Source organism: Phaenicophaeus curvirostris, chromosome 17 (genome assembly GCF_032191515.1).
Source record: "Phaenicophaeus curvirostris isolate KB17595 chromosome 17, BPBGC_Pcur_1.0, whole genome shotgun sequence".
NCBI lineage: Eukaryota > Metazoa > Chordata > Aves > Cuculiformes > Cuculidae > Phaenicophaeus > Phaenicophaeus curvirostris.
In genome coordinates this window covers 2,961,777-3,020,114 of record NC_091408.1, presented here as the reverse complement: position 1 = coordinate 3,020,114, position 58,338 = coordinate 2,961,777, and the positions used below count along the sequence as shown (strand labels likewise).

General features: G+C 54.4%; 2 protein-coding genes across 4 annotated transcripts; one reads left to right on the top strand and one right to left on the bottom strand.

The window, feature by feature from the left end:
* The first annotated feature begins 12,122 nt into the window (after positions 1 to 12,122).
* On the top strand, positions 12,123 to 27,701 carry WSCD2 (WSC domain containing 2). The gene is made up of 8 exons (XM_069871007.1): positions 12,123 to 12,592; positions 17,629 to 17,743; positions 18,666 to 18,850; positions 19,659 to 19,780; positions 20,673 to 20,847; positions 21,779 to 21,943; positions 24,214 to 24,414; positions 26,931 to 27,701. Exons 1-8 carry the CDS (start codon positions 12,217 to 12,219, stop codon positions 27,281 to 27,283), a joined length of 1,692 nt encoding a protein of 563 aa, XP_069727108.1. The 5' UTR covers positions 12,123 to 12,216; the 3' UTR covers positions 27,284 to 27,701.
* A 5,387-nt stretch (positions 27,702 to 33,088) lies between these two features.
* On the bottom strand, positions 33,089 to 45,512 carry CMKLR1 (chemerin chemokine-like receptor 1). Of its 3 annotated transcripts, none has more exons than XM_069870973.1 (3): positions 45,196 to 45,511; positions 37,405 to 37,511; positions 33,089 to 36,898 (listed from the first exon to the last, which is right to left on the bottom strand). In XM_069870973.1, the coding sequence occupies exon 3, from the start codon at positions 36,893 to 36,895 to the stop codon at positions 35,810 to 35,812; it is 1,086 nt and encodes a 361-aa protein (XP_069727074.1). In that variant the 5' UTR covers positions 36,896 to 36,898; positions 37,405 to 37,511; positions 45,196 to 45,511; the 3' UTR covers positions 33,089 to 35,809. The 3 variants fall into 3 exon arrangements, with proteins under 3 accessions (XP_069727074.1, XP_069727075.1, XP_069727076.1); XM_069870974.1 differs by lacking the exon at positions 45,196 to 45,511 and adding an exon at positions 41,596 to 41,737; XM_069870975.1 differs by lacking the exon at positions 37,405 to 37,511 and having other exon boundaries at positions 45,196 to 45,512.
* Positions 45,513 to 58,338: the final 12,826 nt, after the last annotated feature.

The following is a 58,338-nucleotide window of genomic DNA, read 5'->3' as shown; positions in this document are numbered from 1 at the left end:
GAGGCAGCTCTCGCCAGCCTGGTTTCCTATGGAAACGAGTGGCTGTGGTCCTGCCTGGGGCAGTTTCAGATGGTTCCTCTCACATGGATGCTCTCAGATCCAGCAGGGACGGAGCTGAGGCTGCAGTTTCCCTCTGTGGGGATGGTAGCAGGACGCATCCCTCCCCTCAGCTGCCACTTTCCCAAAGCTCCCAACCTCCCCACTGTTGGCTCTGGGAAGGGGGGCTGCCAGTGGGGTGCTGGGGGGCACAGACCCCAGCAAATTGCAGCTACAAGCAGCCCCCACATCTCAGGGTTCCCTGCTGCACTGGGTGCATCAGCCAAAATAATGCTGCCCTCCAAGCCCATACCCCTGTCTGCAGGAAAGGTGCTGGCTGGGGAAGGGTCCACAGCACCTGCCTTAATCTCTCTAATTAATTAGAGGGGGGGGGGTTGTCTCTATATCCTTTTTCAATTATCTCCTGACCTGGACAATCATAACTTTTCCTACTCCCAGAGATGGGAAGTTTCCAAATTAATTTTTCATCGATCTTGCCCAGGTGGCCAAGAAGGCCAAGAGCATCCTGGCTTGTATCAAAAATGGTGTGGGCAGCAGGAGCTGGGAAGCGATTGTGCCCCTGTATTCGACGTGGTGAGGCTGCACCTCGAATCCTGTGCTGGGTTTGGGTCCCTTTCTACTAGGAAGATGTTGAGCTGCTGGGGCGTGTCCAGAGGGCAAGGAGGCTGGGGAAGGGTCTGGAGAACAAGCCTTATGAGGAACAGCTGAGGGACCTGGGAGTGTTCAGCCTGGAGAAGAGGAGGCTGAGGGGAGACCTCATCGTTCTCTGCAGCTCCTGGAGAAGAGGTTAGAGTGAGGTGAGTGCTGGGTTCTTCTCCCAAGTAACCAGTGATAGGATGGTAGGAAACGGCCTCAAGTTGCACCAGGGGAGGTTTAGACTGGATATTAGGAAAAATGTCTTTGCTGACAGAATGGTGAAGCACTGGTAGAGGCTGCTCAGGGCAGTGGAGGAGTCTCCATCCCTGGAGGGGCTCTAAAAACCTGTAGATGTGGTGCTTTGGGACATGGTTTAGCAGGCACGGTGGGGTTGGGCTGATGGTTGGACTGGATGAACTTAGAGCTCGTTTCCAGCCTTAATGATTCGTGATTCTATGTTTTCTTGCTCGGCCCATTCAATTAATCCCTGGCTGGACCCGAGAGCCTGCGGCGGGTCCCTGGGAAGGGCTGGGTGGGCAGCATCACCCTCAGCATCCCTTGAGAGCATCAGCTGGCTGAGAGCCGCTTTCCATGGGCAACCTCGTAGCTAAATAGAAGGGAAAAAAACTACAGCAAAAAAAAAAAGAACTGGAGGCGGCGAAAGGGGCGGGAGGGAAGGGGTTAAGCGGCAGGCAGCGCTGCAGCCCGGCGGATGGAGCGGAGCCGCAGCCGAGCTGGATGGAAGCGTTAAGTAACGGCGCCCGGGAGCGGCTCCGGGTACCAGCGAGCGGCGGCCGCCGCGCCCGGCTCCCCCCCGGCCGGGCAGGGGCACCGAGGGGGCCCAGCGGCTGCCAGAGCCCCCCGGGGACCCCCCGGCCCCCCCCGGCCCCGCCAGTCCCGGGAGACAGCGGCGCAGCCCGGGAGAGCGGCCGGTGCCGGTAGGAGGATGCGGGGATGGGGAGGGGAGAGAGGGGGGATGCGGGGATGGAGATGGGGGATGCGGGGATGGAGAGGGGGAGCGAGGAGGGGAGGCTGAGAACGGAGGGGGGAGCGAGGCAGGGATGCGGGGATGGAGGGGGGGGTGCAGGGATGGAGAGGGGAGAGAGGAGGGGATGCGGGGATGGAAAGGGGGGTATGCGGGAATGGAGAGCAGGGAGCGAGGGGGGAGGTTGAGAATGGAGGGGGGGAGCGAGGCTGGGATGCGGGGATGGAGAGGGGGGAACGAGGCTGGGATGCGGGGATGGAGAGGGGGGAGCGAGGCTGGGATGCGGGGACGGAGAGGGGGGAGCGAGGCTGGGATGCGGGGACGGAGAGGGGGGAGCGAGGCTGGGATGCGGGGACGGAGAGGGGGGAGCGAGGCTGGGATGCGGGGACGGAGAGGGGGGAGCGAGGCTGGGATGCGGGGACGGAGAGGGGGGAGCGAGGCTGGGATGCGGGGACGGAGAGGGGGGAGCGAGGCTGCGATGCGGGGATGGAGAGGGGGGAGCGAGGCTGGGATGCGGGGATGTGGGGATGGAGGGGGGGTAGTGAGGCTGGGATGCGGGGTTGGAGGAGGGGGAAGTCGGCGTGCTGGAGAAGGGAGGAACGGGTTAAAAACGGAGGGGATAAGTCAATTAAAGAAAAAAAGGCTGAAAGCACTAGTCCTGAAGCTTCGTGAGGGGGAAGAGGTGGGAGCCCCCAGCCCCGGGCAGAGGGCACGGAGCGGGGGGCAGGGAGTGGGGAGGGATGTGCGAGGGAAGATGCGTGTGCGGGGAGTTAAGGAGGAGCTGTGAGAGCTTGCCGGCTGCCCAGGGGTTAAAGATGCTTTTTTTCAGGGGTTAAGGACCCCGGCGGTGGGCACCGAGGGGCAGGGGTTGAGCTCGATGAGGATGGATGTGCGTGGGAATTCGGGGAGGAGGTGGGGGAGCCTGCCGGCTGCCCAGGGGTTAAGGATGCTTTTCAGGAGTTGTTAATAATTCTCGCCTTGGCAGAGATTTTTCGCTTTGTATTCTGCTGCTTTCGGAAGGGTTTCTTGCTTCGGAGAGGCAGGCAGGGAGAGAGCTCTCCTCCTCCTCCTGAGACTTTGTGCAGGAGCATCCTCAGTGAGGGAAACGGGGAGAGTCTGTAATCCTTCCAAATACAGCCCCCCCCCCCCTTTGTTTTGTTCTTTCAATGGCCACGCTGACAACTTAGTGGAATATTTTAATGTAAAGTTAAAAAAAATGTATGCAGGAAAAGCAGAGGCAGTTGGAGAAATGCATGAAGGTTACCTTGAGCTGTGCATTATAAACCGTTTCTCCTTTGAAGACAGGATTAAATAAAGTTTCCCAGCAATCCTGAGACAACAAGCATGGTCTGGCAGCAGGGACAAAGCCCCCCACCCTGGGGTGCCCCTGTCCAGCCTGGCCCAGGCCACCTTCCACCCTGTGGGTGCTGTAACCTTCCCCTCTCTGGGGGCTGAGTTATCCCTTCTAACGGGTTATCCTGTCCCTGGCCTTGGGAAACCACTCGCCTGGCTGGGTGGCAAGTGCTGGCTCGCCCCTGGTGTGCCTGGCACTGTCAAGCATCAGGGTTCATTAGTGGTTATTATTTATTGTATGCGCCACAGGCCTTGATGGGGGGAGCAGCGTGCGGCCAGGGAGGATTCCCCATGGGGTTTTGCTCAGCTTTTGGATGCCTTTCCCAGGGCCCTGTGCCTGAGAGGGCGAGTCTTGCATGTGGCAGCAGGACCCAAAGGTTCATCCCTGAGCAGATTTCCCCCTGGGCTTTAGGGTTCCTGGTGTGGGGGGTTGTCACGCACCCCCACCATGGGGGTGTCCTCATCCTTCCATGCTGAGCCAGGGCATGTGGCTGTTTTTCCTCTCCCAGACAAAAGCTTTTTCCTTCATGGGGCTTCTTTTCCCCAGCCCTGGCAGCAGCTGAGGGTGCCTCCAGCCCTGCGGTGCCACTGCAAGCTGCCCTTGCTCTCTCCCTGGTGTTGATTCTGACCCTGGCTACCAACCCGGCATGGGATGCGGTTACCCCATTCCCAGCTTCCAGCTGCACCGCGCTCTGAGGTTTTCTTCACCTCTATTTCCTTCTCGTGCTCGCTGCAGCCTCATGCTGGAGCCAAGCCTCTGCCCAGCACCATGTCCCCATGCAAGGCTGGGCTGGGTCCCCAGGGCCACCCCCCAGCAGCCTCATCCCTTCAATCTCCCACCCAAAATCAGGCAGGATCCCCTTCTCCCACCTTTGCCCCACAGGACAAACACTTCTAGGTGTTTAGCATCTCTCCCAGCCTGGTCCCTGCTGGCCAGCAGACCCCAGGCAAACTTCTTCTAACCTTCTGTCCCTCTTGGGGCTGCCAAGTTGTCAATCGCCTCGAGCTGTGTAGAGAGGTGGCTCTGCTCCAGGATAGAGATCCCTGTGCTTTGATACCTTCTTCATGATGTGCCCATCCCCGCTGGAGCTCATCCTGGGGCAGGGGGACAAGGATGAGGTGGAGAGACAGAGCTGCTCAGTGCAGTGTCCACCCTGCTGCTGGCCCCAGGGGGACAGGGATCTCCAGGGGTAGCAGGAGCTGGCTCTTGCTAGCATGATTTTGAGCAATGTGGGTGCCCAGGGGGAAGCGTCAGAGGGCTGGGATGTGATCTATGGACCAGACTGTGCTCTCTGCAGTGATTTCTAGGCTCAACTTCTGCTGGGCAGTGCCCACCACTCTCCCTAGACTGTGGGGGCTGCTGCCCCTGAAGCAGGGCTAAGGGTTTCCATCTCAGCTGGGTAACTTTGGGGATTGCTCCAAAGCGATGCTCCAGGAAAAGAGCCTGTGATGTGCTGGGCTTTCTGCAGTGAGCTGTGATGTACAGGGGTCCAGCAGCACGGCCACGGGGAGCTGGGGGGAGACGACCCCTGGTCTGTCCCCTGTGCAGGGCTGGGCTCAGGGTAACCCCAATCCCTCCCAGATCCTGTGGAAAAAAGCAGATCTCTTCCCAAACTGGGCTTCTATCTCCCTCCTGCAGCGGGATGCAACGCTGCTGGGTGTGCAGGAAAAGAATCAGCCTCCCCCCCTCCGGGAAAGGAGGCTTTAAACCAAAGGCTGCAAGAAATAATCTTTCTCACTATATTAATTTAAATAGTCTGCAGAAGGCATTGTCTGCTGCTTGAAAAGCTGGTTTTCTTAATTGCCCCAACGCTGCGTATAATCCCAGATTACTGAGGGCTGAGGGAAGCCTCTGGCAGACCTGCAGGAGCTTTACAGGCAAATTAGTTTTGGCTCTTCCTGGCCTGGGAGGCCAGTGGGGATTAGTTGTGCCCTCTTGTAGTGCCCACGGAAGATGTTTCAGTGGGGCTGAGCCACCTTGTCTTTAGGGGTGGTCACACCTCCCAGCTCTCAACTGATGGCCCCCGTGGACCTTGTCATGGTCTGTATGGGATTTATGCTGCTTTATCATAGAATAGTTTGGGTTGGAAGAGACCTTAAAGACCATCTAATTCCAACCCTACCATGGGCAGAGACACCTCCCTCTAGACCAGGCAGCTCCACGTTGGGTTTGCTCTTGGGGGATCTTGGGTGCATGGCAACTGAATCTCATCACGTCCCGTGAATCCAGGAGCCAGAAGTGGCTCTGGTGCTCAAAACCTTGGGGGAAAACCATGCCATTTGGCTGAGGGCTTGTTCCTCGCCATGAAGTGTTACAATTTTCTCGGAAATGCGGAGCCCACAGGCTCTGGATCTGATGGTGGCTGCAGGTGGCAGGGACAGCGCAGGTGTCCTCGTGCTCCGGGGTGGCTGGGATGCTGATAGGGCCAGGAGGTCCCCAGGCTGTCCCTGGACCATGATACAGCCCAGCCAGCAGCTCGAGTGCAGAAGGTGTTGTGGATGACGAGCAATACAGCCAGCAGCACTCTCCCCAGCTTGGCCAACCTCAGCATCACGTCTGAGAGGCTCCAGCCCTTGTATCTCAAACCTCATCCTCCAGGACTGCTTGGGCCGGCAGCTGGCTGGGATTCAGCTGTGTCTCCCTGGGGACAGCCCCTGCTTTCCTCCCACCTTCCGCCTCCTCCTCCCAGTTCAGAGCAGCCCCCTGTGAGCGTGCATCCCCTCCGGTGCACGGCTCGGCTCGGCTCACGAAGTCTTATTGAAAATCATAACTGGATTGTGCAGACCGGGCATAAAATACCTAGAACATAATATGTATTAAACCTCATTAGGTTAAGCCCATTTACAGATGCACAGTCTCGTCTGAATTGAACTAAATCACCTTTTTCACAGGGCTTAAGTGTTGAAAGGGTGGCACAGGCAAGGATAGCAGGAAGGGGGAGCGGGCGTGCAGACCCTGCAGCAGCCTGGGGAGCATCCCTTACTGTCACCGAGACCTTCCCAGGGTGACCTCTCCCCAGTTCTGCTGTATGTCACCACCAATACAGGCCTGAGCTCCTGTTCTAGCCTTCCAAGGGAAAACATGGAAATAATAAGGGGAAATAGAGGTTTCCCAGCAGTGCCTATGAGGATGGGACAGCAGGGATGCTCAGGGAGGGATGCTGGGAGCCAGCAGGGATGCTCAGGGAGGGATGCTGGGAGCCAGCAGGGATGTAACGGGCGAGGGTTGTGCTGGTTGGTTGTTTCTATTGCTGAGAAGAGTGTTGGATCCTGCCTGCTCCCCACCACCCTCTCCATGTGTTGCTCTCCGAATGCAATTAGCTATCATAGCAAACGAGGGAGCTCCCCACTCCTTCCCCAAACACACTCCAGCCCTGTGAAAAGGAACCGGGTACCAGCAGATGGGATAATGCTGATGGAGAGAGTCAGCACACACACTTAGGGTTGTTGCAGATGATTAAAAAAAAATAATAATGCTGTACTATGGGATGCATTTTGGTAGCTGGGATTGGTTACCAGGTAGGACGGCTGCAGCATCTCTGCTGTGCCGGCTCATTTAAATCATCCCACCGCTTCCCCAGTATTCTCTGCCTGCCTAAATCTCTGGAATACACAGCAATTTCCTTCTCTGCCTTCGGCGTCGTGGCTTGCGCTTTTTAAGTGATTCATAGCTTAAAACATTTTTCTTTATGAGCCGCTTTCACACTTGCAAAGGGAATTCATCCTACAGGAGGCTGGAACGGGCTTTGATGTAATTGCATGTGGAGGAATAGAGCGTGAAGCAAAAAAAAACCCCTTTATGGCTCTGCTTGGGCCATTGTAAAGCAAGATACGTGGGGGAAGGAGCAGAGCTCTGTGGGACGACCTGGAAATCACTGGGCTGAAGGCAACTGCATTTCTTTGCTTTCAGGGGCTGCAAAACCCTGCTGTACCCTGGTTTGGACTCATCTTGGGAGCCCCATCTGGTGTCTGTGGGGTCTGGGCAGGGATCAGCATCCCCTGGGCAGGGGTCTGGGGCGTTCGCAGCCCTTGGTAGCTCAACAGCAAAGGTTGTAATATTTAAAAGTGAGGTTAAAGTTGCTTAGCTCAACTTAGTTAAATAAAATAGGACTTCTGGGATGTGCTGCAGGCTCTGGGCTTCTCTCAGAGCGCTGGTTGGTCATTCTTGGTGCATTGGAATAACCCGAGGCAGGATCCAGCCCGTAGCCCTGGCATTTATTTATAACTCAGACCTTGCAGAAACAGGGTTGGTGCACGGCGGGTTTTCATCCTCTGGAGAGCAGAGGGAGTGCTAATAGGAGGCTGTTCAATTAGCACAGCCCCATTTCTGGAGGGCATCAATTAGTCTGAGGCAGAACTGGCCCTCTGAGATCTGTGATATTTCCTGAGCTTGGTGCCCTGTGCCCAGCTGGGCTGGTGGCTGTGGTTTCCACTCGCCCTAGGCAAGTCCTGAGACCACCAATAAATCTTCTTCAGACTATTTAAAACCCAGTTTTTGCCCATAAGTGAGCAAGTCAGCTGCCTAATTTTAGTCTAAACCCCTCCGTTTGTTCCTAGTGAGGAGGAAGGTTTACAAACCCTTCAATATGCTTGGAAATCCTGCACAAAAATCTATCAGCAGATGGGCAAGTCCTGCTCTGGGTTTACAAATCAGGCCGATAAATCCTAAATAAGAGGTTTTTCCTTTGCATATCTTGGTGGTTTGGCCTACAGGAGGGGTTTAAAAGATCCCCAGGAAAGCACATACCTGGGGAATATCTCATTATGGAGGAAGAGGTGCCAGCCTTGGTGGGACGAGCAGCTTCTCTGGACAGGGATGGAGCAGCCACTGCTGGCTGCAATGCCCAAAAGCTGCCTCATCAGCTGTTTTTAAGCACACACCAACCTTTCCTGCTCCCCCCTCCCAGTGGAGGGGACACACAGACATGTTTCTCAGCAAAATTAAGGCAGCGAGCAGCTGAATAAATAAACTTGGCTTCAGTTTAAAGGCAGCTGACTGCTTGGTGTGCTCGGCTCACCCCTGGAAGAAGCAGACGTTGTGTCCTGGGTGCTCCAGGGGAGATGAGTTTGATGGTCCAGACGTGCCCTGCTGTGATGGAAGCCTCAGTTTCCGATGGCCCAGTTTAGCTCAGTTTTGTTCCCAGCAGTAATGGTATTTAAATTCAGCCTGATGCATCACATTTGCTGCCTCTGTTTTAAAGAATGAGGAAGCCTGAAAATCCATTCTCACGGAGCTGAGGATGGCAGAGGGAGATGTGCCTGGGAGCTTGAGCTGCCCAACTTCTGCTCAGAGAGCAATGCCACGCTCCCACCTCAGGATGCTCCTAGGGATGGAGGCTGAAAGGCTCAATGGGAGCCAACCTGGTGTCTCTAGGGGTTTATGCTGGTGTCACTGGCTGGTGCCATCACCTGCTCTTTGCACCGGGGAGGCTGTGAAGCTGCAGGAGCTGCTCTTCAGTGGCAGCAGCCAGCACACTGCAGAGCCCAAGGTGGGGATGGATGGACACAGGGCTTTCTGAGAAGGCATCTGGTCCCCACACCAACACAGGGAGCTTTTGAGTGACGGCAGGTGCAGGGAGCATCGTGTGTGCTGTGTCCTTGCACACCACGCGTGGGGTCCTGCATGCTGTGCACCAGGTCCTGGACACGGCTGCATTTCCAGGTCTCAGCAGCAGCATTTTGGGGAGAACCTGCACTGTGCACCACATGTTGCTCAGCAGGAGGGTGCAGGACTGTGCTCACCCCCAAGGTGGGGCTGCCCCGTGGTGTGGGACCAAGGTTAGTGCCTACATCGCTGCCCCGTGCCTGGACAGGGCCCCCAGGCACCATGCCATGTTGTGGTCATTAGACTCCATCGCATCCCTCTGTGTTTTAAAGCCCTATTCTTTCCCTGTCTCTCTGATAAGAAATGCTAATGATGTGATGAAATTGGATATTTCGGTCGCCTTCTCTTCCTAATGGAACTCTTGTGTTCGTTAATTTGCTGTTTTTAATGGGCTGATTGTTCTCCTGTGTGGAGGGAACCACGTGAGCCCTTCAGCGTGTTTTGCTGTGGTCAGATGTGAGGTGGTGCTTGAAGGCAACTGAACCTTGGTGCTCAATAATTGCAGAGCAATTTGGAGACAAGACCCAAATGTATAATTTATTGGCGCTTCATTCATGCTGGTCACCAGTGGTCACGGAGATGCTTGTGCTTCTCAGCAGAGCCCCTCGGGGATCCGTGCCCACCTCCCAGCACGCTGGCTCCACTCAGGGGGGAAGATGAACCTTTCAAATTAATAAGGATTTTCTCAGCTCTGCATCAAGTAATTGTAGAGCCCGAGACCTGTGGGGCAGAGCTCTCCTGTTTTCTACAAGCCTTGGTACTGCTGCCTCTTAAGAGGGAGGTGGGGCGGGCGCAGGGGGATGCTCAGCCAGGCATCCCACTGCTGGGATGAGGATTTTTGGCTCTTGGCAGGAGTGTGGTGATGGAGGTAGGCAAGGAACCAGCCCTTGCTATTCCCCCATCTCAGATGGACCCACTGCCTGCTTGTAACGGTGCAAAGTGCCTGGGAAACACTCCTGATCTGCTCCGCCGTGCTTTGGCTCTGGGTGCAGGGAGAGATGCCCCAATGCTGCCAGCCAGGGGGAATTTTCCAGCCATGGGGCTCCCTGGGTTGGATCAGCATCCCCTGGGCAGGGGTCTGGGATGTTCAGGGGAGTTTGCAGTCCTTGGTAGCTCAATAGCAAGGGTAGTAATATTTAAAAGTGGAGTTAAAGTTGTTTAACTCAACTTAGTTAAATAAAACAGGCCTTCTGGGACGTGCTGCAGGCTCAGGGCATCTCCCATCCTGGATGGCCACCAGCAGGGTGGGAGCCCCCAGTTACCCCCCTGCATCAGCTTCTCAGTCAGCCCCTCGATGTCCCAAACCTCTGCCGACACAGGGAGCGTCACCGTCTGCTCCGTTCGCTGCACTCGCTGTTTGTAAACTGTAGCCAGCCAGGGAGCCGTAAGCCGAGCACATTATCTCCTTCAGACAATTAGCAGAAGCATTAATGGAATATATGCAAATGTGCAGTAATTGACCTGCGACTCCACGGTTCATGATGGAGAAGGATGAGCTCCAGATGGCTTAATGATAGTAATTTAAGCCCCTTCTTTATATGCCGTGCTTCCTTGCTGTAGCTTGGCAGGACTGAGCGAGAAGGGAAGGAGCACAGGCAGGAGCAGGGATGCTGGGGGCAGCCCTGGAGGTGTCCTCTTTGCACCCCAGCAGCATCTCAAACCTCCCCGTATTCAGCACCTGCACAAAGCCCCAGGAAGGTGGGTGGAAGCGCAGAAGAGCAGCGTGTGCCGGCGCGAGAGGAGAAGCCGTGAGCTCCCACAGCTCTTCCTCGCTGGCCACCGGCCAGGGAGCGCGGGAGGGTGGCCAAGCACCGATGGGTTGGTGCGACGGCCAGGTGGGACGATGCTCACCCACCGCAGCGGGGGCCACGCCACCTGCCCTGGCTGCCTCAGGTGCTGCCTGCACCTTTCTCCCACCACAGAGGAGCCTGCATGTGCAAAATCCCAAATTTCATGCAGTCTTCTTGCTCAGCTTCTCCTCTGAGTCTACTCAGCCACAAATGTGGCTGGGGAAGGGGGTGGTTTGAGGGATCCCGAGGAGCTTGTGCTCTGCCAGTGACCCACCCTGGGCAGCCTACCCAGCCCTGAACTCCATAAAAGTTCACCTGGCGGAGCCAGAGGTATTCAAATAACCACTCTGGGAACTCAAATTAAAATATTTATGTATAATTCATGCCATATGTTCCGCCAATATTTTTTATTTAATCAACTGAAGACAGATGGCAGGAACATAAAGGCCATTAAACTAATGGCACTTTGTCTTTCCATTTATTTTCTTCTCCTTTCCTAAAAGAAGATGGGTCTGTGACAGGGAGAGTACCCTGAGCACGGGGCTGTCCCTCACACCACTGGCAGTGGCATTTCCCACGCAACCTCGTGTGGCTTCATCCCGAGCAGGATTGAATCCTTCGTAGCTGGGGGGGTTGGAGGGGCGAAATCTCCTTGAGGGAAAAACCTCTGGAGTGGATGAAGGGGAACGTCCCTTCCCTGGGCTCAGGTGAGCCCCACGCTGAGCTGCCAGGGGTGGCTCCGGGTAGCCCTGTCCACCCCAGCTTGCAGGGTGCGTCGGGGATGATCAGCCCCCCAGTTCTGGCTGGAGATCGGAGGATGCCCTTGCCTTGATGTTTTAAAAAGCCTTATTGTGGGCACAGCCCCACAGGGTTACCTGGGAAAGCCACACTGGGGATGATGTGGGGATGACGAGCTCCCTTGGGGCATCCCAGCTTGGCAGGGTGTCCAGGTACTGGAGCAGCTCTGGAGTCAGGACCTGCTCCCACATCCCTGTCCCTAACCCCAGGCTGCTGACAGCCAGCATCATTCCCACCACACCAGCATCTCCTGCCCGTCCTGCATCCTTGTGCTGGTGGGAGGCTGAGCTACCAGGAGGAGGTTGAACTGCCCCTCTGCGGGGCTGAAAGGTGAAGGACAGCCTTGGCCATCCCTACGCACCTCAAAAGGTGATGGGGACTGTGATCCCCCCACATCTTGGGATGCTTTCCTAAGTGTGCCTTTCTCTTTGACTTGCAGGTGGAGATTTCTTGCCCTGGGAGTGAGATGAATGAGGCTTCGCTAGACAAAGGGTCTCAGTCAGCATTTCAGGCCCCAAGACGCGTCCAGGGACTTTTCATTCTTTGTCTGAAAGGGCAACGGTGCCGTTTCCATTAGAGAGATGCTAGAGAGAGCCGGGGCCGCCCAGCAGAAAGGCGAGCGAGAAGAGCTGCGTCAGCTGATCGGCTTTCAAATCACCTTCAAACCCTCGATTTCCTTAACATGATCCCTCCATCAGCAGAGTCGCGGGGGCACGGCCGAGGGACTTTGCCTAGAGAAGAATAAACTGGGGACGGCGGTGACGGCCACCGCTGGAGAAAACCCCTGTGCCCTCCTGGACTTTTTAGGGTTGGGCATTAGCTTTGTACGGGCTCTCTCTGCAGCCCCCGCTGTGCTTTCAGGGCAACCCACCTGCTCCTTTGGGACACCCCAGGAGCCTCTTCCAGCCCGGGGTGGGCAAATTCCCCTCTGGAGCATCCCTGGGGCCGGAGAGCAGCTCCCCCGCGGCTGCCGGGGAAGGGATGAAGACGCTATGGCCAAGTTCTTGGTAAAACTCCAACGATATTTTCGGCGAAAACCCGTGCGTTTCTTCACGCTGCTGGCTCTCTACCTGGCAGCCGGCAGCTTGGTTTTCCTGCACTCGGGCTTCACCGGGGAGCCCACGGTGACCGGGAGCCAGCGGAGCCCCGGGGCCGGCGAGGGGCCAGGGCTGCCCTACCTGGGCGTGATGCAGCTGAGCCGCGGCTTCAAGGCGATGGCAGCGATGCCGGAGGGGGGACGACGGCACAGACCCCGCTTCAAAAACACCTCCAAGGAGCCAGCAGAAAGGGGCAAAGCTGGAGACTACGGCAGCACCCGGAGCCGGACACTCAGGGGCAGGAGCGGCCGCGAGAAGGAGGAGGACAGAGGTAAGGGCTGGGGATGCACATGTCTGAAAAGGGAATAGGGAAAGTCTTGTGCTGCGAGGCAGTGGTATCTGAGCTGGTTTGGTTGTGCATTCCCACCAAGAACAAATTTCTGAGCGTGTGTCCTCAGTCGATGTGTATTTATTTATTTATTTGTAAATCATGTGCATGTTCTATTCAAGCACTGGGATTTTCTTCCCACGCCCCAAGAGTCTGCCTCGTGCACCCCCGCTTTAGAGACCACTGGTCCCAAGGATGTTCTCAGGAACATCTTCTCCTCCCTTTTTTCCTTCCTCTTTCCCTCCCCAAGCACCAGTTCTCTACTTCCATTTTCCCATTTTCATTCTTTCCCACTTGCTCATCGTCAAGCTCTGAGTTGCGCCCTGCTGGGACAGACGCTTCTGGGGGTGCCAGCTGGGGAGAAGCAGCTCACAAGGGCTGCAACCTCTCTTCATCCCACCCTTCATCCATGGGCCACATTCAGCATTAATTCTCTTGGCTCCAGTGAGTGTTAAAACCAGATTTGCTCATCTCCTGTCGTTTACATCACTGAGGTTCAGGCAGGGACTGGCTGCGGTCGCCTTCCAGGCGCTGAAGTGCAGGCAGGGCTGGGGTTTGGCTTTTCAAGTCAGGAGATCCTTGCCTGCCTGCTGCCTGGGGTGTGTGATGTGTTGTCAAGTAGGAGCGTTATTAATGAACAAGGCTAAGCGAACGTAGTAGCTCTCATTGATTTTTAAAATGTCATCCATTTATCCTGAAGGCAGCTGTATGCAGAGTTGCGTGCGCGCTCGGAGTCTGGGTGGCTGAGAGCTGCCCGTCAGCGCTTTTGCATCTCGGGGGTTATTCATAGAATCGTATAGAATCATGTTCAGCTCATCACCTCCCTCCCTGGCCCCCAGGAGCACCCAGTGACAGCAAACCTCACCCAAATGCACCCTGTGTCCCCTCTCCACCGGCTCTGCAGCCCCTCGGTGATGGAGCATTTCGTGCCTTCAGCTGCTGCGAAAGCCGTTACGATTTCTTGTTGTTAATAAATTGTTGAGAAGGAGCAATGCAGCGTATCGCTCCAGTCGTGGCATGATGGATGCCTCGGCGTTCAGGGCAGAAGATGCAGCATTGGGTGAGGAAACTCAGGAGGGAATCAAGAGCAGGAACTGCTGCTGGAGAGTTGTTGGGATGCTGCTGGGCTCCTCTACCTGTTGCTGCTTTCTCCCTTCACCTGAACCCCTGGATGGACAAAATCTCAGGTGTGGGGAAGCGTGTCTGAAGCCCAGTGCCCATGATAGGAATGGTTGGACTCGATGATCCACTGGGTCTTTTCCAACCTGGTGATTCTATGATTCTATGATCCTATGAAGGCTGTTTTGCATGAGCAAGCCTGTGCCCAAGGCTGGGCTTGCTCTGGAGCTGCCCCGGGGGAGCACGTGTACATCCCTGAGCATCCCAGCAATCGCTCCCCGGACCCTTGGTGGAGCAGGGGCTGTGGCTTGGGGAGAAGCAGGAACCCCTAACCCTGTGGTGAACTGGGGGTGAACTGGCTGAGCCAGGCTTGGTCCCTCTCACCGCAGCTGCTCCTGGGTGTGAGGGACTCCTCTCCAGCCAGCAGCCCTGCGGCAGCTCTGTGTTCACGTTCACTCCAGGGAGGATGCATGGTCCGGGGTTGGAAGTGGGAGGAAAAATGGCTTGTGGCACTTCAGGGCTTTCCTCATGCTCAAATGAGATGAAAGGAGGTTTTCCCACCATGCCCCCATGCAGAAGGGTCTCCGGGAGCGTTTCGGAGGCGCGCGTGGCTGTGATGCTCCATTAATGCGAATTGACGTTTAGCAAATCCTCACCAGATGGTTTGCAAACCCAAGCTGTCAGTCACCATGAAAACCCCAAGCAGCGCTCCTGTCCTTGGCCATATGCAGCGTGTCCACCACGATTAACCTCTCCCGGGGCCGCTGCCTCCCTCTGCCTGGGCACCGCGGGGGCTGCAAGGGATGGGAAAGGGATGCTGGGACGGGACATCGGTGGCTTTAGCTGCTCATAGGGGGTCTGAGAATATGTTAATCTCCACGAGAAGGGTCGGCATGGGCAGTAGTTAGCGGCAGACCTGGCAGCTGGAGGGGTGTGATGCTGCTGCACAAGCACCTCGCCAGCTCCTGAGCAGGATGGTGTGGAGAAATTTTCCAGATGGAGAAATCCCCTGAGCTCAGCGTGCCTGCAGGGCTGGTGGAGCCTCAGGGGAGGGAGCTGCCACCTGCCTCGCTCCCTGCTCCTCTCCAAAGCTCCTGATGCTCCTCTGGAAGATGTCACTGGTGGTGGTGATGGAGCAGGGGTCAGTTGAACAGGGCAGCTGTAGAGGCTCTGCCGCACAAAATCGTTCCAGAGGGAATACTGCTCCTAAAACCAGCTTTGGTTTAGTGGCTCTGACTCAAACAGATTGCAGCCCTGAGAAGGGTCCCCCGAGCGCGGGAGCATCGCCCAGGGGTGCCCTGCTTGCACCCAGTGCCTGCCCCCCACTGGAATCCCAGTGCCAAAGAGGTTTGTGCACACGTGCTCTCTCTGGAAGACAGAGCTTTATATTAAGCTCTACAATAAGATATTAAACATGAATTTACAATGCTGATGAGCCCCAGTGACCAGCCTGCCTCCTGGAAGGGTGAGACATTTGGGGAATTTAATGAGATGGCGATAGGATCTGTGTGTCTGTTCATGCACGTTTCCAACGTGCTCCCAAATTCCTCTTGGTCCTGCAAGAGCTGCATCCTCAGGTCCCCTCTTTGCTGCTCAGCACCCTCCTGCAAGCTGTGCTTAACCTGGCCGTGTGCCTTTCAACCTTTTCCCCTTCTCTCTCCTCCTTCGCTTATTGTCCTCGTATCACCCTAATTATTCCAGTTGCCTTCCTAATAAGTTGTCGCCTGCATATGTCAAGAGCAATGGATTGAAGGTAATGCACATCAGTCACGGGCTCTGTGCAAACGACTGGAGTAATCCTGCACCGATTAGATCTGTCACGACCCAAGCCAGCTGACCTGCAGAAACCTGCCCAGCACTGCGGAAATGCCACGTTGTGCTAAGAGGAATTGGGAGCAATGAGTTATGGCTCTGGTGGTTAAAGTTTTTGGGCACGTTTCTCTCAGTCTTTCTCCTCCACCTTCCTCCTGCCTGGTTTGGGGAAGTCAGTTTGAGGTGCTGGTGGGTTCTCTGGTGGGGAGGGTTGGGGGTCCATGTGTGGGGGACACCATCGAGGGGGTGGACACGTGGACTTGGTTCAGAGACCCCTCTAACAGATGCAAGATGCAAGCAGGAGGTGAGAAGTATTAATCCAGAGTGTGGTTTGGAATTGGACTGGTATGCGTTGAGCATTGGAACAAGCTGCCTAGGGCAATAGTGGAGTCTCCTTCCCTGGAGGGGTTAAAAAAACATGTAGATGTGGCACTTCAGGACATGGTTTAGTCAGCACGGTGGTGTTGGGCTGATGGTTTGTATGAGCATCGAGGGCTTTTTGAACCTTAATGATTCTGTATGGAGATGGTGTGTTATTGGAGGGGTAATTTGGTGTGTGATGGAGACGTGGAGATGGAATGAGAGACACGAGGTGGGAACCATGTATGGGAAGATGCACTTGGAGCCCTGGCTTCACTGTTGATCAGACCTCACCTCTGCTCCTGCCCTGCCCTGTGCTGCTACATGTCCCAGTGTTTTCCCAAAGCCCCTGGGTGGCACAGCTGGAGGGCTGTTTGGTGCTGTGAAACACAGCTCCTTGGCTCGGCATCCAGTGGCCCTGAAGGGACAGGAGCCTCTCCTTTTCTCTTCCCTTGCTGGGACTCTGCTAGCAGTTCAGAAGCAGCTCAAAGCCAGAGGCCAGTGGCCACTGCACAGGCTCAGAATCCCTCCAGCGTCCTGCAGAAGATGCTCTGAGAGCGGGGCAGATATTTCAGGATAATGAAAAGTGAAAGATTATTGTTATCTTCATTGAGAGTGGACACCTGAAACAGGGAGCGAGTTGAACCAGGCTGGTTTGGGATTCCAAGCCAGCTCTTCCATTGCCCGTGGGCTGGTAAGACTGGCCACTGGTCCCCCGGGCTGCCCTCCCCTCTCCCTGGCACACACCCACCGGGTGACCAACTTGCACATCATCTACCAGAACACATTAACAGACACCTCATTAACTGATTACTGGATGACTGATCCCACCAGCTCCTAAAAACCCTGCTGTCCTTGGGCAGCAGTGGCAGTGAGGATGCTGAGCATCCCTGCGTCGGCAGCAATGCATCTTCCCTGCAGCAAATGTCCAGGTGGGAGCAGGAGCAGGGCACTAATTAGGGCACTAATGAGGGTGAGGAGACTGAGAAGGGCCAGGGTGGGTGCTGGGGATAGGTCGTGGACCAGCTTGCCCCTAACAAGAGCCCACAGCCCACACAGAGCATCGTAACAGCCAGGCAGGCGAGGAGATGGCTGTTTGTTTTCAGGTTCTTGGGGAAGGCTACATTTGTCAAACAAATGATTTCATCGTAACTATTTATTCTGCTCTATTCCCTGTCTACTGGCATCTTCATTTGCTCTCAGCACAAGCATCAGCCTTTACTTTGCCAAATGTTAGTGCTGGGCAAATATTCTCCTGCATCAATGCCTGGGGCTGGGGAAAATGTGCTGCTGGCTGAGGAAAACTTGCTTTAAACTGTTTTCCTCCTTCCTACCCATCTCTGTGTTCCTGGCAGGGCACAGCGACAGGGATGGGTTGTTTTACAATGTCAACTCATCACTTTGAAGCCACTTTGCTCAGCCTTGAAGCCGATGGGAATGAAGAGGATGGAGAGGAGAAGCAGAGCCATAGCATCCTTTCTATTCATAGTGGATATTTCTAGGCTTTACCCCTCTTTCCTTGCAGCATTTGCAGAGGTGCACGTTATACCCTCAACGCGTGTTTCTAAAGCAAACAGGGCGTGTTGCTGCACATCACTGCTTGGGGAATAATCAGAAGTGGGGCTGAGAACTCGCTGAGCTCAGCCCCGGCTGGTTCTTAGCCCCCTCTCCTCTTTCCCCATCCCCAGCAAGATACATCGGCTGCTACGTGGACAACACTCGCCGTCGAACGCTGCGTGGGGTGTCCTTCTTCGACTACAAGAAGATGACCGTCTTCCGTTGCCAGGACAACTGTGCTGAACGGTAGGGCAGGAGACGGGCACCGTGTCTTCATCAATCCCCGCACACCGCCAGCGCTTCTCTGCTGTCACAGTTCCCTGCCCTGGCTGCTTCCCTTCCTCCCACTTTCCTTCTTTTTTCTTTAGCTTTATGTAATTACCAATTTTTTTTTAATTCACTGATGTTTCCCAGGACCCCAGTTTCCCTCTCCAGAAAAAGGTCATGAGGGGGTGATGGACTGAATCCTCATATGGGGCAGGGAGGTGTCAGGGCTCTGATTTGATGCTGGGGGGAGCCTTGAGCTTTTCCAAACACCCAGGGGTGGCCCTACCAAAGTGCTGTCCCCCACCAAAACACCCTCCTCAGGCCTTCCCAGCAGTCAAAACGCATCCATGAGCAGCTTGCAGACGTGTGGAACCCTTGCTAGGGAAGTTTTCTCCTTTCTCCAGCATTACACAAAGCCTGTGCCCTAAACATGGTCTGTGCGGTATTGCAGATGGTTTGCTCCATCCAAACTCCCCCTGAGCCTAAGCCCATCTATTTCTCATCCCGTGGCACCTGGGAATGATGCTGCAAGGGGTCATCGCCGATCACTGGGGCAGCGGCACGTCCCCTATGCAGGGTTCATCCACCTCAGCAGGATGCTCATCGTGAAAAACATGTGCCATGAGTCAAGCCAACATCCCTGGTGGTGCCCACGCAGGCTGCTCCACGCCAGAGCGTCCCCCCAGTTCCAGCAGCCCCTCGGGGTGACTTGCTGATCCAGGCACTGCCCCTCTCCAGAGGTTTTCCAGCTCTGCTGGCACTTGCAAGCATCTTTGGGAGGAAGGGATGCTTCCAGTGCTGGGTGTGAGCTGGCTGCAGCAGGGATGCTCCTGCAAAACCACGTCTGGAGCCAGGGGAATGCTCAGGGACATGCTGAGCACCTCCGTCTCCCTCTCCCCAGGGGCTACCTCTATGCAGGGCTGGAATTTGGTGCCGAGTGCTACTGCGGGCACAAGATTCAGGCGTCGAACGCCAGCGAGTCGGAGTGCAACATGGAGTGCAAGGGGGAGAGGAGCAACATCTGCGGTGGCATCAACCGCCTCTCCATCTACCGCCTGGAGCTGGCCCAGGAGTCTGCCAGGAGGTGTAAGTTGGCAGCGTTGGTGCCAGGTTGTGGCTTGAGAGCTGTTCGGCTCCCTGCTCGGGCTACTTCTGCTCCTGTGAACTGCCAGGATCCACCAGCGGGGTGGGTGGAGTGGGAAGCCCCAAGGATCTTGCTGGGAATTCAGGATATTTCTGGGGACTTTGGATGAAGACCAGTTCCCAGTAGCCAAGCAGGACTGCTATTGTATCCAATGAGTGCTGCCAGCGGAGCTGGCTGTGGGAGAAAGGATGCGTGGGAGCTCCAGAAAGAGCCGAGGGTGCTCCTGTCAGAAGCACTCATTTGGCTCCCAATTAGGCAGCACTCTAATTACCTACATCTGCTGCTTTTCTTCCTTCAGCCCCCAAGAAATGGGGAAGAGGGTGGTGAGCATTTGGAGCTCCCACCACCAGGCACCCTCTGGAGCGGCTGCCCTGAAGAGGCGCCTGGGCTGCTGCAGTGGTGGAGGAGGACGCGGTTGGGACCCCTTGGGGCACCGGTTCCCGGGGAGATGGGGCCAGACCCTGCTCTACTCGCTGGCTCCATCCCTCCTGCAGCCTGGGATTACCAAGCTGATAAAAAAAAGGAGGAAGAAATAACCCTGACTTTGCTGCTGGGGCTTTTGCTCTGACTTTGCGCCATACGCAGCTGCTCGTTAGCAGATGGAGGGGGACGAGAGCTGGAGAGAAGCAGCTGCTGTGCCCATGGGTGTCTGGAGAGGAACAGGGTTGGGGATGGGGACACCAGGGCAGGCAGAGGGGTAGGCAGGGTGGTGTCGCTCCCAGCACCGCTGTGGCCTCTCTCTCCTCGCAGACGGCAGTGCGATATTCCGAGGGTGTTTCCGCCGGCCGGACAACGTCTCCATCGCCCTGCCCGTCAGCCAGCTGATGCTGAACATGTCGGTGGACAAGTGCGTGGACTTCTGCACTGAGAAGGTACCGGGGAGGGAGAGTGCACGTTGAAAACTTAAATCACCTAAATCTTCATCATCAGAAAGCGTCACACTGGGTAAATTTTAATCTGATCTCATGTGATGATGATGTATATCCAAACTACAAAGGATCATATTGGATGCTGTTGTCTCTGCCACAGGGAGGGACTGGGTTGCAGCTCCCCATGGCTTTGTCCCCATGGCTTTGTTGCACCCTGGTTCAGGGATGCTGCAGTGCAGTTTGATCCTGGGCGTGCTGCCTATAAGCAGGCTGGCAGTGGGCATTGCTGGAGTATTTATTAATTAAAATTAGATAAATTATCAGGCTGAGGGAGAGAAAAACCTGCAGGTGGGGACTGTCTTTTCCTGCCTTGGTGGCCTCCCCAGTAGAGGATGTGCTAAAACACATCACAGCACTTAAATGTGAGTGGTGGCTCCGACGCAGGTTCCGCTTTCCCATCGCTGCCCGGAGAGCCGGGGCTGGGAGGTGTAAATAACCAGAGCCCCTCGATTAACCCGGCACTGCAGCAGCCTGGCAGTAAATCACCTGTCAGCTGCCAAATGGGCCTCATAACTCCAGGCTTGGAAATGCCAGCGAGGCTGCCTGTGGGCAGTGGAGCTGCCCGATGGCTTAGTAACCTCGGTGTGGGTGGCAAACTCATAAATGACATGTCGTGGCTCTGCTGGGAGCACAAGCACCTGGCTGCTTTGCTGCCTAGGAGGGCAGGGAGCTCAGCCATGCAGGAAAAGTTGGGGTTTGGGGGTTTGCAAGGAGCTACAATGGGCTGGAGGGAAGCTGCAGCCAGCTGGAAGGATGCTGCAAAGCATCCAGAGGAAGGGTTTACAGCGAGAGCTGGTGCTGCTGGCTGCCCTCCCACCACCCACTCACCCCACAGGAGTACCCACTGTCAGCCCTGGCCGGCACCACCTGCCACTGCGGCTTCCCCACCACCCTCTTCACCCTGCACGAGCGCGAGGACGAGCAGCTCTGCGCCCAGAAATGCGCCGGTGAGGAGTTTGAGAGCTGCGGCTCCGCCGAATACCTCCTGGTCTACCAGACCCAAGTGCAAGGTGAGCAGGAGCCAGGCTCGCCCTGCCTGCTGCGGGGCAGGGGACGGGCAGGGACCACTCCAGAGCAGCTGCCAGCACTGGTTTTCCAGCTCATTTTAGGGGATACCAGCAGAAAGCGAGCGTGAGCTTGCAGCATCTATTTGGCTGTCATTAAAAATTACCATTTATTTTGATTTCTTGGGAAATCAATCCTCCCCTGAACAAACAGCTTTAATTACTGCCTGACTCAGCTGCAGGAGAGAGCAGTTTGCCATCTGCCTCTGGCACGATCCCTCCTTGATGGCGTTTGTCCCTGTTTGATGGTGGTACTGGCGAGCCAGAGCTTTGCCAGCCCTGGGGGGGACAGGATCCAAAGCAAAATATGGGGGAAAATAGCTGTGACCAGGCAGAAATCCCACTGGGGGCTGCAGGGAGAGGGCTCCTGTCCCCCAGGAGGAAGGGACAAACATGGACAGGGAAGCACATGGTGAGGGGAAACCTGTTAGTGGAAAAGAGCTTGATGAAAAAATTTTTCATGGAAAGGGTCATTGGTCCCTGGCAGAGGCTGCCCAGGGAGGGGGTTGAGTCACCTTCCCTGGAGGGGTTTAAGGGACGGGTGGATGAGGCGCTGAGGGACATGGGTTAGTGATTGATAGGAATGGTTGGACTCGATGATCCGATGGGTCTTTTCCAACCTGGTGATTCTATGATTCTTAGTTTCTTGCTCTCTCCTCATCAGACAGCTGGAAACGGCAGAGCGCCTCCTGCCCTCTTCTTAGGAGTTTTTGGGGTGTTTAGGACTCTTTAGGGTGTGCCTCAGTCTCTCCCTCTGTACACCCTCCCCCAGCACCTTCCTGGCAGACAGCAGCAAGCCGTAAGGAAGCGAGATATCTCTAGGAAAGGTGTATTACTGTGTCACAGCCTGACGTACCTCGTTGGGTTCTCGCTGCAGACAATCGCTGCATGGACAGGAGGTTTCTCCCGACCCGTGCCAAGCAGCTCGTGGCCCTGGCCAGCTTCCCCGGTGCCGGCAACACCTGGGCACGCCACCTGATCGAGCTGGCCACCGGCTTCTACACCGGTAGCTACTACTTCGATGGGTCTCTCTACAACAAAGGTGAGTGGGATTTGTTGCTGGGGATGTGCTGGTCCCACCTGGGAAGGTTCTGGTGCCACCCCTTGGGTCTGCAGGCAGGGGTGGGCAGAGCCAGGTACCATCGATGTAGCTCGGTGGGATGGTTTGGGCTTGATGTGTCCTGATTCAAAAGGCATAAGAGGGACCCAACACCATGTGTGCCCTGCCTGTAACCTCCCCTTGCTGCCCATCAACCTTGGCAAGGACCAATTTGAAGCAGAATTGGGGTTTCTCCACCATGGTTTGACCCACCATGGGGGTTTGAATCATCTTGAGAATTAACCAGGGTGACCCCAGTCCTGACAAACAAGGCAAATCCTGCAAGTTTTGCACCAAGAAAAGGATGGTGGGTTTTTTGATCAGGTTTCACCAGGAGCTGATGTTCAAGTGCTTTCATTCTTGTCCAGGGATGCATTAAGTGAGAAGCAAAAGAAAGTCACAGCTGTGTGGTGAGGAGGGGCAGCCTCCAACCTTCAGGATTTGGGAGTGGGTGGTGCTGGTGGCACCTGTATCCTGGAGGACGAATGTCTCCATGTGCTTCTGACTAGCTGCAGATAAAAATAGCAACACATCAGGGCACCCGTGGAAAACCAATACCCAAATTAATGAATATTCACAGTGCAAAAAAGCTCTGATGAGCTCATGGGGTGGATGGAGGAGGGAGCTGATCTCATTTGCCTGTTTTCCTCGGGCAGAAGGATTTGGTAGAGATCCATCTTCCCCGCCTGGGTGACACAGATAGTTGCCCAGTAAATATTTAATGAGGAAGGGATACTGTTATTCCCACTTGTTGTGCGCTCCAGGGCAAAGCAGCAGCGTTGTGCCCCTCTTAGCGGTGCCAGAGCTGGTGGCACAGGGGCTTTGGAGACCCTGAATTAAGCAGCGAGGATAAGTTTCAAGCAAAAAAATAAAGCTTGAAGCAGACATGAAGGTTTTTCAGGCAGAAGCCAGCTCCTCTCTATAACCCACCATGTTGCTGGAGGGGGCAAAGGACCAGTTCCCCCATTATAGCCATTTACAATCATTTTATCCATAAATGGTGGAGGTTTTTCCTGCTTTTCCTTCCCCTTTTGTGGCTCTGAGAGGAAATCTTCCCTTCCTCTTTGGTGGTGGCTGGGAAGGAGCTGAGGTACCCACATAGCCGGTGGGGTCTGGACCCAGGGTACCTGCACAGAGGGTGAGGTCTGCACGCAGGACACCCCTAAATCCCTGCTTGCCCAGCACATTTCTGATGCCCATTTCTTTGAGATTTGCTCAGTTCGGCTGGTCAGAGATGTAGACTCTTTCCGATGAGTTAGGGAGCCTGGAGTGCATCAACCCCCGGTGCTGGCACCGACACGGGGTGCAGCCAGCACCGAGCATCCCCCAGAGGGGAGCATCCCCCTGTAAAAGCCTTGGTGAGGTTTTTCTCGTGGGACCGAGCGCAGGCTTAGTGTTTATTCCAGGCTGAGCGCGTCGGAGGGCCCAGAGGTATCCAGGCAACTGGCAGATTAGCCATCACGTCCCTGCGTCGCGCAGCGTGGCTGCTGAAAGCAAATTACACGTCTATAATTGATGTAATACAGCTACTTACAGCTTATCTTCCCCCTCAGCTCGTCTCTGCCACCGACACACCGTTCCCAGGTAGTTCAGGTTGGGCTTTGCAGGGACAGAGAGTGCCAAGGGGATGGGAGGGATGCCAGGCTCAGCTTCCATACTCCGTGCAGGGCGCGTGGGGGATGAAGGTCTCCGCTCCGGACCCCCACAGCATCACTGCAGCCCTTGGGCTCATCCGCAGCCCCACAAGCATGGGGCTTTTTTTACCATTCTTAATTTATTGGGAGGGTGTAAATGCTGTGGCCAGGGAGATTATAGCTATAAAATTGCGTTATTGACCCTACCAATATCAGTATAAGGTACTTTATTGCAGGATGCAGTTAATTAATGCCGATGTGCTGGGCTGTGCAGCATCAGGCTGCTGCAGACCTCACTGAGAAAAGGCTGTGAAGGAGACAGCCCTGCTTGGTCCTGTGCCTGCTCCCCACCCTCTTGTACATGATTTTACGTCATGGCTTGACTCATAACTCAGACTAATAAATTATTTCCATCTGGGAGAAGGATGCAGCTTCTACTCCAAGCCTCAACTAATTTTATCCAACTGCCTTTTGCAACCTGATATTTCCCTGTCATCCCCTTTCTCCAATTCCTTTTATTATTTTTATTACCACTGTCACCAGCTGTTTCTCAGACACCCACTTGCTCTCTTCTCTCAGGGTTCAAGGGCGAGAGGGACCACTGGCGAAGCGGGAGGACAATTTGTATCAAAACCCACGAGAGTGGCCAGAAGGAGATCGAATCCTTCGATTCGGCCATCCTGCTCATCCGAAACCCCTACAAAGCTCTGATGGCTGAGTTCAACCGCAAATACGGGGGGCACATCGGCTTCGCGGCTCACGCCCACTGGAAGGGCAAAGGTAGGCAGGTGGGCTTGGCTGCCTCTGCCTGGCTCCCAGGGAACCCTGGTGGGTGAGATCCAGCACATCTGCTGGAGCTACGAAGCTGTTGTTAAAGCCCAAGTGTGGTCTCCATGGGGGAAACCTGGGCTGTGCTTCTCCTTTGTGGTCCCCTTGCTGGTGGGGCATCTCCTGGGCTTGCAACCAGCATGACCCACAGCATCTACCTGGCATGGCTGAGGGCTTCTTGATGGGATGCGATGGGATGGGTTGGGTTGGGATGGGATGGGATGGGTTGAGATGCGATAAGGAAGTGGAGATGCTCAGCTATTTGGTGCTGTGTTGTGTCCCAAGGGAAGCAGCAACAGAGAGGTAGCAGTGCCTGGGTGCACGATTCCAACCGCAACCTGGTGCCGGCAGGGAGGAAATATGTTGGGTGAGCCCAAGGACTCTAATTCTGCCCCTTGAGCAGCTCTTCGAGGTGAAAGGCAGCTGGCTGGGCCGGTGGAGAGGTTAAGATATAGCAGGATCCATCAGACATCTCCCCATGGTTTAGTGATTGATAGGAATGGTTGGACTCGGTGATCCGATGGGTCTTTTCCAACCTGGTGATTGATTCTATGATTCATCCATCACTTGGTGGGCGCACGTGGTGGTGTCGGCCAGCAGCATCCCCATGCTGCCACCAAAGCTGAGTTTCTAATTAGCAGAAAGATCTTCCCAAGGCCTGGTTGTCTGTCCTTCCCCAGGGCAGAGGCAGAGGACCTGGGTGATGCTCAGGGCAGTGCCTGGGGGGAGCCCCCTGCCACTTTTCGTGCTCTCCTTCTCCCTGGTGCCAGCAGCAGGAGTGGTAGCAGCCACCTGCCCGTCCCTGTGGCCAAGCAGGGTGTCATTTCTGTGTCCCCAGCTGCTCCGGAGACGCTACCTTTCCCATGCCTAAGGCGTTTTGTGGTGGCTTGTTAATTATAGCAATTTACAAATTGCTGTTGTGGAATTGACTTCATTGGAAAGAGTTAAAATATTTAGCTTGATTGAACATCTGCTACCCTTAATTCAGAGTTTATTTAAGGGGAGCTTTTGCTGTTGTTGCTGTTATGTGCCTGGATTTCGTTATCACCACGTGCTTGCAGCGCCGGAGATGGCCCAGCCCTGCTCTTTCCATCCCCATCCCATAAAAGCAGGGAGGAGAAATGCCCCTCTGCTTCCTCCGTGGCTTTTTTCCATGGGCTGGCATCACCCCTGGCTGGCAGCACCCCTGCTGTGGTGGGGTACGAGCCTCTTGCTGGATTTTATCCCCATCTGCTGCAGCGCAAAGCACGATTTTCAACTGCAGATACAGCCAGGACTGGGAACGCTGGACAATCCCCTCGCTGGAGCCCCAGCACCGTGGGAACCCTCCGAGCTTTGCCAGTCCCACCCACCCCACGCGTGTCCCACACCTCGTGTCCATGAGGGAAGGGGGGGGACCAGGCAAAGGGGACCCTTCCATCCACCCCAGCTCGGTCCAACTAAGGTGCACGCCAAAACACGTCACCAAATTCTTCCCAGAGGATGTATGGTATAATTAGCTGATGGGTTAATTGTCGGGTTAATTAACAATTGGAACAACTCTCCCAGAAAGACGGTGATTTTCCATCACTTGAGGACTTTAATGGGGCTGGGAGGTTGTCAAGGGCCGTGGTTTGGCACCAGGGAGCAGTTGGAGACCCCGGTTTTGTTGACCCTGTGTGGGGGCTAAGCCCATGGGGCTTGGAGCCTGCAGGACCATCAGCACCCACCCTGCCCTCCCACCGGTGTGGGAAGCAAATGCTCAACAGGCAGTTTGTTCGTGCCATGTTTGGAATTTAAATAAAACAGAGGACAAACCAGAAGTGATTAAAGGTGAGTAATTATGACAGATGCCCAGCCTTCCCTGCAGCCCAGCTCTCCAAACTGGCCCCTTCTCCCTGGAACTAATTTTGAGGCAAACTGGAGGAAAAAAAAACCCATTCCCTCTCCCCAGCTTGGCTCGCAGCTGCTGGCACTGGGGAGGATTTTCCTTCTCCCACCCCGTTCTCAGCCCCGCGTGGAGCCTACGGAGTCCACGGGCGCCGTGAAACCCCTGTTTGGTTCCATGACATTAATTTTACAATATCCCTGGAGCAGTTCCAAAGCAAAGTTTTATGTGATATGATTACGCAAGGTGAATTGTCCTGTATCTGTTTAATGAATCAGATACTGTGTTTAATGATTCTTTGGGGAATTAAATACAGTTAAGCTATTAATCAAGCATCAGTTTCTGGGGGGAGGACAAAAGGAAGAGGCAGATACCCAGAGCTTTTATTCATCATGAGATGGATGTGTACGGCACTGCCAGAAGAGTTGAGGCTTATTATTGATGTTTCGTTATCCCTTCTTTATGACTTGATTTTTATAGGAAGATCAATTAGCGAGAAGGATAATGGAAAGATTTCAGCAGGGAGCGCAGGCGGTGGCGCTGGGCTGGGGGTTGCGGGTGGGGAGCGTCACCCACTAACCGTGTCCTCTGCTCCATCCAGAGTGGCCGGAATTCGTGGCAAATTACGCTCCGTGGTGGGCGACCCACACGCTTGACTGGCTGCGCTACGGCAAGAAGGTGCTGGTGGTGCACTTCGAGGACCTGAAGCGGGACCTCTTTGTCCAGCTGCAGCGGATGGTGGGGCTGCTGGGCATCACCGCCTGCGAGGACAGGCTGCTCTGCGTCGAGGGGCAGAAGGACGGCAACTTCAAGCGCTCCGGCTTGAGGAAATTGGAGTACGACCCCTACACCCCCGAGATGAGGAAGATGATCAGCGGCTACATCAAAACAGTGGACACGGCCTTGAAACTCCGCAATCTGTCGGGGGTCCCGGACGACTACTACCCGAGATGATGGTGATGACGGCGGGGGGACCTGACCCTGCGCGGCGAGGAGAGGCTCGGTCCTCCCGGCCTCTGCCTACTTCCACCCAGTGGGTGGCTTTTCTTTTAACTCTCCATCTGCTGCTCTTCTCTGTGAATCAACCCCCTGCATGAGCAACGAACGGTCCCCAGTCATCGCTGAGCTTGCTTGGCCCGTGCTGATGCAGACCTGGGCATGGTGGCACCGCTGCGAGGATGCCGGGGTTCCTGCTCTGCCCCGCTCCCGTTTCAGCTGCCGGAGCCCTCCTGAAGAATCCAGTGGGATATTTGTGCCTGTGCCGTGCCTGACGCATCCCCCAGTGCTGGTGGTGCCACAGGAGTCGAGCTCCCCTAGGATCCCCATACTCCCCTCACTCCTTGGCCAGCCCTGGAGCTTGTCAGCTTTCCCATGGGAGGAGAAACCAGGGCGGGTGGCACCGTGTGGGTGATGCTCCCCTGGATCCCAGTTGGAGGGGAGCTGTGCTGGGAAGACAGTGTCTCCAAAGGAGGCTGTGTCCCCCATGCACCATCCCTTGGCTCTGCAGGGACCCTCCCTGGCCCTGGAGATGGGGGGGCTCCCTGGGGTGAGGCTGGCACCCCCAGTCACAGTCTCGGGCAATGTTGCTGCTCCAGCCCTGGGGTAGCTTATAACCCCGATCCGTGGGCTGCAGGTGGGAGCCACCTCATGCATGAGGCTGATGCTTGAGCCTAGGACGCTGGTCCTGGACAGAAGAGCTTTCAGGACCAACAAGCTCATCCGTGCCTCTTTTCCAAAGCTTAGAAGCCAGAACAGCCCCCCAGAAGCAGTTCTGGGGGCCGCAAGCTGGGGCTGTGCCGCAGCCCAGCTGCATGAAGCCCACGCAGCAGTGGGGAGCAAATCCCAGGGCTGAGCTTTTTGATGTCCCTCTGGGTGAATCCTGCTCCCATCCCACCTGCGGGACCCCTGCCCAACGCCCCCTCTGCCTGTGGACGAGCGAGCGAAACCAAAGGATCTCCAAGCGCATTGGGAGGATGCTGTTCGCCAGGCTGGCTTTGTACAGAGCTGCATGTGGTCCCCAGCTGTCCCCTCCCCTGTGCCACCCTCCCAGCCCGTCCCCATCCTGGCTTTGCCGTAACCGAGCTCCGTTTTGTCCTTCCAACCTGCAAGTCCCCTTTGGATGTAGGTGCAAAAGCCATATATTGTACGCAGCCTTTTCTAGAGTTAGGTATCTAACAACTGGCTTTTAAACTCTTGATATCAATAGAAATACATGCACAGGTCTAAATCTAGAGACACTGTTCAATCTATATTCAAAGAGAGAGAAGAAAACTCCACGGAGAAAATGGAGAATTTAAATAAAATATATTTTTCTAACGTGTGTGCGGAGCAGAGGTGGGCAGCGATGCTAGGGCTGGGGGGTTCCAAGTCCCTGGTTTTTGCACGGAGGTGGGTAATGTGTTTCTAGGGAGCAGCTGTCCTGTTTTTAACTCTTCCCTTGATGAACAGCTGGAGGTTTTCTAGGTGGGCGGGTGAGCCCCATCCTGGAGTGAGAATCAAGCTGCCCCCGTGCTCCTTCGCTCGCGGTGGCCCAGGGGCTGCCTACCTCGGTCAGAACAAATCCTCAGGTCAATCCAGCTATTAAAGGAGAGGTTTTGTTGCTCTTTTGCCTTCCCGTGTGTTTGTGGGGCTGCCTGAGCTCCCCAGCATCCCCCACCCAGCCCAGGGCTCGATGTCCCCTAGGACCTGGCAGGCAGCTCCTCTACCTCTGTCTCTAATCACATTAGTGTTATTCCCACATCTAAACCTCTGATAACTCAACCAAAGCGGCTCCTTCTTGAAAGTTTTATTACCTTTATAGGGCCCTTAAAGACAGGTTTATTCGGGTGCGTGGTGGGAGAGGGGACATTTACTGCAGGCTTTATTTCTGTTGCCACCCATCCTTCCTCTGCTCCAGAGCAGGAGGAGGCACGATGCAATTTATTTCTTTTCTCTCGGCCAGTCACCCTCTTATCTAGAGTTGGCAAAATCCTCCCCCTCCTTTTTTTTCTGTTGTGTTGGTTTTTGGAGCGATCGAGACACAGGCATGATTCGTCCTGGCAGGCATCACCTGTGGAAGGGGCCGTGATCCTTTCTGCCCCTCGGAAGCTGTTAAACCCCAAAAGTCAATCAATCTGCGAGATAAAACAAGAGACAACATTGAACGCAGCCCCAGTGGGTCCTGGGCTGCGGCTCCTAAGGCAGAAGAGGGGGTGTGGGGAGCGGGGAGGGGGCTGTCCCCAATCCAGGGACCCCACTGTGGGACCCCCACATCTGCACAGCCTCCACCAAACCCCTTCAGAGCCCAGAGTGAAAGGGTGGAAGAAACTCCCTGAGCACCAGCGGTATCAGCTTATTTTCTCCCCCGTGGCTTGAAGGATGACTGAAGCTTAATGCCTTTATCTCACCGCAACTGCTTTTTTATTTATGTTTTTTTTTTTGGCAGTGAAACAGAGCAATTGGAAGTCATTACCTCCCCATAAACGTGTGTGGCACATCTGGCTGCACGTGCACACACACGCGCATCCCTGGCTTACAGGGGTCTGTGCCTTCGCCTCGATTCTGGCTCATGTTCTCTGTCCTGTGGGTGCCTGTTCAACCCCCGAGCACAGCCAAGCTGTGAGCAGAAGCTGAAGTTTTATGTTGTAATTTATTTTATTTTATTTTTATTTACTTATTAAATGCTGGGCCATTTTTTATTTTTACTGCGTGGTTCTGGCACACAATGATAACATTTATATTACCCCCGGAAAGAGAAGTCAACCATTTCTGCATCATTTTCATGTGCAAAGCTCTTGACATGTAACAGCCACCCTGCTTGGCTGACTCCCTAATGCCATTAGCCCAGCTCGTTGGAGAGCACTGAAATGTGCAGGCAGGGTAGGCAACACTCAGCATTTCCACGATGACTTTTAAAAGCAGCGAATCTTTCCACTTGACTCAGCCCCAGCAAGCCCCAAGCATCCCTGGGCGGGAGCAGGCGGCTCACATAGCCCCAGCGTGGGGCTGAGGCTGCCAAGAGGTGACCTTGGCCACCCTCCCCCTGCTTCCTGCATTAAAAATCATCTTTATTCTGCACTCTCTCGTTCCCGGGAGTGTTTTCCTGCCTCTCTGGTCCTGCTCTGGCGGAGGCTGCAGCATCCTTCCCACCCGAATTGGATGGGCTGCTCAGTTGTTGCCCTAGCAACGGCGTCTGCACCAAAACTCCCTGCATTTCCCCCAATTCCATGTGGGTTTTGCGCTCAGCGGGCTGGTCTCCACGATGGAAGAGATGATGGTGGAGGAGATGGGGCCAGACATTGGCTCGGGCTAGGGCTCCGTTCCCCAGCAAAGGTAGCAGATGCCGCTTTGGGGTGAAATCAGAGGGTTTTGGACAATGGTCATAGAAGGGTTTGGGTTGGAAGGGACCTCAAAGCCCATCCAGTTCCACTCATGCCATGGGGAGGGACACCTCCCGCTGGATCTGGTTGCTCCAAGTCCCATCCGACCTTGAACACCTCCCGGGATGGAGCATCCGTGGCTTCTCTGGTTAATGCCACGATCCCAGCCATGCAAACCATGCCGGGGGGCTCAGAGCAGGTCAGAGGGAAGGGGCTCCTCCCCTAGATTAAATCACGCATGAAGTTCACGCTGCTGTTTGAATGAGATGGAAATAACCCACCCCAGGAGCATCATACAGTAGCTGTGACAGCGTTTTCACAAAAGCTCAATAATGGAGGGGAGATGCGAGTTATAAATCCGAGCAGCAGCAATATTCATGCCTGGAAAAAAAAAAAGCAGCATGTTTATTTATCAACTTTACTATTTTCTGTAAAATTTACAGTTGAGCGCAGAGGAGATAATTTAAACACGGCTCCGACCCGCCTGGCATCGAGGAAAGGGTAACACGGTTATTCTTTTCTTTTCATAATTCCAATTCCAAATAAAGGGAGTGATTTATCAGAGAAGGAAAGCACAGCTCTATTTCAGGGCTGTGACAGCTAATTGAAAAAGAACAGTTATTAAGGCCAGTAATGTGCTTCACCGAAATGGCTCTGGTATATTCTGGAGTCATTTCGCAGCCGCGGGTGTGAAATGAGACCAAGTTTCAGGGCGCTGCGAGCGGCGCAGAATTACAGAGAGGCAGGAGGAAGGTCTTGCTCGCTGAAGGGCCGCGTGAGGACCAAGAAGGCCAAGGGAATCTTGGCTTGGATCAGACACGGCGTGGCCAGCAGGGCCAGGGAGGTTCTTCTCCCTCTGGACTCGGCACTGGTGAGACCGCTCCTCGAATCCTGGGGTCAGTTCTGGGCCCCTCACCACCAGAAGGATGTTGAGGCTCTGGAGAGAGTCCAGAGAAGAGCAACAAAGCTGGGGAGGGGGCTGGAGAACAAGAGGAGCAGCTGAGAGAGCTGGGGGTGTTTAGCCTGGAGAAGAGGAGGCTGAGGGGAGACCTCATTGCTCTCTGCACCTACCTGAAAGGAGGTTGTGGAGAGGAGGGAGCTGGGCTCTTCTCCCAAGTGACAGGGGACGGGACGAGAGGGAATGGCCTCAAGCTCCACCAGGGGAGGTTCAAGCTGGACATTAGGAAAAATATTTCACAGAAAGGGTCATTGGGCACTGGCAGAGGCTGCCCAGGGAGGGGGTTGAGTCGCCTTCCCTGGAGGGGTTTAAGGGACGGGTGGATGAGGTGCTGAGGGACATGGGTTAGTGTTTGATAGGAATGGTTGGACTCAATGATCCGGTGGGTCTTTTCCAACCTGGTGATTCTATGATATCAGAGGAATTCGGGCAAGATTGAGCTGCATTTCTTTGCCCCTCTGCCAAGATGGAAAGAAAAACCTGTCTGGGGCCTCGTGCGCACTGAGAGGTTCTGCTGCTGAAGTTTTGTGATGAATATTTCTGCCCTGTTTCTGTTTTGTAGATATGCATTTTTAATGCTGCCTGTTTGATCTGCTCCCTGCCTGCCTCGACGGGTGGCACGGGAACAGAAATCACTCATATTCCATGGGGAGGTTGGGTTACAGGGTCCACTGGGTGAAACACAGGGTTTTTTTTTCTCTTCTCTTGCCCCTCCTCATCCCAAACCCTGCCAGGATGGCTGGAATCAGCAGCAGGAGGGGATGGAGCAGCTGCAGTTGAGGGAACCCACAAGGGTAAAGGATCTGTGCCCTCCCCACTGCCCTGTCCCCCCAAACAGCCCGGGTGCATCCGAGGGAGCTCGTGGGATGCAGGAGGTGATGGGGAACCAGCCTCCCCGATGCGAGATGCAGACAGTTCTCAAGCATCTCAGCGCTGGCATTAGTAATTCCTCTTTCAAATCAGTACAACGGAGCGTTTGCCAGATCTTATCTGACAGAGAACACGCCGGGCTGACACGAACCTGTGGGGAGAGGCTGGCGGGTGCTCGGTGCACAGATTAGCAAAGCAGAAATCGGTCCCCACTGCTGGGCTCAGCTCCACACGTGGGCACAGGGGAAATGATGCTCTTCCAGCTGCTTTTTATTTTTTGCACGGCTGCCTTTTTCCCTGTAAAGAGGCTTTTGGCCTCTTCAGAGAGAAATTAAAGGGGAAACCCACAGAGAGCGTCTTTGGAATAGGCTGGGAGCACCATGTTCCCATTTCAATCGCTGCCTCCTGGCTATGAAGCCCCAGCCCCACATCCCCAAGCCCCTCTACTCCAGCTCCTTTCCTGCAATCCCAGATCCAACCGCGGGGATCAGAAATACAGACTAGGATGCGACTGCTTACTGAAAAACCTGGAATCTTTCCCTCCCCATGGAACAAGCTTCAGCACGTACTGGGGGCATTTGCATGTAAAACAGGTTTTTTTATTAAATAGGCAAACAGCTACAAAAGCAAACTCAAATATTAGGTTTCTCAATCTGTTATTATAATGATGATTTAACCCAAGGTTTTGTACCAAGTCATCACTTTTTTTTTTTTTCTTGGAAAGCTGTTCTTGGTCATAAGAGATGGGTCACAAAATCAAGCCACAAAAATGAGAGGGGAGTATCCTCACTCCAGCCCAGCCTGGGAGCATCTCATGGCTGGACCGAGGGGCATGGTGCTGAGTCCTTGAGGGACCATCCTCCTGCTCTGTCTCTGCTAGTTCTGTGTGTCCCCCTTCTGTCCATCTGTCCTGCCTGACCGCTAACAGGAACCCTGTGACCTTTCAGCAGGTATTTAAATGCTGTGTAAAATGAGCAAGCGGAGTCTTCTCCCATCACCAAACCCTCCCTCCCCTGCAGCATCCTTGGTCACAGCATCTTCTAAGGCTGTGGATTGGGCACAGGTTTGGTAGGGAAAAAAATGTCGATGGTCCCTGCGGGCAGCTTTTTCCCTGGGAAAGCAGCCAGTGTTGCTCAGTGCCAGTTCCCAGCCCCTAGGAGACAGGGAGGTGCCTGTGGCTGGATACTGGGTGCTCTAGAGCCACATGTGTCATTGAAATCAGCACCCAACAGGTGGCAGTCACCAATCTGCCATTAATTTGCCTTATAAGCCGCCTTCCTGCTGCTTCGCTCCCCTTCTGGGATCAGGCTGCGCAATCTTTATTTGCAGGATAAACCTCCACCCCCTCTACATCCCACTTTTAGCAGCCTGGATCTGCAGCATCCCCCGCAACTCTGGCCAGGGTGAGTCTTACCGTGGCTGGGGGGACAAACACAACTCATAAAACTGTGGAAAATGCATCAGATCCATCGCCACCCCCTGTCCCAGGGGCAGTGCCAGGGGCTGGCAGGGATCTGCAAGGGATCTGACAGGGATTTCTACTCCTGGGTGGCAGGAGAGGAGCACAGCAGCAGCTTCACGGGGTGCAGGTGCTCCCCTCGCTCCCCATCACATCTACACTAACATGGTTACGCAGGTCAAGGTAGACCAGCAGTGCTGGAGGCGGAGGGGACACCTCATAATCTGTCTGAAATCCAGCTCCCACTGCAGCGTCTGCTATTATCTGCGGTGTTCCCACAGCTCGGGGCTGCAGCTCAATTACTGGAGCTTTGTGATTCAGTTTATATCTGTGTCTGGCACGATCTGCTGCCGATGGAGCCCGTAAATAGCTCTGTGCCTTCTCCTGGGAGCTGCCTCTTCACTTTTTTCCCCATTTCTTGTTTTCTAAAAGAAGCCATGAATAAATAGATCAGCCTTCACAGGCACCTGTGAGCAGACTCTCAATTGCTGATGTGCCGGACTCTGAACAAAGCTTCCCTGAGCATCACACGGGCTGTGACCTCCAGACGGTCCCCCCAGAATGTCCCCAGTGCCACCAGGACTACCCAAACCCAGCTCCAGGGATCAACTCTGCTCCAGCACCCGGTGCGGGTAGAGGACTTGATCATTTCTCACTTTTCTGAGAGGCTGTGGGTGACACAAACTGGCACATAAATACGCATGACACCAGTGTCATAGTCAAGAAGCCCGAATGGTGAAGGATCTCCCAACTTAACTGTGCATGAAATTGGATTGAGACAGTGGCTCAGCCCATCCTTCACCACAGAGATTTGTGTGCGGTGCAGAGACACCCACAGGCGACTGCTGCCTGGTTGGGAAGAGACAAAAGTCTCCCCGTGGGACCGATTGATCAGAGAAGGGAGCAGCCATCAGTGGAACCAGCCCTCAGGTCCACCTGGCTTCAGGAGGGACAGCAGGTCCTCTCCCAGGACAGGACAGGACATCCCATGGACCTGCTCCCTAGTGCCACCCAGGAACTCTGGGAGGAGCTGCTGGGACTCACAGCCCCAAGCATCAAACCACTTTGCAAAATGTACCATGTGAAATGTGCCCGTCAAAATGGGGTTTGTTCAAAAGACACCTCATAGGACTCTTTCCTTCTTTTTCCTCCCAGATTTCCGTGTTGGTCACCCTGTGCACGAGCCCAGAACCGTGGCAGGTGGCCCTTGGTCTGGATCACTTAGAAGATGTGAGATTTCCTGGTTCGTTGAGGTTGGGACGCTCAAACCCCTCTCATGTGGACATTTTCCAGTGCCTCTCTGGGTACCAAGTGCTCACAACAGAGTAAAGAACATACTGCGCCAGTACCCATATACTTCAGGACTTTAACACAAGTAGGTATCTGCGTGCATGGGACATAGGTAGAACGCCACCAGTTTTGCTGTTGCAGACCTCCATGGTGCGCACCCACTCAACCACCCACCCTGGGAACCTGGGTGGGTGCTTTCCCAGACACATCCCCTGCCCGGTGTTCCCATAACGATGTCTCTGGAAACGGCAGGAATTCCCTTTCCAGTCCAGGCATTGCACAGATGAGACAGGAATGCCCTGAAATGTTTTCTTAGTTCGGTGCAATCATCTTGGCAATCACAAAGGGTGGTTGTATCTTCTCCATGTGGTCTCCAACACCTGCCAGCCCCCAGGCAGCAAGACCAGTCAAAGAATACATCATAGGACAGCATTGGATCATGCTCATCCCGCACCAAAGGCCACTGCAAGGGTGGCCACCGTCATAGTGCAAGGCACAGGCAACACAAGAGGACTAAGACACTCCTGTAGGCATCCAGGTTGGGCTTAGAGGACTGTTGTTTCCTTCTCTGTCATTGAAGACATCTTGGAGAAGCTCCTGTGAACAATGCTGGAGTGGCCCATCTCCTCACTGAGAGCATTCACCAGCCTGGAAAGGATGGTGACCTTGAACTTCTTAAAGTCCTGGCCCATGAAGACATAGAGGACGGGGTTCATGCAGCTGTTGGAGGCAGCGAGCGCTGTGGTTATGGGGATGCTGATCTCAAATACAGAGTGTGGGATCATGTCGGGCTTCGTCTCCAGGAGATTCAACAGATGGTAGGGACTCCAGCAAAGGAAGAAGGTGATTATAATGGTGATGATGATCTTGAAGGGCTTTTTGGACTTGGCAAGGCGGTTTCGACGCAAGTTTAAGACGATGGCAATGTAGCAGAAAGTGATGATCGTTATGGGAAGGATGTACCCAGCGAGGAACCTGGTGATGTTCACCGTTCGGTGCCTCATTACTGCCAGGTCTTGGTAAGACTTATTCCTGGAGAGGGAAAAGTTGCTAAAACAAATCACAGAGTTGCGGGCTTGTGCCGTGTCTCGGAAGACAAGAGATGGGCAGCTCATAATGATGCCAATGGTCCAGATAACCAAGCAAACTAAATATGCCAGGTTGGTTGACCGATGGTTTTGAGACCAGACGGGAAAAACCACTGATACGTAGCGATCGAAGCTGATGGTGGTGAGCAGAAGGACACTGGTGTACATGTTGAGGATGAGGAGGAATGAGTTCAACTTGCACATGACTGTCCCAAAGATCCAGTTGTACCGCATGGCAGTGTAAGTGATGTTTATAGGCAGGAAGATGTTGAAGAGGAAGTCAGCGACTGCCAGGTTGAGGAACCAGACAGCATTGACCGACTTCTTCATCTTCAAGGTTATGATTGCGATGACAAGGCCGTTCCCCAGGATGCCCAGCACGCAGGACACGCTGTAGATGATGACAGAGATAATCCTCGCAATGTCCTTCGGGTCGTGGGATGGCTCTGTCCACACACTGCTGGTGTCCTCGTAGGGGTAATCTGGGTAGTCGCTGTAGTTATCAACATCATCCAAGTAATTGGACAAATTGGAAAGCGCCATTATCTGTAAACAAACCACAGCCTGGTCAGCCCTGGGCTCTCCAGCCAGTGACGTTTCTCTGCGTGTTTCTTGAGCAAACACATGTTGTTAATCACACAGCCCACGGGAGGGATGCCGGCCCCCAACACACACGGGCACGAGGGGCCATGGAGAGAGGGGACCGAGCACAGAGCTACAGGGGATCCTTGGGGACCCTGTCGCTGGCCCTCAGGGAAGATGCTGCTACAGCTCCTCACCAGCTTTCCATCCCCGCCCCGACGGACGGGATTCCATCCCTCGTCTCCATCAGGATGTGGCTGTAGCCTCATCCTGCAAAAAAATGTCTATTACCCACCTGCTTGAGGGGAAAGACTGGGATGATGCTTATTAGCAGCTCATTAATAGCTCTGAGACCTTCCAAGCCGTAAAGTATTATGGCCCTTCTACATTTTTCTCCGAAACATCCAGCGAACGGAACTGAAACCCCAACATGCAGCAGACCCGGTAAAACTGGCGTCACACCCTCTCACCTCTCCTCTCCAGTGAGAACGGCCTCACGCCTGGATGCCCGGCAGGATCGCGGAGAGGCGGCCGTGCAGCAGTTCAGCGTCCTTTCCGCGTGGGTCTAGAGATGGAGCTGCAATATTAAAGCTGAGATCAAACAAAAGCCAGGGATGTGGGGTGAAGGGAGGAAACAGCCTCAGCCACCGCGATTTAACCCTGTGCAGCCTCCTGGCTAGGCTGGGGCTGCCCCGTGCCCCATGCAGCTCTGCTGGGGTGAGGAGCTCCCTGCCATCCATCCAGTGAAGTCGGGGTCCTGCTGTGACCCCAGCAGCTTTTTGGATAACCCAGCACAGAAAGCTTGTACCATGCACTCAATACAGGCACCCGATGCCAGCCAACATCAGCAGGTACGTGTGAAGAACCCTACAATCAAGCCCCAAGGTAATGTGATTACAAATAATTAAAGCCATAAATATGTGTGAGGTGCCTGGACTCTCAGGGGGTTATTTCTCTGATTGAATTGGTGCCCTGTGTATTTTAAAATGTTAATTGCAATAACTAACAGCGCCGTTTGCCATAATCGGGAGCTGCCCTCCGCCAGCTGCTTAGAGCCCCACATTAAATGGGTTCAACCACTCCCCCGCGAATAATCACAGTGGGTTAAAGCCAGGAGCCACCAAATGTAATTAGCAAAGCCTGAGCACACTGGAGGGAGCTGGGGTGGGCAGCAAGAGGGGTGAGGTCTGTGCAGACCCCAGCACAGGGCATCACACTCCACCCTGTCCCTGTGGGAAGGATGTAGCCCTGCCCAGCCAGGCTGGACCCTCCTGCCTTCAGCGAGTTTCAGCTCTAAGGTCCCTCCGAGCATCACCTTTCCCACCAGCCCTGCTTTGAAATCCCTGTGGCATTTGTGTTGCAACCTATTGTTTCTCCTAGGGCTTTTCCTCCTGTTCCTTCCTGCAATTGCTGCTGCTTCCATCGTTGCAAAGTTCCTGGCCAGGGGCTTAAGTCACAGCCACATCATCTCCCCCCTTCCTCAGCTCCAGGAGAAGATAAGTGGCCAGAATAAGTAAGGTTTTAGTGCAAAGCTTGTGAATTAGTTTGAGCTGGAAGGAGGCCTTGCCCCGGCACAACCTTGATCATCGAAAGGATGAATTAAAGTTGATGATCCGGTGGAAGTAACAGTATCAGCAGAACTGGTTGTTATAGCGCTGACTATTAATGTTTCTGGGTAATGAGCCGTCCTGACCGCTGTGTTCACGGACCAGCGGTTTGCATGTCATCACCTTTCCCGAGGTAAAGCTGCAGAGAGATGGGGTGGGCAGAGCCCAGGGTCCTCCTCACCCCACTGCACTTCATCCCATCCCACCCCAACCCAGCCCATGCCACCCCCCTGGGCCAGAAAACCCCAAAGCTCCTAGAACCCCCTTGGTCACTGGGAAGAAAAAATCACCCACCTGCCATTCCCATCATGGTGTCACCAAGGCATCCTTGGGGATGGACCACGAGGTCAGCCAGACCCCACATTTGCTGCAGGACCCCTCGGTCCCCTGCCCAGGCCAGGCAGGAGGGACTCCTGCGGCTTTACAGGCTCCTCTTCCCACTTAAGTTGTGCCCACTTATATATTTTTAACGTAAAATCTCCTCTTTATTTTCATTTTTTAATTGCTGAGCGCAGCAAGCACGGTGACATTCAGCTTGACATTTCCAAGCTGTATTAATGGATTATTTATTTGAATTGTCTGTTTATTTTTGCTCTCCCCCTCTCTTCTTTTCTCTCGGTTTTAACATTTGCCCTTCTCAAGGCAGACAGAGATAAAAGAACACCCACCCCAGACCAGGTTGGGCGGGGGGGCAGCCTTGACCCTGCTCAGGATAAGGGGGCGGCTGGAGAGCAACGGGGTCGGCAGGGCTCAATTTCCTCCTGGGGTTTGGCAGATGATGGATTTGAGGGCTCACATGGAACTATTGCAAACCCAAGGCAGGAAACAAGCAGCTGCCAAACCCACCGTGAACCTCCTGGGATGGCTCCGGGACAGGATGGGTACTGGGAGATGGAGACCAGACCCACTGCAAAATCATCCAGCAAATTCCCACCTGCATCCCCAAAAATCCTCCCCAAATAGGAAAGCTCCTGATTTCTCATTGCAAAAAAAAAAACAAACAGAAAAACAAAAAAAAAACCCCAAAGTTTGGGATAAAAAGCCACATAATCATATTTCAATGTTCCTCTCTGCATTGAAAATACCCAGCTTGAGCCAAACCCACTTTGCTCTCCACTTGGTCTCTTCATCCCTGTCCTCCTGCCTCAACAAAAAAGAGCACAGGATCTACCCAAAATAGACTTTTTGTCCAGCCAGCCGCCGCCAGCCCCGTCCTCCCCACAGCTGTATTTGTCTTGGTACCCAGGAAAGGTTGAGTCCAGCCTGCGGGCGCCGGGGTGGGATTCCCGACGGGTGGCTCGCGCATCAGCAGCATCCCGGCGCGCACCGGGGGAGGATGAGGTCAGGGATGTTGTTCTTGGGAAGGCAACAGGAAACGGAGAGAACAGCAGAAAATGTTCAAATCCAGCTTTTCTAGTCAAGAGCTCTTCCACAGCCAACCCAGACGGGCGGAGGACGGATGTGGCCGGGGCTACAGGGAAACGGAGGGAGCTCAGCCGGATCTGGACACGGCCATGCCCGAGGAAGGCAGGGGATGCTCAGCCTCCCGCAGCGGGTACCGCTCGGGCATGGGTGCTGCTCAAGCTCTCAGCTGCCTGCACCACGAGTTTGTAGAATCATAGAATCACCAGGTTGGAAGAGACCCACCGGATCATTGAGTCCAACCATTCCTATCAAACACTAAACCATGTCCCTCAGCACCTCATCCCTTAAGCCCCTCCACGGAAGGTGACTCAAGCACCTCCCTGGGCAGCCTGTTCCAGTGCCCAATGACCCTTTCCATGAAATATTTTTTCCTAATGTTCAGCCTAAAACTCAGTGCTTGCAGGGTGCAAGGGATACCCAGAGTCTCGATGGATGAGCTCTCCAGGGATGCAGGCGGACGAGCAGCGTGGGCTCTGCTCCCCGCAGGCAGCCCCTGTGCCACTGCCCGTGCCCCTGCCTGCACAGCTTCTCTGCCTTTTTCTCATTTGAAGATTTTTCTCCTCCCTCCCTTCCCAGCAGTGGTTTCCGAGGTCCCAGCGCACCCCAAACCCGCTTCCTCCGGTGCGGGCGGGGGCGTGCAGCCAGGCTGCCCACGCAGCGCACAGCCCTGTGCCGGGAGAGAGGGGGATTGCAGGCAGATGTTTGGGGGACACGCGTGGCCCTTCGTTTGAGGCAGCTTTGGGAATGGCACTACGTGAAACAGCATCTCGATGTCCCCTGGAATCTACCAGCACCAGCCTCTCCATAGCCCTGGCTTTCCCTCCCATGGCAGACACTGTTCCCAGTCCCAAGGAGCTCTGGTTGAACTCATATCCCACCATATGAGCTGGATCCTGAGCACAGTGAACTCCTGTTGCTTTCAGCAGGAGCACGCCCTGGGGAATAGAGATGAACGCCCCATTCCAAGCTGCCAGCCGATGCCACCCCATCCATCCCTCTAGCACTCATTTTTCCAGCCTGGGGTTACAGGGAAGGGATGCCCTTGTCAGGATCCCAGTCCCACAGGAGAGGTTGCAAGTGCTTGCAGGGAGAAAGAAAACAGAAGGTATGGGAAAGCAGCCCCGGGTACCCAGCTCCAACCCACCCTTATTTTAGCCAGCAATTTCCATGGCAACAGCTGCTGCAGGGAGAGGTGCCGCGAAGCTCCCAGTCCCCGCAAGGATGCCCGGAGACGGAGCCCCAGCCCTCGGTGTAAATCACCCACCAGCCACGTGCCCATCAAAAGGGAGCTTGGACCACCCCACTGCAAAACCCCAAGTCATGAGCTGCCCAATCGCTGCTCCCTGGCCACAGCGCCCTGAATCCATCCCTGAACCCTCCCTCCTGCTCCAGCCGGCTGAGAAGGGGACCAGAAAGAGGATCGGGGCTCAGGATGCCACAGGAGAGGCGGCAGCATGCATGAGTGTCTAGGACAGCCTGACACCAAGCACACAGGCTCCTGCCAGTGAGGATGTGGGTTGGCAGCTCCCCATCCCCAAAGCAGAGGAAGGAAGCAAAGCCAGTCCCATCAGGGGAAACTGAGGCACCCAGCTCTGCCCTAGGGGAAACTGAGGGAAGCTCAAGCCCTACCTGCATCCGTGGCGCTCAAACACAGCCCTGCTTGGCCTCCTTGGAGCAGCCCTCGCCTCCTCGCGCCGTGGGATCTCTGCTCCTGGCAGCCTCCAGCACCCCTGGCTGCTCCCTGCACACCAGCTAAGGCTTCGCACCCCGCCCGAGCGAACAGGGGAGAAAAAAGGGAATAGCTGGGAAAAGCAGCCTTCAAAAAGCCAACTGTGCCCAGAGTGGGACGGAATAACAGCGTGAGTCAGTGTTTATCTGGGCAGAGCAGACTGGGCTGTGCGGGACAGGACCAGTCGGGATGGGATGGGGCTCCACGAGCTGCCCCCAGCCACGGTGCGGGGTCACCTTGATGGAAAGCGCACCCCAATCCAGCCAGAAGCTGGCGTTTAACCCCAAAACACAGGTCGTGCCAGGCTCTTCCCAGGGCAAAACGCCTGCAGGAGCCTGGCAAGGGAACACAGAGTCCCCAGGTTGTTAGGAGCCACCCCATCAGTGAGAGCCCGGCCCTGGTCCTTTGCTCTTCATTCTTTCTGTTCTTGTGAAGGGTTGAGTCTTAGAGGGGAAAATCTTGGGCGTTTGTACCTCCACAGACAAGGATTTTCTTTTAAAAGGGCAGTTTGTGTTTCTGTGCTGCTTAAAATGACTTGAGCGTCTTCCAAGATAATAAAAGTTCTTTCATCTCCTCTTCTCTCTCTATTTTTTTTATATATATATATATAGGTTGCTATTAAGCCCAGGCTTTCCTGGCACTTTGAAGGCAATAAAAAGGCCAATAAAACTCCCTTTTTTTTCTGAGCGTCCTCCCTGCGGCATCACACCAGCCTGGGGAGGTGAGACAGGGCACGAAACGCTGCAATCCCAGGGGGTTTGCATCCCCTTTAGGGCTCCAGGACCTGCCTCAGCCCAGAGAGGGTGTCCCTAACCATGGCTTGGGCTTTGTCACAGGCTCACTGGGGACAAAGCCAGCACATGCCCTGGGGACACCCTTTCGAGGGGAAAGGCAGCGGCTTATGTGCCACCTGTGGGGCTGCTCCAGCTGCTCTCAACTGCTGGGGATTGAGGGTACAAAGAGGAAGGAAACCAAGAAAAGGAAACTGGTCGTTCCCTCCTGCTGCCAGAGGGACAGACGTGACCGTACCAGCAATGGGGGAAGGTCAGAGCTGGCAGAGCTCAACACCCCCCCCCCCAAGTCAGAAAGTCACCCTGGATCCAGAGGAGCATCCTCCAGCCCCCAGCTCGCAGCTGCGTGCCGCGCTCCCAGCTGCATGCAGATCAGCACGGCAAAGAAAAGTGCCCTGTTCTCCCTGTCCCCACCGAGGTGGCACTGCCATGCGTTGAGGACAATCCCCCTTAAATTCCCATCCTGTTCCTGCCCCCTCCGTGCACTTTTCCCACGCGCAAATCCACAGCAGGATTTCCCACCACCGCAGGCTGCAAATCCCATCTCCAAAAAACCGAAGATTTTATGGACACTTAGAAAAACACCAGGGTTTGGGGCAGCAGGTGGCAGTGACCTCCGGAGTCCCAACGCGCATCGGGTGTCGGGATCTCAGAGGTCACTGCTTTCTGCTGTCCACCACTATGCCAAACCCAAAACTTGCTTTATAATAACAGGGAAGCAAAAAAAAAAACCACCGGATGCAAATCCCTTAAGCAAAGAAATAACTTTCAACAGTTGCAGCAACACCCTCCCTCCCAAATAAATATATATATTCATAAATATATATATATAAAAAAATCCAGTACTTACATGAGCTTGATAGATCCCCAGGAGCCAAGAGTATGGAGGCTGGACTACACGTCTCTGCTACTTCTATAACCTCATTAGAGCTTGCACACAAATGACCCTAGGGTTACATCACTTTAGCATCTGAGCAGTGGGTGCTGTAGTTAGTGCTGAGCTTTCTCATCCCATGAATGATGCGCATGTATTACCAATGTGGGAACAAGTAAAAAACCCACAGCTGGTGGCCTAAACCAGCTGCTGGGTTCAGCACAGCGACGGGCAGCGCCTGGAAAGGGGGAAGCGATGCTCGACAGCAGGATGTGGGGACTTTGGACCTTAGGCAGAGGCGTTTTCTTGCTCAGTTCAGCTGGACATGAAGAGAGGATGGAGCAGCCGGCTGCCCTCGGTGCTGTCCCATCCACCATGGCCCCTGTGCTGCACAAAGTCAGCTCAGAAGTCCCACAGAACCTCTTGGGCAGGGTTTGGAGATCTCTTGTCAATGCAAAACAGCTGTGGTCTTGCTCCTGGCAAGGGGGGAGTGCAGCTAAAGGGCTCCCTGTGATCCGGGATGTGGCACCTCCACCCTTGGCTGCCTCTAGTCCTGCTGCCCAGGGTGCCCACACCTCTGCCCCACCTCCTGGCCTCGCACGCACAGAAGAGGAGTCACCCAAAGCCATCCCTGGGGCGCACGGCAGAAGGGGAGCGCGTCCCCCTGCCTCGCCGTGCCGCCCCCTCCAGCACACTTGCCAGCTCCTGCCTGTTCCCAGCTGTTTGTCCAGCTGAGCCCTACGTGCTGAGGTGGATCTGGATCCGGCGGTCAGTTCCCAGCGATGAATCAGCCTGTCCCGGTTTGCACGGGGACCCCAAGCAGAGGGGCAGCAGCCGAGCGCCCGCCTGGCCTCAGCCCTCTGCCTGAGAGCCGGGGACGATTGCCGGCAGCAAGCGCCACGCGGCCAGTGATCTGGTATGGATCGAGCCTGGGAGGCCACAAACCTCCAGCCCACACTGGGAAGCCCATTTGGAGGGAGATATACACTAAAAATACATGAATACACAATAACTGGACCAAAATTCATCCCTGCGCACCTGTGCCAGGTACCTGCGCCCGGAGCATCATATTCAATCGAGCCAGCAGCGAGCCCAGGGCAAAGCCCCTACCTGCAGCCCATCACCAACATCCACTTGGTTTCCAGGACCTGGCTTAAGCTGCGCCCAAGAGAAAAATCTCAAGTTCTCGGGAGCCACTGGCAAAGCAATGAGAAAACCCTCACGCCACCGTGACCCAGGGGACAGTGGGCGATGCCCAGCGAGGAGCGATGCCTCTGGGGAGCTTGCAGCCACTGCCCTGCGTAGGTGGGACAGAAACCCCTGTTGCATGTGGCTGAGTTCCCACCAGGGCCACAAAAGAGGAATTGGAGCCCGGGCTGATGCCCACTTTTGCACAATGCCGTGTTTCAACATCCTCTACGGCTGAATCAGGAGGAAACTTGCTGATGCGCTCAGATCAGCGGGTCCGGCGCGAAAGAAAGGAGAAGAGGCACAAAAAGCCCAGCTGTCTGCACCAGGCAAGGATGTGCCCATCAACAGAGCTCGTGACCAGCACTCTGGTGTCCCACGCCAGGGGCTTGCAGGACCCCGGGATGGGGCAGCAGCTCCCCTGGGTGCCAGCCGCCAAGCACAGTACATCGTGCGTGTGGCATTTAGAATCATAGAATCACCAGGTTGGAAAAGACCCACTGGATCATCGAGTCCAATTTGCAGCAGGGTCCCCAGTGGGACATAAATGCTTTGCACCCTGTCTACTGGGACAGGACCCATCCTGTCCGCTCCCATGGTAACACCCCCCAGTCCTCCCAGTATCCCCCAGCAACCTTTCCAAATACCTCGTGCAGTGCCGCGCTGTCCCGCTGCTCCGTGCCAGGGAGGACCAAGCCAAGGTGCCAGCGCACCCTGCGAGCAAGAGGAGCTGCTCAGCCCAGCCGCGATGCTGAAGGCTCGCTGGGAACAAGCGGGTTCTCATCCCCACGTGGACCTGGGCGCTGAGGGGCTAAGCTCAGGCACAGCGTCACTCCCCACCGGTTTTAAGGGCGATGGGAGGGGGAAGGAGTTGCGGCAGCATCCATCACCGGGGCTTTCTTGGCAGCACGATGCTCCGCGAGCAACAGCTGGGAGAGGGTGTGACGCCGGGAGCTGGGAACCTTGGCCCAGATCCTGCTGCAACCCAGCGTGAGGAAGCAACAAGCTGCTTCCCAAAGGACCTCCTTTCCTGTCCCATCCCACCCCGGCAGGGAGCACGCCGCCCTAACGAGGGCTAACGAAGAGCAGAGGGCTCCGGAGCGATGCTGGCCCTGGCAAAGGAGTCTGAGGGGAGGCAGGTGGCTACCGGCCACCCCACCGCGCTGTCCCCACCCTGGGTCACCCGCTGTCCTCTGTTGCCCCCCCCACCGCCCCCAACTCCTTCCAAGACGTTGAGTCACTTCCCTTCTTCAAATCTGGCTCCCAAACGCTGCGGCTGCTGCTGGGGCTGGTTTCCACGATGGCTTTCATTAGCACCAGGATGGAGCAGCTGCTCCCAGGCAGCATCCCCAGCCCGTGGGAGCAGCTCCATCACCCCCCAGTCCCATTAACACATGCACAGAAAGCCTTTCGGGAGGCACCAGGGGGCTGTGAGAGGTTCTGGGTTCCCCCAGGCAGGGGGAACAGGCAAGGCTGGATGTAGGGATGGGGTTCAGGGGGACCCTATCCCCCAGACCCAGAAAGGGAGGAGACCAGGAGGCTTTCCAGGGTAAGCCCCGGTGTGGGAGCACAGAGCAGCGCAGCCCCAACCCATGCAGAGCATGAGGTTCTGATAACCCCATGCTTGATGTGGCACCTAGATAATCCCTTCTCTCCCTGTGCAGCCCCCACACTCCTCACCCACAGCCATCCTCAGTCTTGGGGTTTAACTCAGCTGGGAGAAGAACCAGCACAGGATTCCTGTCCCCCTGGTTTGGGTGCAAAGGCATCACCTCAGAAGCATAAGTTTTAGGGGCAATGGGTCCATTTACACCCCTCCTGGCAGGAGCACAGCCCAGGGAAGGAGCAGGATTTGCTCTGTCGGGATGCACAAGCACTGCCCTGGGCTTGTCACCCATCTCCTGAACAGAGAGGATGTTAGTAAATTAAGGGTAGCTAATTAAGGTCAATTAATTATCTTCAGCTGTAAAGACAGCCCACGAAGCATCTGCAGACTGAGCCAGTGAGGGGGGTGGGAAATAACTGCAAACAAATGTCATCTCCTTTAGCATGTTTGGAGTCAAACAGTGGGACTGCAAACCAGCTCCTGGAGGAGGCCTGAAGAGAAGCACAACCCAGGCAGTGCCAGGTGGCACCCAGCCCGTGCGTGGGGCAGGGAGCACGGGGGGAGCTCCCCAAAACCACTGCAGGATGTGGTGGGGCTGGGGATGCTCAGCCGCTGATGCTGCTGAGTGTGGACGTGCCAAGGGCCGCCCTTGGAGCACAGCACCCCAGCGATGCTGGACGGTGATGACAGGCAGCCCAGTGGCACCGAGGGGTCCTGAGGAAACACCCAGCACAGTCTCAGTTGTCCCAGCAAGGCTGAGCTTTGCAGACCCCACAACGCTCGGGCAGGAGCCCAGCAACGTGCCTGGGCAGGATCAGTCCGTCCCCACGCCACCGAATCCTCTCCAAGGCACCTGCCGCTTCCACTGGGCAAGGCAGGATGCAGGGTCCTGCTCACAGGCACTTATTCCTGTGCTTAGCAAGACAGCGAAGTTAAAAACCTGCTGACATGGGACAAAATGTCATATCCCCAGCATTTGCCCAGCGCTGCGGTTTGAGGTTTCCCTCCGAGGCGCTCAGCATCGCCTGCTCAGCAAACCACTGTAAGCAGGCGATGGACGGACAGACACCCTGTTCCCAGGGGCAGTGACCGCACAGAAACACCGTGGCCGTGCCGATCAGCCGTGGGGAAGAGCTCGGGGCACAGGGCCCGCAGCTCCCGTGGCAATGTCAGGCACAAAAGCCAGCAGAGTGTTTGGCTTCCATCACATCCCTGGCAAGCACATTGAGCGCCACCCACACCGAGCAAAGCAATTAAAGCTCTAAATTCAGTGGTATTGGGAACTGCTTGATTTAGGCTTATTAAAACTCCCCAAACATCTCCCTGCCGAGCCAGGGTGAAAGGATTGAGCCCAGCAGGTCTGGCCCAGCTGGTGTGGGTGCTCAGAATCCTCTCCTCTCCTGTGCGGGTGGTGGGAACCCGCCTGAGTCATCCCGAAACAGATGTCACACTTAATGTGGAAGAAATTGCATGAAGCTTTTCTCTCTCGGGGGGGGATTTCTCCGTCATTCAGCAGCGCTTTCCCTCACTCTGGGCAGAGCCGTGGGGAAAAATCACACAGAACAGAAAGGGAGCTGGGTTCAGCTTCAAGGACACTACATGGGGCTCCCACTGCATTTCCCAAGCCCTGCTCCGTTTTGAAGCAGGGTTTATCCCCACAGATAACCATCACGTTTCCCACGGGAGAGCTGCAGGGAGCTCATCCCTCCTGCTCTTGGCTTCGTGACCCACTGTGGGGATGAGCTACGTCTCCCGTTACTGCCTCGCCATCCAAGTGGGAATGAAAACTCATTGCGCAAATAAAAAACCCACATACAGGATGTCGAATAGACTGCACGCTTTCCCTGTTTCGTTGATTTGATACAATCACGGAAAAGAACAGTCCCAACCTTGTACGACTCAGGGCTTATAAATAGCAACGTGGCACAGGAACACAGCAGGACCCACGCTGGGGCGGTGCTGCCAGCACCCGCTGCAGTCCCATGGCTGGAAACAGCACTGCTGGGGCCACCGTGTCCCACCACATGCCACCACCAGGATGGGCAGGACAGGGTCAGCCTGGCCCGGGCATCCCTGCACCAGCAGCATCACGAAAGGCTTGCACACAGAGCTGCTGCTCCAGCCCCAAATCATAGAATCATAGAATCACCAAGTTGGAAAAGACCCACTGGATCATCGAGTCCAACCATCGCCTTCCTGCTGCACCAGCCAGCACCTTCCCCACCTCTGTTTGTCTCCAGTTTTGCAGCATTTGTCCCCAAGTTGTGCCTCCCTCCTGGGGCAGCTCTTGGATGCCTCCTTGGGGGAGAAAGGACCTGATGATCTTAGAGGTCCGTTCCAACTGTAATGATTCTAGGACTCTACAGTCCGCTGTACCACCTCGGCCACCACCACGCATTGGATTTTAGAGCAGGTGGGGTCCTCTGCTCCCTCGTGTCCATAGTCAGGCTTCACATGAGCAGGGCACGCTCTCATTAAGAAGAGGAGCTACAGCAAACACTCCTTCAACTCACACTGTGCCTATCGTGCCACATAAAGGATAAAGTCAGCTTTAAAGTCAGCGAGCGAGCGTATCAGCCATGGGTTCTACAGCCCCTTTTTCAGGCAAAGCACCCTCGAGGGCTCTGCAGAGCTCTGTCAGCTACTTGAGCTGCGCTGAGGGGCACGAGTGGCACATGCAGGAGAGCAATGCCCACCACAAGCTGGGGAGCAGCTCCAGCACTGCCCCTTCTCCCTGCTCAGCCCCTGAAAAACATCCTTTGCAGAGCAGGGCTGATGCAACAGGTTGCAAATACTCCTAGTAGGACTCTGCCCCACGCATTGGCTGCCACCTAACTGCATCCATCCCCAGATGGGTGACAGCTCAGCCCTGGGGATTGCAGCTGGACCCACCGGGATGGAGGGGAGGGGATGGATGTGCCTGCGCTGGGTGATTTATTGGCAGTTTCTGATTTGCACAGGAGCTGCCAAGGGCCACTGACAGCTCCAGGCACAGGGATGAGGGATTGCTGGGCATGAGCACTTTGTTTTATTTTTAAACCCCAGCACAGCACATCTTTTCTGGTGTTATCAAGTCATTTGTTTCTTGCCTTCAAGCCCACAAGCAGGTGACAGACAGGATGTCACCAGGACAGGGATTTACAAGGTGGGTCTTGGCATCAAATCCCAACTGAGTTTCTAGGGGATTCCCTTTGAGGCATGGGGAGTATCAGTGCCTGGGGTGGTTGGATCCAGCAGCACTTCAGGGTCTGCTTTCTCCTCACCGCGCACTGCTTTTCATCCCCAAAACAGCAAGAAAAGTTTGGGATGAGTGGGATGGCAGCTGCTCAGCTGGAACCAGCTTCACTCCTTTCCCACAGGAGACCCTGCGTCTGCTCAGAGTCACGTGGGAGAGGGTGAAAGCAAGAGTTTCCTACAACTTTTCAGCTAAAAAATTATTTAGAGCAGTAAAACCTATGAGGGAATAACAATTCCCTTCGCAAAGGGAGAGATGAGAAGCAGCACCAGGTTCCCGCACACAGTGTTCCATCCCCTGGGGCTCGTTAGCGGCTCAGGGCACTCAATAAGTTTCAGCAGGAACTAGAGGACATTGCAGCTGAGATGAAAAGCAGGAGATGAAATGTCTCGAGCGTCACAGGGCACCCTGCCCTGGGCTCCCCGCCTGCAGCCACAGGCACAGCTTTCCCAGCCAGAGGTGCGGGTGACCCAGCCCTCCGCACACCCACCAGCCTCTGACACTGGCCAAGGAAGCAATTAGTCTGGTAACGACCACGTCATCAAACTATGAGCCAGGCTCACCTCATCCATCTCCTGAGACACAGCTAAGAGCTTTGGTGTGTCCACACTGGGCATCTGCACAGCTTTAGTCTGCATTCCTCTCTCCTGCAGCTCAATTTATTACAAAACCATGGGACTGCTTTGGATTTTGCTTTCCCTCCCTACCCCTCACGTACAGTGGCAGCATCTTCACACACCCCAGGACCCTGGAGCCACCTCACAACCCAAACCCGTGCTGTGAGAGCAGGCATTTCTATTTGCTCAGAGTGGCTGGAGAAATAAAATTCCTTGTATTTGTCTTCTTAACATTGTCTTTATTTCTTGTTGCAGGACAGCATTGCTCTGGAGGGTCTCTGGTTCACTCGCTGTAAACCCAGCACCTCTCAGTGGTGCTCAGACACCTCCAGCTTCTGAAATACTCTGCTCCCCCCACCCAGGGACACAGTCCCACTACCAGACGGCTCATTGGAGCTCATTTGTCATTTATATTCTCCCTCGTGCTTCTAACCTCTGGAAATTCCATGGCATGGCCATAAACTGCAGTAAGGACACAGGCAGACCCATCCTTAATAAATCCTGTGTTGCTGGAGATGCTTCAGGATAAACCTTTAGCTGAGGAGACTTGTGAGCTGGTGGGTTTTGGTGTGGTCCCAGGTGGGTGTGTGGAGGGGCAACACGATAGGAGACCTTGCCCATCCATAATACGAGGTTTTAGGTTAAAAACACAAACATTTTCATGCGACACTTATTTTTTAAAGAGGTTCCTTTAATTCCCACCTTTGGGTTCCCATTTTTTCCTACAGCATCAGTAAAAATAAGGAACTCTTCCATTAAAACCCCTATCAATAGAAAGAAGATCCCAGGGAACGGGCCTGATTCTGCCTGGTTTTCATTAATAAAGGGGAAAATGAGGTTATTTTCCTTCCCATCAAGCAAAGATAAGTGGCCAGAGCTGGCGGATCCTGCGAGCCCTTCATCCCACCACGGCCGTATGGATGCGGTGGGGACTGCAAGACAAGGCTGCCGAGTGAGGGATTAAAACGACAACGATTTCAGCTTCTTTCCGTGTCACGTATCAGTTCCTACCACCTCCATCAATTCATTTGAATTCCCTGCAGGATCCTCTCCATGTGTTTTGTTGTGTGAGATTAATGGCGAATATAAAATCACATTTTTCACCTTGGGACATTGCTATAAATCTGGAAAAAGCCCCAATGAGCTCTTTCCCATAAATATTCAGACACTGAGCATACAGTTGAATCCTTTGGGATTCGCAGCCACAAACAGGTTTCCCTGGGCCCTTTGCAGTGTAGCAAACTGTGCTCTCCTGCTCCTGGAGGGTGGTTTGGACACACAGGGAGCAGAAAGCTGAACTTCCAAGCTTGCTGTGCCTTCATTTCATGGTCTTCATCTAATTTTAAGGATTTTTATCCCCCAGCTGTCTGGCAGAGGCAGGAGGGACTGGCTCCATGGCTCTCTATGGGCAAAGCAAGCTGGCACACGGGGATGCTGTGCAGGTGTGTGTGCTTTATTATCCTTAAAGCAGGTTCATGGCCAGGCAGTTCCTGACACCAGCATAGGTTTTCCCCTCTCCGCACCCCCAAATTTACCCCCAGTTTGTTAATTTTGGCTGGAGTGAATGTTTTCTCCAGGCGCTGTCTCACTCTAAAACCCTTTCCTGCAGAAAATGTGGCATTTGTCTCTTTTTCTCTGACTCAGAGAAGATTTTTTTAACTTGGCATCTTTTGTGGGAAATCACTTCAGGCCAGGTCTGCTGGTGTCTGCATCTCAGAAGGAAAAAAACCCATGAGTTCTGGGTTTAGAAAACAGGAAGACTTGGGCGTTTGTGGTCAAGCAAATCTCGCTGGACTTTGGTGGGTGCAAGGATGCGGCTTGGTGTCAGCACCCCTGCCCTGACCTGAGGTCCCCGCTCGCTTCATTTGCTGGCACAGAGGCACCAGCCCCTGGTCTTGAGGGAATTGAGGATGGAGAGGACTTAAATGCAGCCCTGCCAGGGCTCTGGGTTTGGATGCCAAGCCTCCCACTGGGGAGACAGAGGATGCTGACAGGTCTTTAATCACTTACACTAGCTACAAAACTGCTGAAGCTTAATCCGAGCTCATCTTTCATGCTACACCACCCTAAAGATCCTCAGGCTGGGCTTCTCCCCCAGCCCACCAGTGTCCCCTGCGCAGGGATCGCAGAGGCCAGATACAAAGTTCAGGTAGAGGCGAGTGTTCCTGTAATCTCACAGCAAAAATAGAACCATTGATGTGACACAGCTGATAAACCCCTCAGGAAATACCCAATTATTTAAGCCACCAGCTGGATTTGTCTTAATAACAGCAAAGGGTATCAACTGCGCAAACCCAATAATAAAACCTTTCATCTTTATGATTTTACTTTTTACATATAAATCCAGTTTTTCGTGTAATTAATTTATGGGCATCAGTGCTCCACGGAACAAGGCTTTGCAGAGACAAGTGAAGAGAAGCCTAGAGAAAAGAAGGTACCAGGGGGAGCTTAGAGCAGCTTCCAGTACTGAAAGGGGCTCCAGGAAAGCTGGGGAGAAACTTTTTCCAGGGTCTTGGAGGGATAGGATGAGGGGCATGGTGACTGCTTCACTGCGGAAAGCTCAGCATCCCTGCCAGGCCCCAGCCACCTCTGAGCAAGCGATGCCATTTTCAGTCTTGTTTTGACCAACAAGTGGCCTCGGTGCAGGTCCCTGGGGCTCCGCTCTCCCAGCACTGTTAAAAATAACAGCAAAATATGCCGTATTCCTGAGCCTGTGCCAGCGGGGGGACTATTCCTGGAGTGATGAGAGAATCACTCGGCAGTGCTGGAGGAGCTGCAGGGTTACCTGTGCCCTTGCCAAGGTCCTCCTGCAGCTTCTTCCTGCGGCCGGACACGGCTCCAGCATCCTCACATGGCTCCAGCATCCTGACGTCCAAAGCTCAGCCCGCGCTGGATGCTCTTCTCCCCAGGACTGGCACAACAGGCAGGAGCCTGCTCCCAAAATGCACTCGGTACCTGAAATACAATTTATTATTGTAAATAAATAAATGTTGGGGTTTATCAGAAGGGATTAATTAGTGTTGCTGACGGAAGGCTGATCCAGAATTTGCCTTGGAAAGAAAACAAATCAGAGCCCAAAAGGGAGCACGGGGAGGGAAAGCCATGCTGCAGAGCTGCACGCAAATGTTCCGTGTCACATTATACAGAATTAATGCTCAGGCTTGTCTGTGCAGATGAAAAGGCTTTAACCTAAAGAATCAATTAAGTTTCCTTGCAGACAGCCTAATCTAACCCGGGGGGGACTTCGAGGGGAGCAGAGCCCCTCGCCTCTCTTGGTGGCAGCCGTAAATCCCTGCCTTGTTAAGGCTCTGAGCTTCAAAGCACTGGGAGCCGTTTGCTGCTGCTCCAGCCAGGTGCAGAGTCGAGTCCAACCAGGTGGAAACCACAGCCTAGGAATAAAACCCATCACTCGTTGCTAAGCAGATTTAGAGTGGGGAAGAGTAAATGTGATCCCACCGTTGCTTTGCTGGCTCTGGCTGTCAGTGCCCTTTGCTGGCTGGAACACTCCAACATCACCCATCCATCTGTCCCTCTGTCCAGATCACTCCAACATCACCCATCCCTCTGTCCAGATCACTCCAACATCACCCATCCATCTATCCCTTTGAACAGATCACTCCAACATCATCCATCCCTCTGGAACTCTCTGAGCCCATTCAGGCTCATCCTCCTGGTCATGCACCCAACTCTGCCTGTCTGTCCAGCTGTCCATCCATCCTGAGAACTCACTGGAAAGAGCTCAGCATCACTCTACTCAGCCCCACAAGAGATGTCTCTACATGTAAGAGACTGATATGAAGATAAAAGAATCCAGCCTCAACTTTAATAGAAGCAAAAAAAACCAACCCTCTGCTAATTTTATCTCCGAGGCAGGCTATTATTATCGTGTCATTATTCTTCAGAAAATTTTGATCCTGCCCAGCCCAAGACACATAAAGTCTCTATAAACTCCAGCACATGATTTACGGCTTGGCATCAGGGGACCGGAGCGAAGTAATTCAGTCCTGTCACTTTTGCTTCCTATTTAAAGGCGTGCTGCAATTAATGTTTACCCGCCACAAGACCTGCAGTCAAAGGGGCATCTGCCAGGTGGGAAAATCACCATTTTCATTTGACAGAGATGAATTCAGCATAAATGCATCCCCTAGCAGAGCGGGAAAGCCCTCAGCCACCAGCGAGGACCAAGTCCAGGAGTCTCTGGCTGCGATGCAGGCAGGGGCAGGCAGTCCCAGCAGCATTTCCCACAGTCCCTGCCATGTGGAAGTCACATTTTCAGGGCTTTTCTCCCAATTTCTTCCTGTGTAGGGCCCCAGCAGCTGAGCAGCAGCACCAAAGCACAGGCATAGGGCGTGTGGGACAGCAGGAAGGCAACTGGGAGCAAAAGGGAGAGCATCGTTAAAGCATGGTTTTAATCAGGCTATGAGCATCTCCTGCCAGGGAATCAACAGGGTTGCACGCCACAGCCCCCAGCTGCAAATGGAATTTCAGCTCCAATCCTGCCTGCCAAGCAGAGCCACATCCTGGGGACAGCGTGGGGACCTTGCCACCCCCCATCTGGGCGACATGAGGAGGTGAAATGAAGGGCATCGGAGCAATTTCTCATCCTGCCAAACCTCTGGCCCAGCTGGGAGAGGCCCCTCATCCACCCGCTGTCAAATGCTCACTTTAATTACATGCCCTACCAAAGCTCTTCTACAATTATTCAGCTTTAATTTCCTGCAGCCACGTGTCCTCTGGAGCCTGGGAACCTCCAGTGCCAGGGGAAGGGCCACTCGCCGTGTGCTGCTCACACCTTGGCAGCTGGGCAGAGAATTAGCAAAGAGATGATGGGACCTGGGCTCTCAGGATGCTCCCCTCATCCCTCAGCAGAGCCGGTGGAGGTTTCTCCCTGTGGCTGCAGGGTTGGAAGTGTGGGGTTTGTTCCGGGCAACCTGCTTGCACTTAATTAACCTGCAGATGCAGATGCATCACGTCTTTTATCCTGGATGCGAGAGATGAGGTGTAATTCTTTGCCGCATGCTGGTAGGAGCCCGTGTAAAACAAACTGCCCTGGGACCGGGAGAGAAACTGCTGAGCACTGGTGCCAGCCCCAGCTTTTAATGGGATTTTCCTCTCTTCCTCTGCGGGGAAGGATCACTGGCTTCCCACCACCTTGCTCGTACCCCATGGCAGAGGTGACCCGACAAGCCTGAGCCCTTCTAAATATCACGGCTTGGAAAACGCAATGCCAATTCCTGTGCTTGCCTGCAAAGAGAGTGGAGCAGGGAGAGAAATGCAGGGGATAAGGGAGATGCCAGGCTGGCAGGAGCCGAGCTGGGTTGGGGATGGCAGCTCCAGCCAAGCACAAGGCTCCCACCGTGGCTACAAGGTGCTGGGGCAGCAGCCGCCCCGCCGCACCGGCTCAGGCTGCCAGATCCCAGAGACCTGGCACGGCAGGGAGCCCGGTGGCCGGGCAGTTATAGAATTCATAAGGGCCTTGGAAGCATGCCAGGAGAGCCAATCAAATGATGCAGATTTGCATATTAATGAAATCTCATAAATAATACATCGCGCACCAAACAAAGCTGGTGAGAGCTGCTGGAACACCAACAGCATAAACTGTCTATTTAAATTACTTCTATTTTTCTAATTTTTTCTACCTTGGAAGAACTCTAACCTGAACCTTCCAAGTAACAGGTATTAAACCACAGCAGTGAATTACACACAAGCGACATCTACTGTCTCCATAATCAGCTGGGGCAGGAAATGGGAATCCCATATTTAACTTTATAGCTCAGGTGTTCAAGGGCAGGTTGGATGGGGCTTGGAGCCCCTGATCCAGTGGGAGGTGTCCCTGCCCATGGCAGGGGGTTGGACTGGATGGGCTTTGAGGTCCCTTCCAACCCAAACCATCCTATGATTCTATGATTCTCTGTCTTCCCAGCCAGCAGATCCCATCTAGGAGCCACAAGGCAGTGGGACGGCCCAAGCCCAGCAGTGAGGGAAGGTCACTTCTTCTTGTCTATGTGTTTTTTTAATCTCCTGCTCCCTCAGAAATCACCCAACCATGCCCACACAATAAAAAAGAAAAGGAGAATTTAATAGGATTTCAAATTGCTTTCTCCTGAATTCAAATTGCTTCATATATTATGTTCATGATAACTCCTGCACTCCCCATTTTCATCCAGTCTTTTCTTCATATAAGACAAGTTCTTGCGCTAATGAATTCCTGAGTTTTATTTACTAAATGATGCAGAGGAAATCCTCATTATTTGTGCCTCGATCGGGCCAGAGCAGACGCAGAAGGTCCCCACCACAGCGCCCAGCCCGATGGAGTATGAAGCTCACGTACAGCTGCTCCGCATGCTGCCACTGAGGAGTCAGTAATTGAAAAGACCTTATAAATCAATACAGCTAAATTGAAAACTCGGGCAGGACTCCATATAATTCACCTGCTCTCTTCTTAAAATTTCTCTTTACTTTTTAGGTTAAAAAAAAGGTTGGTGAAGGGGAACATGGAGTAGCCCAGCTCAGTGCTGCTTCTCCAGCACATCTGGCTGGGGAGATGTTGTGCGAGCAATTAATCCCACGCAGAGATCGTCTGAATGTCAGGCGACCTCTGATTTATTCCCCTGTCCTTCAAGTGGAAGAAGAAATTCCAGCCGCGGGGCCGAGTGACCGCAGCGAGCTGCTTTCATCGCTAGCAGGGAGCGTGAACCAGCGTCGTCTTTTGAAACTGCCTTCAAGGAGGAACGATGGGGTTGTAATTCCCAAGGGAGAGATAAAGCATTTTGCTGGGCATCCCATCCTTGAGGGCTTCTCCCAAGTGTCGTGGCATCTGCCACCCCCAGTCTGGCATCCTCACCATCCCAGCGAAGCCCAGGATTCTGACCTGGTGTGGAGATCCTGCTCAACAATTTTCCAGCCGTGGAAAACAGCGAGAGCGAAGTGGATTTGGGAGAAGAGGAACAAGTGGTTGGATGTAATCAGACCCAATTAGTGGTTGAGTCAATTAAGCACTATTAGAGCCCGGAGCTGGAGAGGAGGGCAGGCTGGCAGGAGGAGGAGAGGTGCTGGTGGGCAGTGGCAGGGGATGGGCAGTGGTCCCCCAGCCCCGGTGACGCGGGGAGCACAGAACAGCGAGGGCACCAAGCCGGTGGCTTGCGCGCTGGCCCCGGGCGCTGCTCACTCGGAGGAGCCTGGAGCCGACACCTCACTCATCCCCGAGCCCCGCTTCTGGAAACTTTCACCAAGAACAGTCTAAATGAATCATTTATCAATTAAATGTGTGGTTTTGCCAGGGAAATTAAAATCTGTCCTCTTGTATAATTAATAGGGCAGCTTTATATTCGACAAATTAGGGAGACTCTTGATGAGCTAATTTGTTAATTAATGGAAGCCTGGAGGCTCCTGCTTCATTAGATGTTGGCAAATCCTTTAATCTGAAACGTTGCTCCTCCTTCAGGACCTCCCCTGTCTCCCTCACACCCAGGCACAGACTCCAAAGCCGTCCCGGCTGCGCCACTCACCATGGGAGAGCTCCTGGCACGGCGCTGGATTCCCCACCCTGGGATTTATGGCAGCAGCTTGGCAGCGGCATATTTCTCTTTCCCTTTCCTTTGGATTTATGTCCAATGTTGAGGAAGAGTGTGAAGATCCCTGCAGCTGAGCTGCCTGCTGCCACTGCCAAAGTCCAAACCTGCCTCCAGGAAGGAAAAAGGGGAAAAAATAGGAAGAGAAGGAAGGAAGAAAAGGAAGAGAAGGAAGGAACGAAGGAAGGAAGGAAGGAACGAACGAACGAACAAACGAACGAACGAACGAACGAAGGCAACAGGCACAGCCATCCCCAGTAACCTCATCCCACTGCTCCCAGTACAACCCAGTAAGACGGTGCTGAGTCTGGGTAGGCACTGGTGACCTCCTCCAATGACGCCACAGCAGAAGGGATCACACTGACCCCAGGACAGGCAGCCCCAAACAAGTGTGGTGGAATCGAAACCTCACCGACAGCAGGACCAGTAACACCAGTAAGAGCAGCGTGGTGGGACGCACACCCACACTGACCCACAGGGAAAAACACACCATGTGTCTTGTGATACATCTCATTACGGACACTCTTAATTTATACAGCATGGTACTGCAAGTCCCACTTCACATTAAAAAAACAGTGGTGTGATTTCTTGAGCTTGCACTACAGACTGTTTTCCCCCAAACCAGATCAACCCAGAGCCCAAAAGAACAACTCCCTCCTTTATTTTTAGATATCAGTGCCTGCCATGCTAGTCATCACGTTATCAAGTAAATATGGGAAGCCAGGCGACTGCCAGCAGAGCAGCACCCAGAGACTCCATTA

Bases quoted from the DNA above. Each gene is read 5' to 3' on its own strand.
- WSCD2 (XM_069871007.1), top strand. From the start codon at position 12,217: ATGGCCAAGTTCTTGGTAAAACTCCAACGATATTTTCGGCGAAAACCC. The intron at 12,593-17,628 runs GTAAGGGCTGGG...CCCCATCCCCAG, and splicing joins CGAGAAGGAGGAGGACAGAG to CAAGATACATCGGCTGCTAC. The intron at 19,781-20,672 runs GTACCGGGGAGG...CTCACCCCACAG, and splicing joins TGGACTTCTGCACTGAGAAG to GAGTACCCACTGTCAGCCCT.
- CMKLR1 (XM_069870975.1), bottom strand. From the start codon at position 36,895: ATGGCGCTTTCCAATTTGTCCAATTACTTGGATGATGTTGATAACTAC.